Source organism: Indicator indicator, chromosome 19 (assembly GCF_027791375.1).
Source record: "Indicator indicator isolate 239-I01 chromosome 19, UM_Iind_1.1, whole genome shotgun sequence".
Taxonomy (NCBI): Eukaryota; Metazoa; Chordata; class Aves; order Piciformes; family Indicatoridae; genus Indicator; species Indicator indicator.
In genome coordinates this window covers 6,217,024-6,288,591 of record NC_072028.1, presented here as the reverse complement: position 1 = coordinate 6,288,591, position 71,568 = coordinate 6,217,024, and the positions used below count along the sequence as shown (strand labels likewise).

General features: G+C 42.1%; 4 protein-coding genes across 4 annotated transcripts; 1 reads left to right on the top strand and 3 right to left on the bottom strand.

Moving 5' to 3' along the window:
• Window positions 1-30,821: 30,821 nt before the first annotated feature.
• On the top strand, window positions 30,822-38,875 carry MPHOSPH6 (M-phase phosphoprotein 6). The gene is made up of 5 exons (XM_054389760.1): window positions 30,822-30,900; window positions 34,715-34,827; window positions 36,401-36,491; window positions 37,671-37,768; window positions 38,224-38,875. Exons 1-5 carry the CDS (start codon window positions 30,850-30,852, stop codon window positions 38,378-38,380), a joined length of 510 nt encoding a protein of 169 aa, XP_054245735.1. The 5' UTR covers window positions 30,822-30,849; the 3' UTR covers window positions 38,381-38,875.
• A 6,459-nt stretch (window positions 38,876-45,334) lies between these two features.
• Window positions 45,335-46,207, bottom strand: LOC128973476 (arylamine N-acetyltransferase, pineal gland isozyme NAT-10). Its single transcript, XM_054389801.1, has one exon. The coding sequence runs from the start codon at window positions 46,205-46,207 to the stop codon at window positions 45,335-45,337; it is 873 nt and encodes a 290-aa protein (XP_054245776.1).
• Window positions 46,208-50,692: 4,485 nt separating this feature from the next.
• LOC128973471 (arylamine N-acetyltransferase, liver isozyme-like) lies at window positions 50,693-54,328 on the bottom strand. The gene is made up of 3 exons (XM_054389797.1): window positions 54,181-54,328; window positions 51,872-51,886; window positions 50,693-51,587 (listed from the first exon to the last, which is right to left on the bottom strand). Exon 3 carries the CDS (start codon window positions 51,578-51,580, stop codon window positions 50,693-50,695), a length of 888 nt encoding a protein of 295 aa, XP_054245772.1. The 5' UTR covers window positions 51,581-51,587; window positions 51,872-51,886; window positions 54,181-54,328.
• Window positions 54,329-57,154: 2,826 nt separating this feature from the next.
• On the bottom strand, window positions 57,155-58,094 carry LOC128973475 (arylamine N-acetyltransferase, pineal gland isozyme NAT-3-like). Its single transcript, XM_054389800.1, is given in 2 exon segments — window positions 57,155-58,037; window positions 58,039-58,094. Coding segments are annotated over 2 exon segments (939 nt in total).
• Between the last annotated feature and the right edge of the window lie 13,474 nt (window positions 58,095-71,568).

The following is a 71,568-nucleotide window of genomic DNA, read 5'->3' as shown; positions in this document are numbered from 1 at the left end:
TCGATGATAAGGCTGAAATACCAATTCTAATTTCAGATACACCAAATTTTGTAGAGACCTTGTTGTAATCTATCTTTATGAGAGTTAAATTCTGCCTGGAAATTTCTAAATCAGCAAGCATTTGGGGTCAGTTTGCACCTTTCAGACTGAAAGTGAATTTTGGCCTTTTGCTGAGAGTTTTCCCTCAGGCATGCAGGTACCCCAGGAAGTGCCTCAGCAAAGATGGTTGCTGGAAGCACTGTGAGCTTCTGCATCCTGCTCTTTAACCATGTTTTCATGGTACTTGAACTCTCCAAGAAGTCGCAGAAACTTCCCACACCAGTGCAGGTATGCACCAGGGACCTGCTCTACAGGCCCAGATGTCTGTGATGCTCAAACCTCTGTTTCTTCAAGACCTATTTGGACTCTGTTCATGATGTCTGTCAAATAGTGAGGAATTTGGCCTGTGTTCAAGTTTGCTATGTTTGAAATGTTCTCACTCTGCATAAATTTGTCAGGACTGAAAATTGTGTTAAATATAAACTCACAGAGGGAAATCACACAGCCAGCTTTCCTTCCCCCTGCACACTCAAATACACTTGCTAAGTGCACAGACAAGGAACCCTTGCAACCCAAGTTCATGATTCAGTGAACCAACCCTGAAATGTAATTCCACTCCTGAGTGAGATATGCTCTCATTTTAATCCCTATCTGCAGAGTTTTATTTCTTTTTTTCTTTTCCTGCCCTGATGTGGCTTGTTCTTCATTGCAAAGAATTATATACTTGATAAAAGAAAATCTGGGGACAATCTGAAAGATCCCTTAGGAAGTTCTGAATGGTATCAGAAGGCCTGAGGAGGAACAGTTTAGCTGGCAGATAAATTGTTGTAATAAGTGACCTGACATTTCTTTCATGTTTGACCATGTTGCACAGTGAAAAACAGTGAAATCTTGTTCCAACTGGAAACATTTTCTCCTGGTTGTGTTTCTGGTTAATCCTTAAAAAGACCCTGATGTCCCATGCCATAGCAACAGAACTCAGCTGTAGCTGTGTGCTCATTCTTCTCAGCTGGCTGGCATTATTATTTGACTGTCCTCTTTCCAGGCTGGTGTTCTAGTTCACCTTCAACCAGATACACTAAAAACATCTTCGAGAATGGCAGTGGTACCATTTTCTGGGCAGTTGAGGACTCAAAAGCATGAAAGCCAAATAGGCAGATGGAGTCAATCTGCAAAAGTCAGCTCAAAATCAATAAGATGATTCATTTCAGGTGAGAAGATGCTGAATAGCTATTTTAAAATGCCTTGGGATTAGACAAAATGTACTTCCCATCCCATTCATCTATAATAAGTAGTTGGCGCTTTCTGCGTGATTGAATTTCATTTCACATCTGTGAAATGAATTGTGTTGTATATTAAAATTCACCTGTACTTGTGGGGGGTTTGTTGGGGTTTTTGTTGTTATTTTTTGGTTGTTTGTTTTTTGTTTGTTTGGTTGTGTTTTTTTGTAGTCCACAGACTATTTTGGAAAGTCTGGGATTTTTTAAAAAAATGAAACAGTATCAGCAGAGAGGACAACTAGAGCATCTCTGTGAGGTGCCTCTTGTTAAAGAGCTTTGCTCCTAAAGAGAATTGTCCTTCTGAGGAGGATGGATGAAGTACACTATGTGAGAGGGAAGCTGTGGGATATAAGTGGTCTGCAATCCTGAGAGCTTACCTGTGGGTGCAGGAGTCAACCTCAGCTAGTGTCATCCCGCAATGTGTGGGCACCTCCACAAAAGAGCATTATTTGGGGGGGGGGGAATAATAGGAGCTTGCTCCTACAGGAACTTAGCTCCAAGATTAATGATTAATGAAGAAAATATTAGCAAGCTAGGTAAAGAGAAAATACATGCACATCTTCAATTTCCTTCCAGTTCCATTGGGCAGTATATGCACACTGGGGGCAAGCAATTTAGTTTTGTGGGTTTTTTTTCCCGCTGGCTTTCCTAGACTTTGAATTGAACCTGATGCATTTAGGACCTCCTTTAAGAACTAGGTGCAACAGTGTGAATGAGAAGGGCTGCCACAGTGGCCCATACTTGAAGGGCTCAGTGTGAGAGCATGAGGAGGGTACAACAGGATTCATCTTCTCCAGAAGGTTCATGGACTGTGTATGATGTCCCTGCAACTTCCATGCCTAGTCCTCCACACCCAGCACACTGCTCTCATTTGAACTCAAGACAGAGGACAGCTCAGGTCACATCTCACACTGTGAGCACAACTATATATCTGCAAACTAAACACCTTCATATTTTCCAAACTCTGCTCTCTGTGATGCACACCTGATTTCCTTGTTTACTGGGTAAATCCTACCACCTGTGCCTGCTAGTCCCACGCTTTTCCTGGGGCACCCTCCAGTGCCAATAAATCTGCCAGTATCTGAGGTTACCAATATTTTCAGTGCATGATTAGTGCAATGATGGGTAAAAAAGAAAAAAAAAAAAAAAGAAGTAGCATAAAGATATACATTTTGCCTCTAGTAATTCTTCCATCTGTTGATAGGCCTAGCCGGGTGTGATGTTCAGCCTCTCCAAATTCCAAATTAAAGATTTGCCAAGATCTTTAGCTGAGCTAAAGGCAAATCAAATATAGCAGCTTCAGCCCCATTGTCTGACAGTCTTGATTCCTAAACAAGGCAAGATCCAGCTTCATATTTTGCCAGTATGATATTCAGAATATTGATTATGGGTGGGACAACTGGTCTTCTGAGATCACAGGAACTATGTTGCAACTTGTCGATGCCCATCATACTTTACATAACCAGGCAGGTGTGTCCAGGTACTTTTTAACCAGCACTTGGGTCTTAGTTATGCAAATCACTTAGAAAACTTTGTTTAAATATTCCAATTGTTATGAGTAAATAGTAATAATGTTCAAGAAGTTTCAAGAAGGACAGGGAACTGGTTGAGAGGGTATAGCAGAGGGCTACAAAGATGATTAGGGGACTAGGATATTTCTCTTATGAAGAAAGGCTGAGGGACTTGGGGCTTTTTAGCTTGGAGAGGAAAAGACTGAGGGGGGATCTTATCAATGCTTATAAATACTTATAGGGTGTATGTCAGGTGGATGAGGTGGTGCCCAGTTACAGAACAAGAGGTAATGGGCACAGACTTGGACATAGGAAGTTCCATCTAAAATTGAGGAGGAACTTCTTTACTCTGAGGGTAGAGCCCACTGGAATGGGCTGCCCAGAGAGGCGGTAAATTCTCCATCTCTAGACTCATTCAAAAACCTACCTGGATGCCATCCTGTACAACCTGCTAAGTGAACTTGCTCTGGCAGGGTGCTTGGACTAGATGATCTCCAGAGGTCCCTTCCAACCCCTATCATTCTGTGATTCCGTGATTTCATACATTAATAAATATAGGGTATAAGTTGTCCAAGAGTGATAGAAAGCAAGCAATGCCTTTCCCTGCGTAGTTAATGACTCATGAAATGGCACAGGGATAAATTAGCAGTCACAAACATACAGGTAGGTGAGCAATTTCCTAAATGCAATATTGACTTTAAAGATTAACAACATTTTCAGAGCTTGTGTACGGCCAAGAGTTTTCGCCAGATGTCCAAACATCTAGCTGTGCAGCTAGAATGAAGACTTAAATAAGACTCTGAGTTGAAATAAATGTCCTATTTCCCAGTCTCTAATCTTGTTTGAGGCTCTGGGAGTCCCGCCATTCTCAACATCAATTGGTAGTCAACAAGCAAATAAAGCCTGTGTTGGATTAGTGGATTTATTCCCCCCTTAGGACCTGAACATTTTTTCTTTTCTTTAATGTTCAGACTGAAACACTTACTGCATAATAAAAACAACCTGAGTCAGATGCAAGATGCATGACTGTGAAAAATACTTTCATTGCTTCCCATGCAGCCTGCCAGTTTGGGAAGGGAGAGCCTGGCTTACGTTCAAGGTTTGGGGACTGTATCAGAATTTTGAATGGAGTCCATGATGCATCTGAAATGGGTAAGTGGAAGAGCCAGGGGGCTTTATAATATTGAAAACACTACTGAAAAAGTATAAAATGGACACAAAAAATCAATCAGACAAAAGCTGTAATTAGTCCATGTGAGCTCCTTGCAAGAAAGACCATGCTGTATGCTCAGTGTATACAGCACTGAGCTGCTGCCAGCTCTGCTCGCTCTCCTTGTGCTGCCTCGCTCAGCAGCCCATCAGGGATGATGGCAGGAACTAGCTTTCTTCTAGAGGAATAAAACTGGTGAAATCAAGCCTACAGCCAATCTTTTGCTTCAAGCTTCTCTGTTTTGAATGACAGACCCCCAACTTGGATCAGTACCTCCAAAGATGTTTTAGTTCTAGTTGGGAGACAGTTGACAGGAGAAAATGCTTCATTTCTGGTCTCTTGAGTGGTTCAAGCTGAACTTGATGGCAAACAAAATGCCATTCTGAAATAAATGTCTCATTTATGTAGGAAATAATGGCAGATGTATACAATCGTACAGCAGAGACGTGAAGAGATCAGCACATATTAATGTGAGGAAAGTTCTTCTAAGCTCCACTTCCATCTTCATCTGGATTCCTTCTCTGTCCAAAAGCTTGTGTCCCAGATAGAGTACAAATGGGCAAGAATCAGTAATATTCTCCAAGTCTAAATTGATGATCCCCAGCAGTCTGTCATCATAGTTAATGATGGAGCCAGCCAACAAAGACTATTGAATGAAAGTCTGGCAAGCTCAGAGTCTTCTCCTACTGGTTTATTTCTTTGGGTCTCGCAATTGGTCAAATGTTCTTCAGGCTCTTTATGTATTTTCTTAATGAGGAAAGACCTTCAGTGACTTTTCCTATTGGTTGTGAAAAGCCAAAATTCATCTGTTTCTACCAATAAGGCATCACAACATCTTTTGCAACCATGATACAAAGTCTTGACACAGTTTTTGGTGGGCTCAGTGAATATAAAAATGGAATGAACTGTCAAAGGTTAAGTTAGCAAGAATGCATTTCTCTTTCTGGCTATGCCTGTGATCTTATAGCACTGCATACTGCTATTCAGGCAGAAGCACCTTTTTCTTCATATGACATGAATTCTATATCCTTACTTGCTTCTTCTATGGGAGCTGAACCTCAAGTTACTATCCAGGAGCTGGTATCTGAGCCTGCATCCTGCATGCAGACTCCTCACTTCAGTATTGGTGCCTGTTTCAGCATTGTACAGCTTTCTGCTGCCCCCCTGTGACATGTCACCATCCTCAAGAATGTTACCCCAGCTATCACTAGCCCTGCAATCCTGCTGGGACAATATCTCTGTCATGGTTTTGTACCATGGAGCCACTGCCAAAAGTCATACTACTAAAGGAAGAAAGTCTGAGTCCTGGCTGTTTTCTGGCCAGGCTCTGGTCCCAGCCAGTAGTTAGAGGTTCAGATCTCCATCATGGCCTTCATTCAGTGATCCTATTTGTGCTGCTTTGCTCCTTTGGTTTGAGTATCTTCACAGTGGTTTACTACCTAGATATTGAGATCATTTACAATAGAAGCCAGGAAAATTTGGCACAACAAGCTACCTAATTTTAGCTTTTCTCAAGACAACTAGCTTTACTCCATATGCACAGCCTTCTGACATCTCCTCTCTTTTTTTTTCTCTTCATTAAACCATCTTGAACAGCATCTGTCTTATTCCAAGAAAGCTGTGAAGCAGCCTCTTCTCTGGTTTACACTTCTTTGGTCTGGCTCAGTTTCTAGAAGTTATTTTCGTATTCTGCATGTGCTAATTCTCTACTTGGAGGAAAAGACTGAGAAATAAAAAAGTTTAGGCTTACACGTTTTAACTTACACATATAGTAGCCAGAGAGTATGGTTGGCCCATCTCTTTCTGCTGGTGCACAGTGGCAACCTGATAAGCCATAGTAAATTAATTGTGTTTCTAACCTCTCAGGCTGGTGCTTCAATTGCCTCTGAAGATGCAGTCTTCCTTCCCTTGCTTCATCAATGTGTAAATGAACTTTACCTGAGGATTTTCATCTCTCCACCTGAAAACTGGGCATCTTGAAAGGCTCAGTGAAACAGCTATGGTGAGATGCCCTATCAGTTAAGGCCAGACCCTTTTCTACATTTTAGAGATGATGAAATGAAGACAGTTCCCCAAGGTGGCTCATAAAGAAGATGTTCTGCTTTTGTTTTCTGCTACCTTCATCAAAAGGAGGAGTTGAGCATGGTAGAGTACAGCAGTCTATTCACCTGTTCCATTGTCTACATGGAGAAAACGCTCAAAAGGAAGAAATTGTAGAAATGATAATCCATGGAGGCAGTGGAACAGCCTACAGTGACAACAAGAACAAACTCACTCCTCGTCTTTACCACTAACAGGAGAGAACACAGAAAGTTCAGAGCAGTCCAAAACCACTGCAGGGGCACATGTGCTCCCAGGGATGTCTTATGTTTGATCCATGGTTTAATTCTGAAGATACCTCAGCTGAGATATTGAAGATACTCTCCAGTGTTCTTCCTGTATGCTGTCACTTGGGGACTGTCTGTCATCTAAAACCACAGAAGTGCAGCAGTATCACTTACGCAATGGGACTGGCCTGCTCCTGATGACCAGGAAATGATTGTACATTTACACCTGCCTGATGTCCTCCATGGAACTGTTTTATTTTGTCTCAGTTACTCCAGCTGCTCACATTTTTCACTAGTATGTTCCTTTCTTCCTCATTCTTAATGGGCCAGCATCACTTTAACACAGTCATGCTGGCCTGTCACCAAGTTTACAAAGTGCTGCAGTCAGCAGGTTGCTCCACTAGAAAGCTCTTCTGTTCCCCTTGGGTAGCACCACCCCAAAGCTTGATCCAGCATTTGAATATCAGACATATGAGGATCCTAGGCTGGATGCTAGCCCAAGTTCCCTTAATAACAGCCCAGCATGAGCCCAGATGAGCTGTCAAGCTGGCTGATGATGCTGCTTTAAATTCACGGTAATATATTTTTCTAATTTAATCTCTAAAATGGAAGTGCACATTTCAGCTCATGATTTCCAACTTATCTTCTATTTCCTTTCAGCTTTTCAATGTTTCTGAAATGCCTTATGCTACAGGCAAAACACACTGATGATGATGGGGCTTTTAGCAGCTGCCACTGAGCAGTGTCACACATGGAGAAAACGGGAAGTCGACTCTGCCCAGTTGTGTCAAGCATTTGAAAAGAAGAGAGGAAAAAGGCAATGTGGTAAAAAGCAGGTGGCAACTGCTGCTGTTGAATCCTGCTTCACAGGAGGGAGTTTTCAAGAATTGAGGCACGGTGAAGCTCTGCAAGGTTAGTAATCTAACAAAAATCAGCCCATCAAAAATTCATGATGTGTTAGGCACAGTGATTAACTGAGCTTTGGCTTTACAGCATCAAGACAAATGCATCAGTGTATCTTCAAGAAGGACAGGGAAGATAGGGAGAAATTAATTCCTATAATGTGTTTGAAAGAAATGCAGCCCCAAACCTTGTTTATACCAATGTCCACCCCCTCCACAATAGGGATGATTCTTTTTCTCATCCAAAATATGAGTGGTACACGGATTTCAATTTGGAAACTAAAGTGAGTACATTTACCCTCCCACTGGCACACTGTAGCCTTCCAAAAATACTACTGATGTATATGTTTGCTGATCTCATCTTCATCTTTAACACTCAGACAGACAATTGCAATTAGCATAAGAGCTGGGGGGAGGCGGGGTGGGGGGGGGCTTCACAATGATGTAAAGCATATCGTGCAGCACTGTGGGATGCTAGGTTTCTGTTCAAGTGTGTCCTCTGCCTACAGGCACAGAAGATGCTATACTTGTATCCAAACTGGGAAAAATGCAGCAAGACACGTAGTTACTTGTTGCCTTCAAACAGCAGCTGTTCTGAAGCAGCACATCTCTCTGCCTGTTTGCTATCGAGAGACACTGCACCCTGTCAGGGCAACCTCGACTGGAAGCAGCTTGTTGTGACAGCCTAGGGAGAAGTCTGCATCAGATCAAAAACTCCCTCTTTGTCTTTGGAGAAGAATGTTTTCCCTCTCTTTTTCAAGGCAATCGTCTTGGAAGCATCACTTTATGCTCTCACCTCCATTTCAGATAAAACTATTCCACCTCAGTGAGAGGCTGAGCCCCACAGGTGAATGCCCAGGGAAGAGGGTCTCATCAAACCCAGCAGCTCTCAGTGACTTTCTTCCTCCAACAACAATTTTGCTGCTCATAGAGGGCATTGATTTTCAATTGATTCATTACCCTCAGCATATTTGGGAGTGGGAAGCTGGAATTTCTCAATCTAATTATGTGACTAGAGGTTTGACATTTCTCTGCTGTGAAAGAAGGAGCAGGGAATATAATGTATGAAAAAAATTGCTAGAGAAAACAAAGTCAGGGAGAAACTCTAAACAAAGGTTCTCCTTGGGGCTGCCTGTTCGATCTGAGCACTGCAATGGGTCACCACACAGACCCAGATGGCACTGAACTGTGAGCAAGTGCTGCTGGCTCTGCTTGTGACCAGGAGGGTGGGAGCCAGGCTGGCACACCCGCAAACAATGCCTGCAGAAGAGGCAGCCTGGCAAGCTCTGCTCCCTGAATCTGTGGCTTTCCAGCTCACTCACATCCTCTGCAAGGGCACCTACTGCCTGGCAAAGCCAGGACACAGCTGCTTTTTGCATCCGTGTCTTTATCTCTTGGCCACTGCTGTCCCAGACGCATGGCAGACCCTGCCTCTTCAGTTCTTTGAGCCCATAAATACTGCTGGCTCAAAGGCAAGAGCACCAAGAGGCAAATTTCAGCCCAGCACAGCTGCACTCTTTGCCCACACGACACATTTTGGAGGAATGAGAGGTAGTGTAGACTCTTGAAACACTCTGCACAGACTTTTCCCACCTTGTAATCTTTTTTCACAACAGATTGGACATTTCCAGTTGAGGGACTGGAAAAAAGCTTTCCCCAAACAATGGCTGGAGGATGGATTTTGTAGAATGGATGGCTGCCACCCCTGCCCATGGCACTGACCATGGCAGAGCTGTGCCACACATGATACCAGGGCTCCACGGGAATGACATCATCTTCTCTCCTTTGCTTTAACCACTGTGGGAGCTGAAGTTCAAATCTGTGCCATGCACTGTGAAAATGTGAGAGATTAATTTAGTCCCTCAAAACATTCCTGCCTTCCAAAGCACACAGAGCGAGCATGGCTCTCATTTAGTGCTCATGCTCCGTGAAGAGGTTTTCATGCTCACAGCAGGGAAGCAGGGATTGTTTTATTCAGAGCAAGCAAGAAAGAAAAGCACATCTGATGTAGAGCTGACAAAGGTTGCAATGAAGATGTAGTGCTGGGGAGGGAGGGGGATGGAGAAGCACTCATAGCATGGCTTTCAATTAGGTGCCCTATTTTGTTCACAGAGGTGGGGAGGCATTTTCATCTGAACTGTTTTGTAGGCAGGCGGTGGTGGTGCAGGACCAGTGCCTTCCACCAGGATGCTCATATCTCTGCATGAAAGCAAAAGAGAGGTGCCTTCAAGCGAATGTTAAATAATGAGAGCAGCCACACATGCCTATTAACAGCTGATGCAGCACCGTTGCATCCATTTTCCTGATAGAGAGCTACACTTTCAACCTCCTTTCACAATACAGGAGATGTTCATCACATGCGTGGCCCAGCTGTTCCCTTGGACTCCTCTTACATTAGCAAGACTGGGATATGAGGCTTATTTTCCATTAGCAGGTAGTTTTCAGAGATTCAGAGTGAATTTGGCCTAAAACATGGGATTTAAGAGTCTGTTCTTACAAACTTTCTGTGGAAATCCTAATAGCATATTCTCTTATAGACTTCAGTTATTTTTTGAGTTGTTGAAGACAGGTCTTGAGACCTGCAAATGTATTCCTTATGTGCTTCTATTCACAGTTTCTTTAATACAGTCTTTCTTTGGATTAAATTTCCACCACAGGATCTCCATGGACACTGTGGTTGAAATGCTGGGATACGCTCTGGGCTTTGTCACTCACATCGCTTTGGCAGTGCACCTCCTTATGGATCACAGAGGTCTAACAGAGAGATTTAGCTCCAGCAGATGCCCCGATGAAAGGCTTTGAGATGAGGAACTGTTAAAAGCATCTATCTGGGCATAGTCCAGAGCTCCAGCCCAGCAGGGCAGAAGGTCAGGCAGCTGCTGGAGAGATCTGGAAGGGCTGGTGGGGTGAGAGGCACTGGAAAGCAGCGATTCAGTGAAATCAAGCCCCAGTTACATTCTCTGCACCCAGAGCCATGTAACACTGTCTACCTGCTCCTGTCTGAGATTTATTTCCTGTTTTCCCAGAGAAAAAGCTGTGCCTTGAAGGAAGTCACTTCAGCTCTGTCTTAGGGCATTCTTGGGTGATGAGAACAATCCAACTGTGTTATGCAAGAATATAGAAATGCCAGGTAGTTCATAACTTCCAGTGATGAAAAGCAGCTGAAGCAGTACAAAAGCATTGCCCAATGCGAAGCAGTGGGTATCTCAGTATGCTCTACAACCTTTTGTACAACCCTCATAAGGTAAATCATAGCACTAATTCACTCCGTGAATTTTACTTGTCCTCGATTTCTCTTTCCTGTACGTTCCTGGCTGTAAAAACTTTTTAGTTATACATTAGGAAATGTAATCATAAGGATAACTTATTAAATTAATTATTTAAAGAAGGTTGGGCAACTTCTGCCTCTGAAAGTCTCAGGAACAAACAGTCTAATGAGGACTCTTTTCAGCATCGCTGATCCTGCCCTGGTGCACAAGGGTAGAAGAGTCATCTTGAATTCTCTTTCTACTCATTCTCTCTCACTAGCAGCCATGTACAAGTCTGAGAGGAGACTTCCCAGGAATAAGTAATATGTATTTTAAACGCACCAAGAGATCCTCAGTGAAGACAATATGTCCCAGGAACTGTTGTATTTGTTCTCATCCAGTTCTTGGATTTGACTTACTGCATGTCATCGGAGCTCGTTTTTTTCCATACAAACAGCAGAGGAAAAGGCAGGGAGAGTAGCAGCAGGGGGGTGATCGATGGAGAGGCAGACACTCCTCAGGCAGAGCCCACTGCTTCTCATACCTCATGCCTCGTACCATACATCAGCTCCACTGCAAAACTGCGCTCCAAGGATGGGATTCACCATTCTTAATTTTATATGTTGACAGTGATTTGTCTCTACCCAAGTTGCTCAGATCAGAATAAAACCGTTCTCCCTGTTTTCTGTGGAGGGACTATAGCTAAGGATTCCTCAGCAAAGAACTGGAAGACACACTAAGTCAGGCAGGATGAGTCCCTGCTGCCCAGTTCTGCCTGGGAACACTCTGCCCATATGGTAAGTCCCACTGAATAAAATTAGGTTTTCATAAGGCATAGCCTTGTGTCAAAACCATCTGATTTTAAGGAGGCAAAATACCACTTTGGATCAACAGAATTCATAAAAATTAGTTACCAGTATCATGCTGTCTTGAAATTGAGGCCTGGCATAAATTTTCTGAAGCCTAATGAGAGCTAAACAACCACTGCAATAGTTTTGTCAGCAAGCTTCTATAAAACCTGTAGAAACTAAATATCTCTAAGACTGTCCTTCCCCAGTCAAATTTGATGGAATTCAGCCTCTAGGTTCAACATGTGCACCAGTGCACACAGCACAGTGATACTGGTTTGATTTCTGGTAAAACCAAACCGAAATGAGATTCTGACTCTGCTGAAGTTGATCAAATCTTTTTGTCCAGGAGCGAACATGAAATGGTTTCTTTCCACAAGAAGGGGATGCTGCCATCTGAGCTCTTTGAAAATGCAAACACTTCCCCATCATGCTCTATTTTCCCATTTACTTAAGTGCTCATAAACTTCTTGTCTTAATTTTAATAAGATTCCGTGGGGTTCAGTATAAATATCTTCCACCCGTCATCTTACTAGAAGAGAAACAATAATAACATAATTATCTCTTACGTAGGAGCTAATTATAATTTTCTAGATTCATAATCAATACTTGAAATCTGTTCTATCTCAGAGAACAGTTTGTCAATATTTCATATGTTAATAATTCATGGGTTTATTACATAATCAAACAGGAATCTAACTTCAGAAGGCCTCAGCACAAGAAAAGCGAAGTGGAAGAACGCAAAACCTGAGGGTATTCAGTGAAGGAGAGGTGTACAGCTGCTCACACATGCATCACACCACCAGCCTGCTCCTCAACTCTGATCTGTGAGGATAAGGCTGTGTTCACAAGACAAAAGAGGAAATAAATATGCCAGGGAAAAAAAATTGCAAAATCAGTTAGAAGGGAGACCAACATTTTTCAAGGATGATGTCAAAATTTGATGTTTCCAGTAGAAGTGTGCAATAGGAGAAGAGGGATGAGGACTGACGCTTTTGAGAGGTAACCAGCATTGTATTGGCTCAGCTGTACCATCAGCTCTAAAAATGCAGAGACACAAATCACAGTCTCCTTTCTTAATATTCCTCCTGTCTTAAGTCAAACATTTGTCAAACGTTTGTCCTTTGTTACTGCAGTGCCATAAGGGTTGACTCCATTATCATTATGCCTGAACCCAAGTCACCCAGGATGGCGCAGTTTATGAGTAACCCCTGCAGTGATCATCTCAGGAGATACAAAATATGCCTAAAATCAACAGAACACATGGAAGCACAATTTCTATGATGGGAAAAATAGTGAAATATTATTTGTCACAATCTAACTGGCATTTGAAAGAGCTAATAATCACCTTTTGAAGAGAAGAGAACCCAAGGGGAATGTAGGAACAGAGTGCTCCTCAGGTCAGCCTGACATTTGTTGTCCCATGCGTGGGAAAACACTTTCTCTGAAAATAAGATGTTACAGTCATGAAGACTTGGAATCAAAATGGGAAAATTGTTGGCTGTGATCCTGAGCAATTAGGGACAGCTGCCTCTGTTCTAGCGCATGTGTCATAGGAGGATGCAGAGCCCACAGAAGAGACACAGTTCTTCTGGACCCTTCACAGAGATGTGATCAAAGACGACTTCTGCCTCCAGAACTGTAAAGTCCAAGCAGGTGCAGCAGTGAAATCAAGGCTTAGCATTGCTTTCTTACTGGGGAAAAAAAAAAAAAAAATATCCAGCTATGAAGGAGCAAGTGCTCTCAGTGGTGCAGGGAGTGCACAACTTTCATCTTCTAAGTGCTTATGTAGCAATCAGAACACCAACCCATCCTCTCCATCAGGCTGTTTTACTTTGATGAATGCAGAATTAGGTGTATTGGGTTTGTGTGGCAAGGGTTAGGTAATGGGAGGGCCTATGGGGGTGGCTCCTGTGAGAAGCTGCTGGAAGCTTCCCCCATGTCCGACAGAGCCAACTCCAGCCAGCTCCCTGGCAGACGCACTGCTCGCCGAGGATGAGTCCATCAGCAACGGTAGGAGGGCCTCTGGGGTAACATATTTAAGAAGGGAGAAGAAAAACTGTGCAGCAGCAATCAGAAGACAGAAGTGAACATGAGAGAGAAACAACTCTGCAGACACCAAGGTCAGTGAAGAATGAGGCTGAGGAGGTGCTCCAGGCACTGGATCCAAGATTTCCCTACAGCCCATGGTAAAGATCACAGTGACTCAGGCTATACACTAGCAGCCCATGGAGGTTAAGGGTGAAGCAGATATCCACCTGCAGCCCATGAAGGGTACCACACCAGAGCAGGTGGGTACCCAAAGGAGGCTGTGACCCCATGAGAGGCCCACACTGGAGCAGGCTCCTGGCATGATTTTTGACCCCATGGGGGACCCACGCTGGAGCAATCTGTTCTTGAAGGATTACACAGCCATAGAAGGACCCATGCTTGAGCAGTTTACGAAGAACATGGAAGTTCATTGAGAACTGCCTCCCATGAAAGGGATCCCATGCTGAGAACAGGGAAAAGTGTGAGGGATCCTCCCCCAAAGAGGAAGGAACAGCAGAGAGAACCTGTGATGATCTGACCACAACCCACATTCCCTGTCCCCCTGTGCTGGTGCAGGGTTGGAGGTAGAGAAAATGGGGAGTAAAGTTAAGCACAGGGGAAACGGAGGGATAGAGGAAAAGTGTTTTAAGATTTAGTTTTTGGTTTTCATTATCCTACTCTGATTTGATTGGTAATAAATTAATTTCCCCAAGTTGAGGCTGTTTTGCCCATGACAGTAACTTGTATGTCATCTCTCCCTGCCCTTACTCAACCCATAAGTTTTTTGTTACATTTGCTCTCCCCTGTTCAGCTGAGAAGAGCAGTGATAGAGCAGCTTCGGTGGGCACCTGGCATCCAGTTAGGGTCAACCCACCACAATGGGAGTTCTCTCTACTTTTTCTTTCTCTTAGCATTCATATTACACTTCATCAGGAGCAGGTTTTGTATGTCTGTAGCGCAATCCTGCACAGAGTAATTTTCACTGCACACTTGTCTTTTTTTTTGATTACATTATTCTTTTTATATCATTATCAACTTTTTATAAGTGACTATAAAGTAGGTGCAGGATAGTAAAAGTCTTCAGAGTAAGTAAATGGACATTGTGCTAAATGAGTTATGTCTTTGATGCTATTATCTCTAAATCAGCATAGATTATTCAGGCTACGGGCTTTTAGAATCATAAGTGGCTGAGATCATTTCTCAGTTCATCATCCTATTACCCATAATGAGAAAATACTTCTAAATATGAAGATTACTCTTCCAAAAGATCCCTTGTGAACAATTCCCCAGGCACTAACAATATTTATTAACTCTTTTCTTTCTGCATGGAAGGGACTGAGAGAAGCGCAAAGTCTTCAAGGATTATCCTGAAGTGTTCAGCAGCTCTGAATTGCTATCACTCTCCCGGGACCCCCTGAGCTCTGCACTTGCATCTCTAACAGCATTTTCATATTTCTACCTCTGCAGCTGCTTTTCTGCAGTATGTAAATTCATCTGCTGGTGCTGAACCTAGAATGTGATAAAGCCTTTTAAAACTTCATTTCATTATTTTTGAGTGGCTCTGTTTATGCTGGGTTTAAGTTTCAATTTCATCAAGCATAAATTTTACTAATTCTCCAGGCAACAATATCTACTAGCAAGCCTGACAAAGCAACAGGGCCCCTTCCCTGCCCAAAGTGGGCAAGACTCTCAGTACATCCATGATGAAGCTTCCCTGACATTCCTTTATATTTTCACATTGTCACTGATTCATTTCCTTATTGCATGGGTAGAATTACCAGGTTTATTTATCGGGCTGCACATTTCTAAGAACCCATTTAATGCACAGTTTCATGAGACAGTTTTCATGGACTATAAACCCCAAATTCCAGAGGATTTCTTTTACCTTCCACTGAGTAATAGACAGGTCTGTAGAAAAACACCTACTTCTTCTGGGCAAGGTGAGATTTCAACATTTCACATCTATGAGCTAATCCCAGATAAGGAAAACTGCTGCCCTTCCTGAGTTTGGTCCCATTGTATTTCCAGGACAGAAGTTCAGGTCTGTGATTAACGAGCTGATTAGGTGCCAAAAGCATCCATACAGTCCTCCTGCACATCCCCTGCAATATCATTTTTAGATCACCTTCTGCTAACATCTACATTAAGGTCAGTATCTGGTTTAACTATGAATGACTAGGCATCACAGAGGAGGTTTCTCAAAATGTTATGTACTGCAAGAGTGGCCTTCTCCACCTTTTCTTCTTTATTGCCAATTTTGCCATGCTTAGGTTTGCCGTATTAGTGCCATATTTTCATCTGTGGTAAAACCACGCTTCTGTAAATCACACATTTTTTCCTTTTGCAACAGAGAATGAAGCACATGTGGGTTTTGCTCTGGGTTATCCAGCACACTTTGCAAATTACACAGAGAAACTGGTACTTCCAGCTCCTGCCCTGCTCTGCTATTTTTTTCTTATTCTCTTTTCATGAAAAACTTCCTGCACTGGTTTAATTATTCACTGTAAATAGTATTTATTGTAATTTGGGTGGTGGTGAGGGTTTTCTCAGAGATCTACACCTGCAAACAGCACATGATGTTTGCAAATGTTTTATTTCAGAATTGTTTGAACGGTTTTATGGGCACATGCCAGCCTGGTTGTTGACAAGCAGCTCTTTTGTGGCAGTTTATGACAGAATTTCTTTATATCATCACAAAAAGTTGAAAGAGACTCTCGTTAACACCATGTCACACCAGAAGCCTGAGGTATACTTGCTGTAATCATGTACTCATATAAACCTTGGGTAGCAAGAATTTTAAATAAATAAATAACTAAAAAGGAAGGCTGAGACCTAGAGTGAAGAGTGAATTATTTTACAGTTGCTTCCTGCATGATCTTTCCACTTTCATCTGTAGTATTTCATGTTGGCTGCTGGCAGAACAACCCAGCTGATTTAGAAGGACCCCACATCCAAGCCGGTGTTGCAGCCAACATGATCCATGTTCAGTCTTTCACCATAAGATAATTTCTCATTATTCTCTACATGTAGCTCCATAATTACAGCTAGAGTACACTGCAAAGTGTCAGCACTTAGGAAAACGACACTGGAACCATCAATGTCTCCCAGAAGATCTGTTCCCCCATAGACTTTTACACACATACATGTGATGATGAAAGGTTTACACATTAAGAAATAAAGTTTTTAAATTACATGTGAGTCTTTAAACACATTTTACTTCAAGCTGCCTTGTTGCATTGAGTCTTTCAAATTCTATGTAATATTAACCCTTTTTTCTTTGCTTAGGCAGAAATGGATAAAGCAACATCTTGGCTTACTTGACATAGGGGCAGAGCTGAAGCCACCCTCATGATACCCGAAGTGCTGTCTCTATTATTAATCACTGTGAGGGCAGACAGCCACACTGACTTTGCATTGGCCAGAACAGCTAACAAAGTAATGCTGTGCTATGATGCTCTGTTCATTTCAATAACTAATACCATGGCATGTGCTTCAGGCCCGTGGCTTCAAGCAGCTGAAAGTGCTTGGTGAGCCCCACAGCTGCTCTTTGACCAAACTGTTCTTCTTTTTCAGGGTCTATAAAAACCTGTCATAGTGCTGAGCTTTGCTCCAATGAAACATGGTTGCAGTGTGGAAGTTTGGGATGTTTGAGAGAAAAATGTGCAGCCATGTAAGATCCAGAACAAGCCCTGGAACTTCACTCAGCAACAAATCAGTCTTTTCAGAGACATTTCTGACCATTGATCTTACCAGCTAGAGGCTCCAGAAGGACTTGGAGAGAGTGTCAGATGAAAAAGCAAACTGCACCATTGCATGGACAGTATTTCAGTGAGTACAGCATATTATATAGGATACCAGAGCTTGGCTTTTTCTTCTGATGCAAAAAAGTAGCTTCCTAAATGGTAAATGCCTATTTATTTTTTTTCTCACTCTACAGGCATATTAAATGACAATTGTCATAGAAGAGGTCACTGGGTGGGATTGAACAGAATACAGTCTTGTTAGACCCTTTCAAAGGATCCTTTCAGACACAATATCCTAGTCTTGAGATTACTTTGTTGTTTTTTCTAAACCATATTAGTGTTGGTTTCTGAACTTAATGTGATATTTAAATTAGCTAATTTCACCTGCATTTAAGAGCGAGTGTTATTTCACTTTTTCTGTGTCTTGAAACCCTCCATAAAGCACAATAATTTTTCTTAAAATAATAATTTAAAAAATATAGCCTGCCTGTTTTCCAGAATAAATGTATTTTATAATTCCAGAATATCTGGTTTAATGATCATTATCCAGCTATTTAAAATAACATCTTTCTGGGAAAATGGTTTCATCCTAAAGAAGGATTTTAATTGTTTTTTTTTTCTATTTTTCATTGTTTAATACTCAGTTCAAGAAAGGCAAAGGCTTTTCAGTACTGATAGGCTCCCAACACGTGCTGCCAAAGTCTGCACTTCTCATGCTTTCAGTGGGAATAGCTGGTTTAGAAATGTTTACATATCCTCAAAATTAGTTCTAAATTGAGCTGCAGTATCTACAAAAAAAAGAGGCGGGGGGATAATATTATTTTAGAGAAACTAATTGGAAGCTTGGTTTTGGCTAAAGTAGTTATTATTTCCATTATGACAAGCTGGAAGCAGATGAAATTCACCTTTATCTTCCCCAGCCTGGTGTCTCATACTATATATTTGGACTGAAATTAAAACCTGACAAAATCCCAGTGAGGCATTTCACACCAGGTAGATTATTCTTCTGGAAAAGAACTTTTGTTCCACAATTTCATTATGTTTTTTACAAATGAATTTATTACAAAAGAGTGATCTATAAATCAAAAGCTGTCTGTTCTTATACATTTCCCCACATCCTCAACAATAATAAAAAAAGCTTAATATTGTGTTTTTCACAGGAAGCTAAAGTTTTAAGGAAAAAATTACCATTGCTCTGCATACAATGGGGAGGGGAGCTACAGCACAAAGAACACTGCCTTGGGAAAAGGGATGCTCTGCAAGGTTTCAGCACTGAATTGACTTTCACTAGCCCTAAGCAAGGGCAGAGTCCAATCAGCACATGGAAGAGAAGAGCAGAAAATCAGGCAGCAAACTCTGGTTGCTTTATGATGCCTTTATCCTTCTGTGCCAACCTGTAGCTCTGTGCCCAGGGAAAACTGAGGTGTCCTCATTAGGCTTGCACAGGAGAAGGGGGGAAATTTTGAGCCTGCACGTTGCACAGTTAAAACCAGCAGAAAATAGCAGCTGGGTGTAATATTTGCCAAGGGCTGTGCACATGGGTGTTATCCTTGGGTGAATTTAAAGCTTTGAGTCCTGGCCAGCCTTAGGCCAATACAAAGCAAAGTGAATCGGCAGAGTGCACAGCACAGCAGTGGTGTTGGGCAAGCATCACTTGCATATGGAAGCAATGGGGTGAAAAATTGTTTGCTGCTCTACTAACTAAAGGATATTAAGAGGGATGAGTTCACAGGGGTGTGGGCTACTTTTCATATTTAGGAGAAATTTTCCAGAAGTGTAAAATGATAACTGCATGAGGAAAGGGTGGTTAATAATTTTCCTTGTTAATTCAAATGCACAAAAGTTAATTGCAGCTTGGCAGAATGAGATATACAAATTAGGAGAGTTTAATTCTGCTAATCCTCACTTTAAGTTGCAGAGTATTGAATATAAATATGATGATCTCACAAAGGGACAAATCCTGCCTCCACTGAAGCCAGTAGGAGCTTTGCCATTGACTTCAGAAGGAGCTGGGTTGAGTCCCAGGTGCCTGCTTTAGCTGTGCATGTATGAGTGAACTGGCTCGGAGAAATGGAGACTAACATGATTTTTCTCTCAGAATATGGGCCAAAAATTCCTTGGAGATTCTGAAAAACTTTAGAAAACTTCCCCTGCCCCACTATTTAATTTGTGCAGCTATTTTTGGCTATCTCCTATACCCTGCACGAGAGGTTGAATTTTCCGTAGTTTCCCATTTCATTGTCTGACTGATTTAATAACCAAAGCCAAAAATCCCGTAAAAAGTCAAGGGCTGTAATACAAACCATGCCATTTGGCATCCAACAGTAGTCTGCACGCTTCACCAAACTCTCCTCCCTTTCCTGCATGCTATGGCCACTTGTTGCCTTATACATCTCATTTGAGACCATGTAAGATTTTAGCCTCTTCCTTGTGTGTGTAAAGAAGAAAGCCAGGCTGAGTATTCTGCTTTGATGTAGGTGAAAATTTTACTGTTGGCTTCTGTGGGTATAGGATGAGGCTACATATTATGGGGGAGCAAGGCTACGGTTTAGACTTCTGTCTCACAGAAGTTTTAGAGGTTTGAACACCTCTAAAAATTATGATGAACCTATTTATTCATCTTTGTAAAGTATCTGCATTCCTATATAGCTGAGAAGTGTTATTTAAGGTTGATCAAGCGAGCAGGACTTAATCTCTTACGGTGCAATATCTCTGGGCCAAGCACCCTGCCATCATTTAATTTGAATTCATGTGTACAAAAGACATGAGATAAATAGTACAAAGATCACTCCAATCAGAAATGGATATTGCTTGAAAATAACCATTTGGCTTGAAATACTGCAGGAAAATCAATCAAGGATCTCTGCAGAACCCAACATGAACATAAGTCACCAAATACATTTGATGTAAGCCCAAGCTCTTCATCTTAAGTACAGTTATCACTGACATTTCAGCTATTATTCATCAGTTTAGGAGGAAAAGCTGAACCCAGATCATTTGCAAAACGTGTATGGTATTTCCAAACACTTCTCCTGCCTTCCTGGAGATGATTATTACATGCTGCTCTAATTAAACAGATTAATTTACATCTCCCATCATGAGAGGATATGAGCACCAGCACAAATTTATCTCCCTGGATTGCTTCCCTCAGTCACTGCTCATAGCTGTGAGGCTGCAGCCTGTTTTGGGTTTTTTTTTTTCTTAGACCTTCAAAAATGCAGAAGCAGAGATGCTCTGTGATTCCAAAAGAAATTATTTTGATGTCATAAGAAATGTCATTAAAACTACTGCAGTCTTTAAATAAGCTCCTTCTTGGGAGAATGGATTTTCAGCCTCTTCGCATCAGCGCTCGGCAGAGTAACTACAGGGAAGCTTTGTGCCAGTGTCCCCGCTACAAAATCTGCTTCTCAAGGGTTTATAATTACAACATTGCCTATAAAAACTTACTTTAGTCTGAAACGTAGGATGTAGTTCCTCAGACAAGGAAATATTGCTGGCTGAGCTTGGTTTAAATCAATTTTGAGTTTCAGGAATACAAAAATAATAAGGTTTGTGGGGTTTATATTGTTTTTTCTGTGGTTCTATAACTCAGAAAGAAATCTCTTTGTAGAAAAAAGTGTCATGTTTGTTTATAAAGCAGAGCAAGAGAAAAAATAACACAGATAAAAGTTCAGACTTTTTACAGTGGCTACTGAAAATTCCAAGAAAATCATTTTCTCAAAGAATTTCCCTACAGTGTCCTCACACAAAAGCTTTGCCTTGAATAGGTATGATAATACTTATTGCAGGAACTCACCAGGGTTATGGCTCTTAGACTTGAACTGGAGAGCTGTGTTAAGCAACTGGAGCAATAAGGAATGGTAGTTCCTACAAAAGATTTTGTGCTTTGAGGCGGCTTCAATGAAGAGTAGTCTGCTGCATTCCCATAGCCGGGACACAAAAAGTCATTGACAGGCAAAGATGCAAAAAGCCACATTCCTGAGACACCCTGCCACTGGGCCCAAAGGTATTTATATTGTACTTGTGGCCAACCATAGGTCAGAGATGTGTTCAGTCAAAACTGTCTTACAGCCAGTTGTGTGCACTTCCCAGGTTTCCTCATTTCCACATTATGGCAGTGAGAAGGAAGACAGCATGTGCCCTTATAAGGGCTGCTAACAAAAACATCAATAACTGGACTGCACACAACTGAGAGTTCCCATTTATATTGGCATTGCCAAATGTCTCACAATATTTAGCCTTTGGCTTTTATCAATAAAGAAAATAATGCTGCTGCTAATCTGAAATATTGATGACACAAGCAAAGCCCAGCAAATAGACAGGAAACAAACCCTATAAATCTTACTGCAATATTTTTAATCTCATTTGGAATTCACAGTCAAGTCAGTTTTATCTAATTAAACATTATTCAGCTTTTGTCTTTGTCAGCTCTTCCCTATTACACAGGATGTTCCACTTCTCAATATCCTACTTCGTATCACATTGACAGGATCATTTTTCACACAACAAGCTGGGATTAAGGTGATATTAAACCATTTTGCATACATCAACCCAAAGCATGCTGCAACAAAAATCTAGCTGTTTTCTTTTGTTGGGGTCAGTAAGGATGCCCTCCCTCCCTGTTTTGGGGGTTTCTGAATGTCTACATTTTGTCTGGCTCCATGGGATACTGATAACATGTTGTAGGTTTGGAAATTGTGCTTGAACCTGTGATAGTAATGCTTTCAGCTTTCCCATTAGCAGCTTTCAGCAGAAAGAAGCTAGATATACATAGTTTTGGGGTAACCTTAGGGCACACTAATGGGTAGTACAGGTTTACCTCCAAAGACTTGCAAAAATATTTACACAGGTGAGCTTTCCCTTCCATTTAAGTGAAGAAAGAGAAGTGGTTTTAATTACTTCAGTTAAATTATTAATTTTATGCCTAGCACTATGACTTCTTTAAAGTCAAGCTATACGATGGGAATTACCTCTTTTGGGGTATGTTATCTCTACCTTGCAATATATCAGGTAATCTACTCACAAATCAGGTCACTTACTCACAAAATAAATACATTATTAAAAAAAAAAAAAACCTTGAAGGAACATGTCTGTACGTACATTTTGTTCTTTCAACTTCAGGCTTTTAGTATTACTAACTCAGATCTTGAATGCAAAGAAATACATCAAGCATGTGTGTGGATAAGAGGAAGTCTGCATATTTTCCACAACCAGCTGAAATCCAAATGTACTCCTAAATCCTAAAGAAATTCTGCCCATGACTCATGCTGGTGTAGTGCAGTGTAGGAGTGTGTAACTCTGTAGGAAAGGGTGGGCTCTAACAAAAAGCCTATAGCTCTATGTAGAAAAACTTGCTTATGATAGTTTACACCAATCTAATCGTTGTCCTGGACTTTAAAAGCTTCATTTCTATTGCAGTCTTGAGAATCCTAGAGGAGTTGTTGAATGCAAGACAAATGTTTTGGTGAAGCAGTCTCAGCTTTCTGGGTTTGTACCGTGTTTGGTTTCCTAACTAGTCTTGCAATACAGTTCAGTCATGGCTCAAGAGATGCTCTCCAGTGCTAAAAGCCATTAAAGATTTCACTCCAGATTTGGACTGAAACCATCAGGGATTAGCCATGCAACCATGGTTTCCTCAACCATGCAGAAAGAAGGACACAGGAGCAATGTCACAAAACTAATCACTAGGTATAGCCCCATGGCACGATGTAATCAATATGCCATCAAACTCCACTGCTTATCTGCCATCTCTTTTCAGTCTTTTTAAATGTCATAGAAACCTAAGCAGTCTGATTTTTCTGAGCAAGCTTTCAAAAACACATTTTTTTTCCATAACAGGATATTCCTCATGATCACTTCTGTGCTTTCTTTCTTCTACAGTTCAGCTGGCAAAACAAAATTAAAACAATTAAAATTAAACAGCGCTCTGCAATGGTCCATTGCAGGAGAATTCAGGAAGAAAATTAAAAAACAGCTTGTGAGAAGGGTAACCAGATAACAGATACACTTCCCAAATGAGGAAAAGTGACATTCTCACTGGCTTTGTTCCCAGAGCAGCCCTACACCAGAGCTTCTCCCATTGTATTGCTCCATTGCTTTTGTCCTCCTTTTAGACCCCGCAGTTTCTTAGCCAGTTTTGCAAAAGGTCAGGGAAGTTTATCAGTTCATCTCTTCTCTGTTGTACAGGACTTTGAGATAGGGTTGGTTTTGTGGTTTTTCTTTTTTTCTTTCTCATCCTCATGTAGCTTGGAACCCATAAATTCAGTTACTTTCAAATAAGTTTCAGATAGGCATCGAGACTGTAAGGGACATATTAAAAAAAAAAAAAAAATTCAGGGTTTGTCCAGGAGCATCCAGGACTCATAAAACTTTACCTTAAATATCAGCCTCACTTTTCACAATATTGCACTGATGAAGAACTAGCTCAAAATTGATTTATTGATCCCTAAAAAGACAGATATATAAGGTTATTAAAGTTAACACTTCAATATGTGTAAAATCTATTCTTTGAACTTCTTAGCATTCATGTGTTGGTTCAGAGTGGCTATAAAAAGGACAAGGCAGACATCTCCCTTCAGAAACAACTGCTCCTGGGTAAGAATTCAGCAGTATGTCTTTTCTGGTAAGTATTGGAATCTAGGCTGGAGTCACTCAGAAGCATCAGTTGACCGATTCCTTCAAAAATTATGCCATGTACTTTAACCACACTGCAAAATTTGTACTCACTTTTTCCTGCCTTGTCTGATGGAGTCTTACATATGTGTCTGAATTATTTGGCTAATTCTTTTTGTTATGCAGTTTTTGCAAGGAGTGAATGTTCACTGGATTTGAAAATCAGCCATGAGTCAAAGGATGGATTTAAGGACTATTGTGTGTGCAGCTATATCTATTCAGAGGAAAGTATTTCATGTAAGTGAAATACTTGTCTTTTTCAGTCAGAGAAAGCAAGGTCCTTGTATTACTTCATTTTGAACCCATGAGAGTTTGTAATAATTTATTCACATGCAGTGAGTTTGTGTTTGGCACATCACCTCAATTTTTCTAATGAATTGCTAATGAGAGGTCAATTACTTTTGGAAATTAGAAAATATTCATTGATGAGCTGTACTGAGGTAAACTGTGCTACCTCATAACATTATGATAGAAATCATTACAGCTTTAATGTTTTACTCTTTTCCAAGATGCAGCTTACTTCCCACCCTACAAAATGGCCTCGAGATGATTTTGAAACGAACAGGAGCAGCTCTCCTAAGAATGTATTCATATTGTATTTACTGTAATTGCAGAACACCTTACTATCTGCTTTTGTCATTAAAAGTTTGCTCATGCATCAACATCTTGCTATGAAATCTTCAGCTGATTAAAACACAGGAGTTAGGAACACCAGATTTGCCATGCTGAATCACAGCAGTAATCTGTCATCTACCTGGGCTCTGTTTCCAGCAGTCACCTTTCATTTGGCATTGCTGGGGGGAAATGGATATCCTGTAAAGCACCTGGCTGGCTGGATCGTATCCAAGCTGGTGATTGAAAAGGCTCCTCTTGACCCCTCTTTCAGGTAACCAGCACTTGCAACACTGCAAGAAAACAGCCAGAGCCTGCGGCACTTCATCCTGACCCCATTGTTGGTGAACTCTGTCCCTGTCTTTTTAGGGAAAGACCTTCAGGAATTGGCATCAGGTAAGAAGCAAGTGTTCATTTCACAATTCACCTCCTTCCTGGGCACCTGTTCTGCACTTTTTGAAGGTCTTGAAAGAATCAAATAGAAACAGAGGAAAAGAAGCCCAAAAAAAATCAAGGAACCAAGACATTTAGTGGGTTAGTTGCAGTATTTCACAATTAAATTTAGAGGCCAGGGATCTAATTCACTGCTGAAATTCAGCTTTCCGCTCTCATATATTATTATTTCAGAGCAAAAGCTAAAATGACCAGAGAGGGGAAAGTGTACAAGCAGAAGTATAATTGGACTTCAATATTTCATATTGATACTCTGAGACTCCCACTGCTAAGCACTGTTTCAGAGTCTGACCAGGGTTAACACTGGAGTGAACAAACGTAAGATCTCCCATATTCAGAGCATTAGATGGTTCCATTTCCCTGGCAGGTGCTGTAAATCAAAAGCAAAAGACACCCTGTTATGTGCTACTAGACAGTTTTGTTGGCCTTTCTTTCCAAACACATTCTGAACACACATGGGTTTTTTATGTGAGTCTCATTCTCTTCAGCTTTTCACTCTCAAATACAGATTTAAATTGGGGGGGAGTCAGAAACCAAGCAGCTATCCACAGAGAAGGAATGTGGCAGCTGGTTAAATATAAAAATGAATGCCTTGTCACATGGATGTGATTTCTTAGTTTCTAAAGAATTACAAGGTCTTCACCCCCTTGAACCAGGCTCAGTCTGGATTCAGGTGAAAACCTTGCAGCTATTTGAATTTGTTGTGTTTGAAGACCATCGTTTTGGTACAAAGCAATGTATTGTGTCTATTAAAGGGTAAATCAGTTGGTTCAAACTACAGTTCTGCTACCAAATATCACCTGGGGTAGCACTCACATTTACGTCTCTAGTTCCTCCTCCCTTCCTATCTGCTTTGAAAAATAAACATGTTAACAACAAGGCATCTGACTACTAATCAAAAGCAATACAATATTGCACAGATCAGCTCTGTAATGGAATAAAGAAGAGGGCATGAATCTAAGTACCTTCTCCTCATATCATAGCCTCTACATTGTCTTCAGGAGCACTTTTGTCAGGCAGCAATGAAAGGCTGAGAACAAAGTGAGTCAAATTTCCTTTTACTGCTTAAAAATTCTCATCTGGTTTGCTATATCAAAAAGCTATCTCTTTAAACAAATCACACAGTTAAAAATGCCAAGTTATAATTCAAGCAACTAACTCAGAAAATGACAATTTAATCAATCACAACCAACCCTCCTGAAAAAGAAAAGGAAAAAAAAAGACCACAGTCTTCAAGCGTTCATGAAATGTGAGTGGTTGGAACTATAAAAAGGTTCAATCACTGTAGAACAAGCCTGCAGCATCAATGTTTATTAAAGTCAGGGGAGCCATTTATTGACCTGGGAAATAGCAAAGCACCTGCAGCACTGCAGGATTGCATTTTTATAGTTAACAAATGGAAGGTGATATTTTCCTTTTCTCTTTTAATTGTGATTCCATCAAATCCAAAAAAGTTTAAAGGCTCTCAGTTTTTAAAGGAAAGCAAAGAGAAGGACACTCCACACTGTTCCTCAGCCATTCTCTCTGCTCTGATGCCTAGGACTGGGGTATATCAAGTCATTGCAACACAGGATCAAATGTTTAGCCTTACCCACATGACAGCAGAATGACAGACTGGTGTGGGTTCCCACCTACCCGTTTAGGTGATGGCAGAAGTTAGGGAGCTACCATTATGAAGCTGCTCCTTTCTGTAATCAGAAAGGGATTACTTTATTTATTCACATAAAGGTCACCCCGCCACTGGGGCGAAAAGCTCTCAGAATGAATTGTCTTCTCCCAGACTGACAACAGGCATTTTTTCCAAAGGCACCTTTTGGTTGTTTTGGAGATTTTGTAACTCTGTTCTGTCACAAGCATATTTTTAAGGTGCACCTTTTCTCACTGCATAAATTGTGAGCCAAATAAGGCTATTAAGCATCAGCAACATGACTGTGCTTACAGATCTGTGTTAATCAAATTACAGGAGTTTGGCTTCTGCTTCAATTTCATTCCCCGTCCATGGGAAACCTTGGGGTCAACCAAGGAACACAGGGTAGGGATTTAAAGCACTCTGCATGTGTCAGCTGCCACCTAAGCCTGTGCCAACACCACAAAAGGGGACTTCAAAAGCTAAGAGGATGAGTCAGTGCAGTCTGAGCTGACACATCACACACTGAAGCTGAGAGCTGTAGCTAACCCATATCCTCCATGGATTAGGTACAAAGCAGGCTGAGCAATGCACACAGGCCAGCAGGTTACACTTGCATGAATTAAAGGGTAATGAATATTGTAACAAATCCTCAGTCACCTAGGACCTTAGCAGTTGTCAATACGCTGCATACATTGGCAGCTCAGAGCTTGATGGAAGAGAGGGAGATGAAAAACGAGTCCTCCACTTCAGAACTGCACCTCTGCCACTTGGAGAATTTCACACTATTTGTGTATGGAGCGTAGGGGATGAAATTGCCTTTCTGATCCCACCCAGTCATACACACTGCTTCACACCTTCCTTTCAGGTTTGCAAACAGACCTCTGGCAGCTCTACTTCTCATAATTTCCTTACTTAAAACATACTGGTGGAGTTTGACACAAATTAATGACTCACCTGTCATACTACAAAAATTTTGATATTTGCAGGAGGAAAAAAAAGACTTTGAGTATTTTGAGAGCTGTGAAAAGCTGCTTTAGAACTCAAAGACAGCTCATAAAAATCAAGTCAACAGATAAGTTGATGTAAGGTTTGAGATACCCAGGTTGTGTAAAAATCACAATTCTGTGAGAATATGAATAAATAAAATGTTACAGAAACAGTAACCGGAGATTTCCCTCAAATTAGATCCCACTGGCATGAAATTAGTTCACAGCTGTCACTTGTGTTGCTCCAAGACAGACTGCTTCTTAAATAATGTTAATGACAACTTTGATTTGACTTCTGTAATTACTAGAGGAAGAAGGGACTGCATTTCCTTGGACAAAAAGTCTTTTATCTGCTTGTTTAATGTACACTTTGATGAAATGGAGCTCCTTTCCCCTGAGTTATATCCCTGAGCATTTTTGGATTAAAAAAGAAATGGATTTCCAGGTTGAAAGCAGAGCTGCTGTGCAGCTGTCAGAGCTGTGGGAGAGGTGTCTAATTGTCATTTTACAATGACCCTTGATTCTTCTCTAAATAAAGCATCTCTCCTACCTCATCTTCTCACCCTCACTCCACCACACAAGCAGGCCTATTTACAGGACTAGATTCTTCTCCACCACCACCACCACCAATAAATCACAAAATATCTCCTATAATCAATGAAGTGTCTTCAGATTTACCAGACAGTATAATCTAGTCCATAAGACAGCTGATTGTTATCTATAACCTCCCCATCCAATTCAAGTTATGGGAGATGCAATCCAAAAATTTCCTTTAGACTTTTTTAGTGCCAAAATAGATCAAATTCTGTGGCAGCCTTTCTACAGTCTCCAGTTTTGTAAATAAACATCACGCAGCCTGTACTGTCTTTACTGCAAAACACTTCTCCCTCCCTGCTGAGGTGGGTTGGTAGCTGATGTGCTGACACACAAGCCAAACACTGGCAGCATCTCTGTGCAAGCACATGGTGTGGCACCAAGACACAAGGTGCAATGGGGCTCAGGCTGTGTATCTTGAGCTCTTGCTCACTAGGGAGCACCAAGAATAATCCTTGTGGTTACACAAGTTGAAAACTCCTTGCACTTCCCCCTCCCAATTAGACACCACATGGGGTTGTAAATTATTAGACTCAGCTCTCAAAGATTAAAAGGTCAGTGGCATCACACTCCTTTACACCAGAGGTCTCAGGCAGATGATGTGTGGAGTAGCTGCATCCAAAAAACAGAAAAAAAGGCTGTAAACAGAGTCTGCTTCTGCTGAAGAAGGGGACTGCAAAAATTGACAAACTGTGTCACTCTGTAGGCAGAAAAGGGGGACAGGAACAGCTCTCAGAGGGCACCAAGCAAAGCCAGGCATGGCCCTAGCTCAACGGCTGGAGAAGTGCTGACGGATGTGCAGTAATGTATTTAGAAGGAATCATTCCAAGTACGTTCTCAGACTGTAAATTAGCTGAAACTGCTCAGAAAAAGCCATGAGTGACACTGAAGGCCATGCAATTAAACGCAGGGCTCTGATTTGCAACGACCAGCAAAAAGCAAATACATCATTAGAATGCATGGCTAATAGAAAATAACATAGAAAATGGTGAGATTATGGCTGCATTATACTAATTAACAGGTTTCCCCTATTGGTTTGCTTACTAAGATTCAAATATATTCATTCTTCAATGAATATTTGTATTCACAAAACTGCAAATTTCTTCCCAGCCTTCTTTTGTTGGGAAGGGTTGATAGCTGTTAATGAGAAAGTGAACTGAGAAGGAGCTAAACAAAGCAGGATAGTTTGCACACACACACACAGACTTCCTTGCTGGGGCCTTGAATTTCAGGGCAGCTTCAACTCATTTATGAAGCCTGGAAATGAAGGTGCCTTGCTTATTTGAAAATTAAATGCCTCCATGCAGTGTTATGACTTTGCCTTGAAGCAGTTGTGGCTCCATGTTTCATTCACTTTTGTGGTCATTTTAACCCACTGAGCTTAACTGTATAATAAGGGTGCTTGGATGTGGATAATTCTTCTTCCTCCTTTCTCACTGCAATCAGGTTTTGCCCTTCATTATATGTTTTTGTGGACTCTATTAGAGCATAAATCTTTAGAGTTCTTCAGGCTTTGACCTACATCTTGCACATATGGGAACTTTTCTCCTTAGATTGTCTTCTGGAGCATACCAGTTCATTAAAGTTTTGAACACTGAACCCTCACTCTTATTGCTTTGTCACCTGGTTTATGTGGCAACTGTCAAAACAAGCATCAGAAATCTGATTTGTGGGCATATATACAGAAATTGTGGTACTTGCTTGTGACTGGGAGTCAGCTGGCAATTTCCAATCAGGATTTCCTCCTCAGCTACCAGGGGCCAGCCTGGCAGTCCAGAGACAGCACTGCCAATACTGAATTCAAAGATCATGATTCAGGACTAACCGAGATTTTGAGCTTTTTGTAATGTCTTAGAATTTATGTGCTTTCAAGTTTTAACCATGTTTCACCATTTTGTGTGTCTTTCAAGTAAAAATCAGTGCTGATATAAATAAATAAATAAATAAAACAACTCAAGCAGTTTCCGAATGCCAGTATGAGATAGATTTTATACTTTCTTTCTCTCTTTGAAATATCAGAAAAACACAGATGAAGCTGTAAGCTGGCAGCACTACAGAATACATATGTGTTGATAATAAATCTCAGGTTCCCCTACTAATTTACCATTTCATTCCCAGACAGACTTATCACAGAATCACAGAATGTTAGGGGCTGGAAGGGACCTCGAGAGATCATCTAGTCCAACACAACCCCTGCCAGAGCAGGATCACCTATACCAGATCACACAGGAATTCATCCAGGCAGGTCTTGAATGTTCATCTCCAGAAAGGAAGACTCCACAACCTCCCTAGGCAGCCTATTCCAGTGTTCTGTCACCCTCACAGTGAAATAATTGTTCCTCCTGTTGCCATGGAACTTCCTATGCCTCAACTTCCACCCATTGCCCCTTGTCCTGTCAGTGGGTATCACCGAGAAGAGCTTGGCTCCATCCTCTTGGCATTCACCCTTTACGTATTTATAAACATTAATGAGGTCACCCCCTTAGTCTCCTCTTTTCCAAGCTGCTCACACACCCGATCCCCACACAACTGTCCCTGTACGGGAAAGCTGCGGATTAAAGGTTCTTTTCCCACGAGCCACGTCCAGCTCCCACCCGGCTGCTACCCCGGGGTGTGGACAGGGGCAGGTTCCTGCAGCCACGCCCCGGATGCGGAGGGTGGAGCTGCGCCGCTGCTCCCGCCCCCTCCGCCTCCGGCGTGCGTGGCCTCGGCGCTACGCGAGCACGGGGCTACGAGTGCGGCCTGCGGGCAGCGCCGGCCGCTATGGCCGGGGAGGTGAAGACGAAGTTGTCCAAGAACCTGCTGCGTATGAAGGTGAGGCGGAGGGGGCGGCGGGATCCCCGGAGCGGGGCAGGGGGGGAGGGCTTGCCTGAGGCCTGCTTCGCAGTGCGTTGAGGAGAGGGCAGCCGGGCCTGGCTGCTGCCGGAGAGCTGCTCGTCGCAGGCCTGGAGTTGTGAGGTGGCCCCGGGGGTGGGAGGCTGGGACCATGAGGGGCCGACCCGTGTTGTGAACCGGGGATAAAACATCTCAGGAGCCGCTCGCCTGATTTGGGGCATTTTCCGTGTCTACACCTGGCCGCACAGCGACTGCCCTGGTCCTACACGCGGGCCTGGCTGTCCCCTGCCTCCCGTAACGCACGTTTTAAAATAGCAGTTTATCCTCAGGCCTGCAGCTCTGTGGGCTGCTCCCATCCACCTTCGCCGGTAAGAGGCGATTTTTAGAGAGCTGCCACCGAATACTGGGCTGCTTAAACGCTGGCGAGAGGTCTCGGGAGGACTGCAAATTGTGTAGCACGCTGGAGGGTTTGATCCAAGAAAGCAGCTTTGTAATTACAGCAAAAGTCTCATTCTAGCAAGTGCTAACTTTTGGGCACCGTTTGAGAGTCTTTTCGTTCACCCTGGCATTTGCAATTAACTTGCTTAAAAACGTTGATTTCCCCTCGCTACGCACAGATGTTGAAATTAAAACATAACGTTGCTTGCCTTACTTGGGGTGGCATTTAATGACAGGGAGAGGAAAAAGACGTTTTCTTGGTGGTTTTGTTTGTTTAATTTTTTCCTTTTTTTTTTTTTTTTTTTTTTTGGTCTGTTTACATTGATGGGCAATAAAATACCCAACTTACATGGTTGTGTGAACCACCTTTCCCACCTCGTAAATGCAACTGTTCCTAGTAACATGTGAATCTCATGTCAAGATAGTGTGAAATCGGCCTCTATTTACTGGCTAATGGTTTCTGCTTCATGTGGTGTACTACACCTAATTCAGTAGGGTACATTGTCCTGTGACTTACGGTTCTTTGTTGTTGGAAATATAACCAGTTAAAGTTGAGTTGCCATTATTTTGTTTTAAGTGCTAATATCCAGTAAATATTTATAAATATGAACATCATGGGCTTTTGTTGCTTCTTCTATGTGGTGTTTTATTTAATCATCTTTTTCCCCACATGGAACCGTATTTCAGACTCTGGCTGAAAGGTGTTTTGCTGACTTCAGCCTTTCTCATGAGGTGTACTGAGCTGCATTAAGATGGTTGGAACATTTACCCCAATTAACAAATTCTGTTAATGAAAGACTAAACTTGTGCATGGAGGAATCTTGCTTCATTCAAAAGGGAGTAGATGTTGATCTTAGTAGGCAGTGTAAGAGAGAGTAAGACTCCTGTAACCTGGATAGTGGCATCATTATTTTTTCTTCTTTTTATGTAATAGTCTTTTAAGTGAAATTTTGGCTCTAGTTGCTTGCCAGTTTATTAACCCCCTGAAGATTTCAAAAGCCAGTTTTTAGATTTTTTCTTCCTTGGAAGGCTGTGGAGAAACAGCCTGTGAATGCGCTGCCTTGACATTTGCAGGTTTGCAGTCTGGGCAGTAGAAACCAGCTTTGAAGAGATAGTAGGTTTTGAAAAGGTCATACACAGACCTTGTGTTTCGCACTTTCCTTCTGCAGATCTTCTAGTTTACAAATGTTTTAATTAATGCTTTAGCAGCTGCTTCCGCAGATACTGATAAAATGTTTTATCACAATTCAGCAGGTGGGTAAAGTGGCACCCAAAGGTGACGTGGTCACTGGTAACACCAGTGGTAAAGACCACGTGTGCCAAGTACTGGGCTCCATGTGCTCACCACGTGGTGTTGAAGGAGGGCTGATGCTTTTAGATCTTGCACCATTTGATTCAGGTCCCACTGCTTGGGGAAGCTAATCCAAGTAACCAACAGTGTCTACTGCAGTGGGTGTATTTTTAATTAATCCATGTGTGGATCCATGTTTTAGGTAAATGTGATCACATTTTTTGTCATCTAGCTATTTCTGTAGTAATCTTTAGGAAGATCATCTTTAAAATGTAATGTGAAATGATTATTTAATTGGGTGCTTGCAGAAGAATTACTTCTGTTGAGATTTTTGTCTGGCTAACCAATTTTCTTGAGCAGTATAGTTTTCCACATGATAGATTCACTTATTTTCTTCAAGTAGATACTGTAATTTAAATTGGAAAGCTTTGACATATTTTGGATTGACTCAGAAAGCAAAAGTCATTTTTTCTTTTATTAAAGACCTTGTACAATGGATGCAAATAGAAACATAAATGGAAAAATTAAACACTAGCACTCTACTGGCTTTTACTTCACAGTTTGGTTTTGTAAAGGCTGAAAAGATGTATGGGATGGATGTAATACATACATTACACATCTGTATTACCTATATATTTTAAATAAGCTCAATATTGCAGGTTTTTGTGGAAATGTTTTCTTAGGCTTTATCCCCAACCAAGCTTGTTTTGTCTGGGACCTAAACTGTAGCCAGGTCTATGGTGCCCCACTGTCACTTTACCTGTCAGCCTTCAGACTTTTCTAAACACAAAAAAGATGCCACTTTAAGTAAGTGATATAAAATTCCTCTGCGGTGTTGCACATGCAGGTGTGCCTTGATAGCCACAAAGCCATTTTTGTACAGGAGTGCATATAAACTGTGCTGGTAGACTTGTCAGTAGCTGTGAATTACGTTGGTATAAGTATACGCTTCTGACAGATACAGTTATTCACACACTTTCTGTAGAACCTAAGGGAGGTCCCAGCTGCTAGGGATATGAAAATGCATCGATTATTGCCATAAAATTGTGAAGAGTTCTGTTTTTTCCAGCATGCTTGGTTAACATTGTTGATACTTAAATTGTCACTTGGTTCAGGTACCTGAGACAAATGGAAATAAAAGGGATGTTTTGCATCTCTCAGGTTGGTACTTTTGTGTTTTCAGCAATTTTTTTGTAGGCTGTGACTGATGTGCTCTTTCACCTCCAGCTGTGAGAGAGGCCGCTGTTCCTGCCAGTTTCCATCCTCTGCCAAAGGTTATGACTGAGGAAGCAATTTACAGGAATGTCCTTGTATTTGGCAAAAATAGTAGTGTTTACCCTAAAGTAAATTATTGGTCTCAACTAATTTATCAGACTGTTCCCACAGTGAGTTAACAGGTGCTTACATGTAGAGCTTGACTGGTACTGTGGTGGGTCATCAATGAGAAGAACTGTTAACACCTTCCTTTAGTACAGCTGGATACAGAAGACTGATTTTCATAGCTTCACCTACCTTTTTCCACTCCAAAGGCAGGTTCTAGCTATTAGAGCTACAAACTCAAGCCAGTTCATTAAATCTGAGAAAAGGAGGGGATGATAGAAAGTATAGATGTTTCAAAAAAAGGTCAGTCTGGTATCACCTACCTCTGGCTCCAGTGCTGCTTTTGTGGGTGGTGTTGATTTCTGATATGCAGCAATAACTTCTAACACCATTACCTTCTCTCTTGCCTTTGCTGAAAACCGTTAGAAAAATATTAGCAAAGTTACAGGTTTGTAACAATTGGGATCCATCAAAGCTAACTGGACAAGATCTGTTTCTTTGTGTAGATACAGATGTGGCTGACTGTTCACTTCCCGTAGATAGCCATGATCAGCAGTTGTTTACTTCTCCATTGCCTGTTTGACCAGACTTGGACCAAACCCTGAGAAAAATCACAAAATGCATTTGCTTTCTATCAACTGCTAAATGTTGTGTAACGGGTAATTGTCATCATTCAATTATTGCATGTTCACAGCGCTCATGATGCGGAAAACTGAATCAATGTGTTTATGTCTTTCTTTTTAGTTCATGCAGAGGGGGTTGGATTCACAAACTAAAAAACAACTAGAAGAGGAAGAGAAGAAGATAATTAGTGAAGAACACTGGTATCTTGATTTACCAGATCTAAAGGAGAAAGAGTATGTTTTTGTACCCTTTTGTGTTCTTTCTCACCATTGCATTGTTGTGGAGTGGGAACAGTATGCACATATTTCTTGCTGTAAAAGTATTAATAATAAACATTAACAGAAGCAAAAATAATGACAGACTGACATTACAGCTTTCTTTATTATATTCAGGGACATTCTCAAGACTGCCTAGTACAGTTTGACCTACTTTAATTTCTTGTTTGTGGTGGTTTCTTTCATTCACACATTCTTCTAGATGGATGCAGTTAGTTTCAGACCAGGACCAATTCATTCATCACTGATTTTTCCCTTCTTTTGAAAACAGAAGTTTCAAACCCTGTGTTAGTAAATTCAGCTCCAGTCACACAGTTAGTTAGGTCCATTCAAGACAGTTCTGTCTTCTTGAGTCCAGCTCACTTTAAATCCCACTTTTGAAATAGAAGAGAAAATAGCAAAAGTAAAGGAAAGCTTAGCTAATAAGGAAGAAAATGTCCATTCCTGCTATTCAGGTGCTTTAAATAGCAGGAGAGGTACTTTTTTAAAGACCTTAGGTTTTGTCCTCTCAAAAGGGGACAAAAATTCCATTGAGGGAGATCACACATAATCTTAGAAAACGTGGGATCCAAGGAATTAACTGTAGTTGAAAAAGGTCATTTATAAACTATTTTCCATTACTGTTGGTGAATATGACAAAAAGTTATCTGAGCTTCATGTGCAGCAAGGAAGGTTCAAGCTGGACTTTGAGAGATTTTTTTTTTCTAACAGTAAGGCTATTGAAGCACTGGAATAAATTGCCTAAGCAGACACTGGATTCCTCATGATTGGAAGTCTTTAGAGGATAGGTTAGATAGACCTCTGATGTTCATGATACATGTTTAACTGATCCTACCTTGAGGTAGGAGAGTGAGCTTGATCTCTTCAGCCTAACTTCCTATGATTGTAGGAGTTTGTTTTACATGGGAATTGAAGAGGATGAGGGAAGAGGTGCATGGGTGTGTGAGAAAAAGAAGGATGGAACAATTCCTGGAAGTACTTTCATCTAATGTGTATTATGAACACCTCAGGGTCATGTTTCTTGTCTCTCTCCATGCTCATTAAAAGAGGAAAAAAGGAGGAAGAAAGGGGAAATCTTTCTCTGCTGAAGAGAGAAATACACAGTGTTTTATATCCTGACAGACTTAACTAATACCAGGTCTAACATCACAATGAAAAATTAATTAGAAGCTTTTGCTGGTATAGTAATGCCACCTGGAGAGTGATATTTATTTGGTATTTTTACTCTGGCAAAAGCGTTAATGTAGATGGAATCATACCAGCAAAGAGTGCTTTTTGTCAGGAGAGTTAATTTTGCTTGTGGAACTGGCACAGCTTTACTGGCAGGAAGTATTCCTTTGCACTCCAAGCTCCTTGTATTGAAAGATTTATCGGAGCAATTAAGCTTCAGAAAGTATTTGATGGTTTAAAATAGACTGTGGTTTTGTTTATTTGTGTGGGGGGAAGGCAACAAATGCTTTTTGCAATTTTTTAATTTGATTATTTTAAAGCATACTGTTTGATAAAATGCTGGCTTTGGGGTTTCATGCAGGAGCTTTATAATAGAAGAGAGGAGCTTTATGCCATGTGAGGATCTACTTTATGGCAGAATGTCGTTCAAAGGATTCAATCCAGAAATTGAGGTACCATTTAAATGTTCTGTTTTGATTTGGTCTCACATCAGGACTGTAGCCCACAGGGATGGGGATTTGAGTGCTCATGCTGCATGCTGTTTGGCCTTTGCAGCCCTTTCTATAAATCCTCCCATCTACAGGAAATCCATGTTTCAAACCAAAATGTTGATCAATGCAGCATCTGGTAAATAGAAGCTTTTTTATCTCCTTGTGTTGATGGTCAATAATTGCATGACTCCTGCAGGTTTTCCTTCCTTGAAATGAGGAAACTATCCCACATGCTGCTCACCAAAACAATAGATCACTTTTTCTCCTGCCATTTAATTTAGAGTCAAATCCTGCAAACATTCAACCCTATTTATTCAACACTTACTTGTGTAAGTAAGAGCTTAAACTTCCAAAATAAAAATTCTGGGCAAGAGAGTCTTTAATTTCTTTCTAGCATGATTCATGCTGATAGAAGTACACTGAGATAGTAATAAAAATGTTACCACTGAGCTGAGGCAAGAGCGTGAAGCTTTAAAGACTAAGAGGTATGCAAAAGTCTGTGCAAGGTGATTTACTTCAGTTATTTTGAACTTGCTCTCACTGTGACTTGATGTGTATAAACCATAAACTATCACTGTGTGGGTTTTACTAGTAGTTAATTGTAAATCTTTGCAGATATGTTTACTTCTTAAAACCATTTCAAGGACAACATGCAAACATCCAATTAAAATCATAGAATGGTTTGGATTGGCAGGGACCTTAAAGATCATCTTGTTCTAACCCACCTGCCATCAGCAAGGACACCACCCACTAGACCAGGTTGCTCAAAGCCCCATCCAGCCCAGCCTTGAACACTTCCAGGGAGGAGACATTCCCAACTCCTCTGGGCAGCATGTTCCAGTTAATAATGTTGTAATTCTCTGGTCTCCTGGAGATGTCTGGTGTCCCTTGAAGGTGTTTGCATGCTACAATTCACTGAAAACCCTGTCTCTGTTTCCCAAAGGCACACTCTAAGCTCAGCTTAGGAACAGGCAGGCATGCTGCGTTTTCTTCATGAGTTCCACCTAGCAGTATGCTCTAGCCTGACTGGGAACAGCAACTAATTATTAAATTTGATGTGTTTCTCCCGGCAGTGAATTTCAGCATAGTTGCCATTGTGTCAGGGTTACATGTTTAAGCTAATTCTTACTTCATTTTCAGAAGTTAATGATCCAAATGAATTCCAAGTGCAAGGAAAAAGAAATTGAAGTGGATGATAAAATGGAGGCCGATGTATCAGATGAAGAAATGGCCAGAAGGCAAGTTATATTTTATGACATAATCAATATTGGTTAGGCCTATGATATCTTACTGCATTATGTGTGGGAAAATAAAGCCAAAAAAGCAAACAAACAAAAAAAGAGATCAAAACAAACAGGGGAAAGAAAACAAAATCCACCCCAACACATACATATACAGGACTTCACTGAGCTGATTTTCCAGGAATTCTGGTGTGTATTCACTGGAATTTTGGGGGGTAACATACCTTGTAGGGGTTTTCATCCTTTGATATCCAAGTATTCCATGCTAATGCCCTCCTTGTTAGAGATTGCTAACAAAACCAGACTCTCAGAATGAATAATAATGGCATAAGTGACCATGTAAAACTTATGCTTCCTCACACCATTTAAATTCTTGAATAGGTTTATGATTTGTTCCATAGAAGTTTTCTCTGATTTTAGTAAAAGCTGTACATTTTGTATCATCTTTACAGATATGAAACATTAGTGGGAACAATAGGGAAGAAGTTCATGAGAAAAAGAGACCAGCGTGTACTCCAGGATGAAGATGGAGATGAAGCTGAAGATGGGAGTAGTAACATAAGACCTAGCAAAAAAGCTAAGAAAAAGTTCTTAAAACCTCAGGATTAATGTTAGTGGCACAACTGGACCTATAGAAGTGTTACCTACCAAATACAATATCATGGACTGGAGATTGTTTGAAGTTTTTGCAATTTAATGCAAAGGAGAGATTTGTAACTCTGAGTCTGTTCTCGCTGGAACCATCCACACGCGAAACCTGTTTCCACGTGGATGTGTGTATAATGGATGTCATACATCCTTTCCTCTCAGCAGCTTTTAATGTGTGGGGCTCTAATCCCATCAGTCTTTTTAAATGTTGTGCATAGCTAGATGATGTGTCACAGGCCGTTGAGCAACAATATTTACAATTTATGAGAACATCTGGAAGAAGTATTTGGAGCTAAGATGATCTTTGTCCAATCCAATAAGGCAGTTCAGCTTTCACTGTTTTTTTATTTAAAAAATAAAAACCTTTGTTGTCTTCAAATTTACAAAAAGTCAGCAGAAACATATTTGGGGTTGTTTGTTTTCTTTTACTGTGCAAAAAGTAAGATGGGAAAAGAACAGAGAGATAAAATCCATTTTGTTGAATTTTGGTTTTTATAAAGCTTATTTAAAACCCGAATGTTTTGTAGTACAACTTTCTTTTTATAGAGCAAGTCAAATATGGGACAACATTTGCAATTTGACACTTGTGCAGATTGTGAATCTTATTTTCTGTCTTGCAGAAGACAAATTTCTGTCTTGCCTCTTTGTCAGCAAAAATAATTCAATCTTGTATAAAAGCATAATGGTGGGTTCAGAAACATATCCAAAAGCTGAATAGAAACTGATTCTTCTGTGGTTAATTATTGTGATTTAGCTGATTTAATGTAAGAAATTATGCTTGATACAATCTGATACAAGAAGTGATCCTGTTCTGTGCAGGCCACAGATATTCCCAGATAATAGTTGGCAACAGTGACTTTTCAGACAGAATCACAGTGTGTTAGGGGCTGGAAGGGACATTGAAACATCGAGTCCAAACCCCTGCCACAGCAGAATCACCTAGAGTAGGTTACATAGGAATGCATCCAGGTGGGTTTTGAATGTCTTCAGAGGAGACTCCACAACCTCTCTGGACGGTCTGTGTTCTGTCACCCTCACAGTGAAAAAGTTTTCCCTTATGTTTAGCATGCAACAAAGCCATCTGAAATAGTACTAGGATGGAAACCTTGTGCTCTTTGGACAGTCAGTACCTATTGAAAAGCTTCAGTGTGCTCTTGTCTAAAATCCTAGCAGTTCTCTGTATCCTGCCTTTTGGAAGGAAACATTTCTTTGTATTACTTCATTTCCCCACCTAGGTGTTTTAAATTACTCATCCTTAATGCTGACTGTCTGGAGAGAGAGGATTTTGTGAAGTTGAAGCAAGTCATGGCTGTTCTGTCACGGGCATAAGAGGCTCTTTTTTGTTTGCTTGTTTGTTTTATTTTGTTTGGGGATTTTTTTTTGTTAACAACTCAGTGGAACAAGACGTGAAACTCATATATAGAGAGAGATTGTGTCTGCTGTATTTTCTATGTGATCTATGGACTATAATCCATTTATCAAGAGCACCTCATTAGATATTCAAGATGGATCACACATGGAAAAAGAAATAGACTTTTAACCTAGTACAGGGACCTCATACAGGTGGAAGGTCTGTGATTCATGATCTGAAATAGTTTTTCAGAGCTAATTAAATGCTACTGGTTCAATTACTTAAAACCTGATCATATATTATTGCTAGCTGAAAAGAAGTTAATGATGGCAAGACATTTTTCTTCCCATGGAAGATATGACCTGAGCTAAGAAATGATTTATTGTTGGTCTTCACAAGAAAAACTCAGAATATATCCCATTATTCTTTCTTGCTTATTAGCAGGAAACTGATTCCTCTCTATCTGAACACTTTGCTTCAATGGAGAGAGGATTTCTGCATAGCTATGCTGGGCAGTTGAGAGGGGAAAGTGTGTTACAGTGAACCTCCAGGAACCAGGAGATGTCACTGTAACTCAGGGCGAACTGCCCTGAGAGACATGGGATTGGAGAAGGTTCTAATGGTGTCATGTAAAGGAGCTTTTGGGTAAGGCTGACAATCATTAGTGGATGAGATGAACTGTGTGAAATCTTTCTTTGCCAGGCATCTGTGCAGAGACCGCTCGCACTTTGCAGAGTTCTCTTCAGTCCGTAGGGGATAATTTTGCAGTTAAAGGGCCTTGTTCTTAATTGCATGTCATTTCCTGAGACATAGCTGGAAATGTGTCATGGTGCATGGGTTAGAGTAGGAATGAGGTCTAAACATCTTCCTCAGAAATGTGTGGGTTTGGAATTTGGGAGGGGAGATGGATCATTCTGCTGTTTCCTGAACACGCTCAACACCAGCTCTGGAGAAATGATAGATTTGGGGTTATTGTCTTGAAATCCAGGTGCTCTGCTCTTTACATTTGGCTGGTGGCTAGGTGAGCTATTGAAATGCTACAGCAAGACCAACTACTAATTTTTAGCACAATCACTTTTTTTCCTTGGGGAATTTGTGAAGTGCATGAATATGAGCAAGACAAAACTGAAAATCAACCCTATGTGATTTTTCTATTTTTTTTTTTTATATGCACTTTAGATGCCTGGAGTTACAAGCTGTATTTTATGATGAGATCTTCTGAAATACCTGTCTCTGTGATCAACCATATATATATATGTATGTATGTATTTTAAGTCTGGGTGTAGCTTCCTAGCCAGGGTGAAAACAATCTGCTGTATAAAATCTGTGCTTGAGCTACTCCTGACAGAGATGTAAGTGTAGTGGTGAAATATTCATAACGTGAATCTGCATTAATTCAGGCTTTCTTGGCTCTGACAGTCTCAAATGCAAATGCATTTTGATGTGCATCTTGCTAAGCTCTAGAACTTTCCCGCGTGGTCCTGTTTCTAAGTGAAAAATGTTCCTTCCATAAGAACAAAAGCAAGTTGGGATAGGTAGTAATAAGCATTTTTGTTAAAGAAAATGGATGCTTGCAAAATTTAATTGGTAGAGAGTTATCAGACACCAGAAGTTTGTGCCTCTTGCACTAAGATACCTATTAAAGCGAACAAAGCAAAGCTCCTGTTGTAGTCAGTGCTTGTTGACAGCTCAGTGTTAAGTTCAAGCAGGTCTCCTGTCAGGTGAAGTTTTGTTCCTGCTGTTGGCAGGCTGGCAGTGTTTATTTCTGTAATAACTGCTGATGTGGGAAGCCAGAGTATTGAGCAACTTCATCTTTCTTCCTGATGTTTCTTGGTTTGTTACTTTTATTCGGCTTAGCATTGGATCTTAAAAAGTCCAGGACCAGAGTCCAACCGAAGTGAGCCATCCTGTATCCTCCCTTAGTAATGCATGAGCTGATTAAACTTTGATTCTTTGGGGAGGGGGAAGGATGAACAGTGGTGCCATGGAGTTTGGACTGTGTTTCTTCTGTTATGTGTCTTGTTTTCTAATAAGACACTCCATTATACGGTCCCACAGTCGTGGATGGCATTGCGTGTGTGTGTAATGGGCAGCTGGGCTGGGATTCTGGGACTTAATCCAGCATTCAGACTTTAAAAAGAACTTCTCTCATCTTTCTGTTAATTGGAATACTTTAAAATTTTATTTGGAATTAGGTCCTGGGTGGAGGGATTCAAAGAGTTTGTTCAGCTTCATTTCAGCAATAGTCAACAATTAAATCTGCACAATAGCTTAGGCTCTCAGTAATCTTTTCTCAGTGTTAATAAAGCATAGTGGTGGTGAAGGATGTCAAACATCGCATGTTTCCCTTCTCTATGTGAATGCAAGTTTCTCTGAGAGCTGATGCTTTAAGGACTTGGTTGGTTCTTTGGAGTCTGGGAGAGCATCTGCCTTTGTTGTGGTTCAACCACACATGCACAGGCAAAGCAGAACAAGGAATCCATTCAGCCCTTCCCCTCATCAGGCAGGTGTTCAGCCATCTCCAGGAAAGCAGGGCTCCATCACATTTAATGGTTGTTTGAGAAGACGAATGACATCACTCTGAATGTGGCCTCCCCCATCCTTCTTCTTCCTCCAGCTTTATATGCTGAGCATGACACTACATGGTCTAGGGACTGAAGGAGAAAAGGCTGAGAGACTTTGGGCTCTTTAGCTTGGAAAAGTGGAGACTGAGAGGGGATCTTACCAATGCATATAACTATCTTGAGTGGAAATCAGGAGGATGGGGCAGGGCTCTTTTCAGTAGTGCCCAGTGAAAAGGGGCAATGGGTACAAACTAGAAGACAGGAGGTTTCACTTGAGCTTAAGAAAAAATTTCTTTGAGGATGCTGGAGCACTGAAACAGACTACCCAGAGAAGTTATGGAGTCTCCTCTGGAGACTTTCAGAACCCACCTGGGCGTGTTCCTGTGCACCCTGATCTAGGTGAACCTGCATCAGCAGGGAAGTTAGACCTAGATGGTCTCCAGAGGTCCCTTCCAACCCCCACCATTCTGTGATTCTGAGAATAGTCCTTTGGTCAGTTGAGGTCAACTGTCCCAGCTGTCTCCCCTCCCAGATTTTTTAGCACTTCTAGCCCACTCATTGGTGGGGTGGGTGAGGGGCAGAAGAGGCCTTGACTGTGTGAGTGCTGCTCAGCAGCAACAAAACATCTCTATTATCAAAAGTTTTCAGCACAAGCCTGTAACATAGCCCCATACTGGCTACTCTGAAGAAAATTAACTCCAGCACACCCTTCTACAATAATCTCTTGTTAAGGGAACCCCAGCATGAGGCCTCTGGGTTTGCTTGGGTTTGCACCATTCTCATCTCAAAGCTTTGAGGCATTTTAGGTCTTCCATTCACACCTCAATAATCCTGCTTTCATGAGCTTTTGGGGAACTTTAGTTAAGCTGTGAAACTGTTCCTCAGCTGTATGTGTTGACATTTCTTTGTGATCTGATGTTACACAGTGAGGACCTGATTATAATTGTCACACTTGGAGTCAGAGAGAAGGCTGAAGTCATTAGCAGCCCTGTAGACCTTTAGTAAGAGCTGAATAGTAGAAGTGAGTATCTAGGCTGAGTCCCATCATTGCAGGCATGGTTAAAAATGCCAGTATGAGTCTGGTACACGTCTGCCCAGAAAACTCTTGCACATCATAACCTGAGCAATTACCTGGAAGCAGCACTGGGAACATCTCTAGAGATATATGGAAGTAAAATAACCAGACTGTTAATGGCTGTCCTCAAGAGGCAGCAGCACCAGCAAACAACTGTAGTTCATTACATAGAGAAATATGTTTTGGTGAGCAGGGTGAATGCAGATGGGGATTGCTGTCAGGTAGAATGGAGGTGGTGAGTGTTCTGAAGCTTGTAATGTTCCTTGGGGTCTCGGGGAATACCTCTGTTTGATCAATCATTTAGAAAGGGGTAAAAACCCTTAATGGGTCTTTACTATGAAAGAATAATATGAACAGAAATGAGAGAACAAAGTCCTTAGTTCTGTTACTTCTAGAAAAACTCGATTCCCACCTCTGTAAGACCTTGCAGCGTCCTATCACTTAAAACTATTGGCTGCTGATCCCAGCAGAGAAGGCAACTAGTGGGCCTCCTTCCTCAGTGTACAAGCTCTTTTTCTAAGAACCTGTAGGATCTTACTATCTCCAACATGCTGTCAAATGTATTCGATATTGGCCTGTCTGGTTCAAAAGGCTCATGGTGGGCAGTGTCAGCCAACAGATAAACAGCATGACTGAACTAACCTCATTTGCTTTGCAAATGGTGTGTGCAGGAGTTGTGCAGTTGGGTAGGTGAGGCTGTATTTGCAGTATTTGTGAGATCTATGATCAGGTGATGTCTTTGAACAAAAACATACACTATCAGTGGGAGGAATTGACATCCGACCAATACTCAGGATTGTCATAAGCTGGGGAAAAAGGGTGGGGTTCAGTGTTGCTGCTTTTTTTGATGAATTTTAAAATGTTTCCCCTTTCTCAGTGGTTTTCTTGTTTGGCTTTTTGAGAAAAAAAAAATAGGGAAATGTGGTTGTGAAATAATTCTAAAGAAAAGGATTCCTTTAGATTTGGTTGGTGTAATGGTTTAGCGCAAGGACTAAACTCCCTGCTCCCCCAATACAGAAGTGAGGGGAAAAGTTAACACACAAACCTCAGGATTGAGATAAAGAGTTTAATATAACACAAGATATCATAATCACAATGCATAGTTAAATTAGCTAATAATTAATTAATAATACAATGCATGATTACCTTAGCTTAGCCTATTTGAAGAAGCGGCGCAGTGAAATACAGGGAAAAAACCAGCATAAAACAGAAAACCAAAACCAGTGCTACCTGGGTGTAGCTGGTAGGTGTATCCTTAGAGTCCATCAGCCACAGCAATGCTGCAATATACACAATTTGCATTACCAGAAAGTACCTGCATACCCAAGATGGGGCAGTTTACTGCAGCCATGACAAAAGGGATGCATAGGATGATCATTTTCATTTTGTACTATGTTTCTTCTAAGGATGACAGTGAAAGCATTATACTGCCTAATGCCCCTTTCAAGTATGACATTGTTTTACTTATGTTAAAGGTAGAGAAATGAGAAGTGCTGCAAATGGTTAGATCTTGTGAAAAAAATAAAGTTTTAAGTATATACTTCATTGTCTAAATGCTCACAGATGCTTTTTCTCTCTATAATAACCATAGAAAATGTGCTGCCAGCCTACCACAATTAATATTCCATACTCTTATTTATGTGCTGTAGGCACTCCAGAATTCCCCAGACGTATTTATTGCCCAGGTTTATAACCAGATTCAAATCAGGTCCTGTATTTGTGCCAAAAATTGAAGTGCAGTCGTTTCACATCTACCTGGTAGAAGGGTCTTAAATTCCTGATTTTTCAGAGTGTGAGATTCACTTTAACCTGGTATTAATGTATTTTTCCTTCAGTTGCCTGCAAGAGAATCCCACAATCTTACAGTAGCAATTGTGCAGTCAGTGGAAGTTACTGTGCATAGGACTATAGGTTTCTGTGGTCATCTAGATTGTGTAAAATCCTTTGATGTTAATTGGGACAAGTTTTCTATCTAGGGTTATGTTGAATTTCTCTTTGAGTGTTTTTTCCACCTCTTCATCCTCCAGAGTTATGAATTCCACCAGATCCATATTTTCCTTGTAGTTGTATGTGGTCTCAGTGAGTGTCCACCCAATTAGGGCCCGAAAACCATCAGTGGTCTGGAGGGTACAGATGGACTTCTTTGTGAAGAGGGAATCTGGGGAGGTCTGAAGGTGTGTGCACTGGAAACAGAAGTCTTCCACTGTCCGTGGCTCAAGACTGAACATATAAACTTTCCGACAGTCTTTTTTCTCCAGAAGATCAGAATTGGAGAAGTGCTGGTTGGGGATGTACTGTTTGCGTCTCATTTTCTCCAGGTACCAGATGGCATTTTTTTCTGTGAAACGGAAGACGCCGGGAGCCTGGGGCTGGTCTTTCCCTGACACGAGCTCCATCGGTTGCCACATCTGATAGGATACACCAAAGCCTCCGTCAACAATATAGGGTTTGCCGTCAATAACCACCTTTACAAGGAGATGGGTCATGATGGTGGCATAGGCATTTTGGTGTGGGTTGAACACATAAGCTCCCAGAAAGCTGGCATCGTAGCCCAGGCGTCTCAGCACCCAGCCCAGCAGCTGGTTGTTTTCCATGCACCAGCCACCCCGCTTCCTCCGCACGATCTTGTTATAAACCTGCTCCAACTCCAAAGTGATTTTCTCCCCACAATGGATGCTGAGGTTTTCGAAGGGAACAGCACGGATGTGGTGCTGGAATATATCAGTTAAGGTTTCCAAATCTTGTTTTTCAGTGGAACCTTTATAGCCAGTTCTTGCAAAATACTCTTCAAGGTTCATGTCACCTGTAAAAGAAGGAATTGCATATTGGTTTTGTTTCTTTACATCAATGATTTATGATGCTGTGAAAAAATTCCTGGGTTCCTGCCAGCAAAGATGCTTTAATCTGCTGCACCTCCTCAGAGCAATCTTTAAAGGTAACAAGTATTCACATCAAATGGTTCCTTGATCCAAGAAGAGCAATGCATGTGAGAGTTTGCTTTTTTGCTTAGAGTCATCCCTGTGGCAAAGATTTGATGCAATTTCAGCTTCATACGTGGTGGCTATGAAATGAGGATTTGCTCTGTTTGCATTGTAGCAGTGGGGTTAATAAGAATGTAAGATCATGTTAGGGAGTGTGCAGGGAGGTTCATGAAACCCAGCCTAAATCCACCATTCGGTGACAGTGTCAGTGGGGGAAGCAGTGTCATCTGCCAGTTGGAGAGAAGATAATTTGAGTGAGGATTCACATGTTCTTTTCATGAGCCTGCCACTGATCTCTGTGACAGTAAGTGAACTGCTCACTTGGTACAGTTCGTGCTCTCATCACCTACAAAAAGTGGTGCACGTTGTGTAATTCAGATAATTGCAACTGAAAAAGTCCTCTGACCTTTGCAAGGGTCTCTTGTCTGCTCCCAGTGTTGCACAAACTCATTTTGATGTTGGAATAACGAATCTAAATGGAGCTGAGCGACCTGAAAGACAAAGAGCACATATCTGTTCCTTGCTGTGCTCTGTGTCTTGCAGGGTGCCCTGAAAATGACCAGGGATGCTTTACATCTCCCTAGTATTGGCCTTTCTCAAAACTCACTTTGTTCCTTCCAGAAGAGTTGTAACTAAGAGTTATTGAAGCCTCACAGAGTGCACCTCTGGTCTGTCCTGCCTCCAGCAGTATCCACTTTCTGGCCTGCCTTGGTAGGACTCCTCTAGGACAAGAGCAAATGGCCTGAAGTTGAAGGAGGGTCAGATAAGGTATCATGAAAAATTTTACTGAAAGGGTGGTCAGGCATTGGAACAGGCTACACAGGGAAGTGGTGGAGTCACATCCCTGAAGGTGTTAGACTTGATGGTTAGAGGCCTTTTCCAAGCTTACTGATTCTGTTCTATGATTCTATGAACAAGGTGAATGAGGAACTACTGAATGAGGATCTACTCAACTTATTCTCTGTCTTCCAATACCCTGGAAAGTCACACACAGCCATCTGTCTTTCACAACAGCCTATCACAATCTGAAGGCCACCATTATGAGCTGGATGCTCTGTAAGTATCTGATAGATACTGTTTGTAAAACGCACTATAGATCATCTGCTTGGGTATGGAGCTGGGCACAAAATGATTTGAAGGGTTGCACCTTTGCAAAGACAGCACCAAGCATTTCAGCAGGCTCGAGTTACTGCAGATATTTAGGTTCTTGACAATCCACAAAGCTACTTGGGTATCTTTTGTGCATACAGTAAGCTGAGGTTTAGGCACTTAATATTAGTGACTCAGGAAGACTATTGTATTCAGATAAATTCAGCAGTGAACCACTGAATGTTTAGTACAAACTAGAATTTCTCAAGGTGATTTTCGGTGGCAGATTCACGATGTGCATATGCATGGTATAGAAGCAGCTGTCCAACGTGAATGGAGAGGCCCATGAAAAAACCCACCTGTTACCTCCTACAGAAAGGTCCTTAGCTCCCAGTCATATTTAAGTGTGTTGTTGGAGGATATTCCCAATGTGTTATTTTTCAAGTAGAATGCCAGATTTCTGGCAGTTTTTTCTGTTGATTTGCAGAAGCCAAGCCTATCTGATCTTACCCACGCAAATTGTGAATGCTAAATAGCTCACACCAGCATAAAGCTGGTTCTCAAGGTTATATTATTTGTAATTTCCCTCTGCAGCTCCATAATACGACTGTTCAGCGTTAGATCTTGGGTATAGGAGATGAAAGCTACACTTCTTTTGAATTGTGTACAGATCAGATGAAAAGCTAGGTACCGAAAAGTAGTCCCACAAATGTGGCTCTGATTTATGCAGAGAAAATCAACAGCAGGAAAAAAAACAAAACAAAACAAAACAGTAAAGAGCCATTCCTAAATGTGCAAATGAAGGTGCTCATACAAAAATATTCCTTACCAGGACTGTAGACATTATGAGCTCTGTTAAAATACATCATCTGTCTGCCTTTATCCTAATACTTGGACTTTCTGAGGTACACAAACCATAGTTTGTAGCTTCTTTTACGTTGTTTTTGAAGGACTAATTTTATTCCAATAAAGTAGAGCCTATTGGTTATTAGATTGGTATTCTGCATCCTTTGGACTTAAAATATTTTTAAATCAAGTGGAAAAAAAGCTAAAATAATAGCTTCCAGCAAGAGGTCATAGTTACCATTTTATATCTACCATTGTATCCAAACAAAAGCATCTCTCTCTGAGTCAAGTGAGTCTCCCCCTGAAGAGTAAAAGAGAGAAGAATTGAAATTGCTTTATCTCTGTTTTGCCCTCTTTTAAAGCCCATGTTTAGCAGGTCATGTTTTAACTTTATTTCCACACTTTTTAATAGCGTTTTTCATACAGAACACATTGTGTGTTATTGCCCATGACTTTTACCATCATGAAGACACCATTTAGTAAAAGAAAATAAGCTTACCCCTTATTTATTGACTGATGTATTCAGCTTCTGGGTTGGTTATTCCTGGGACAGCAGCCAGTAAAGCTAGGAGTGGATAGAAAGTGTGAGGGTCGTCTTCCTCTCTCAGCTCTGCTGGCCTTCAATCTTGAATCTTAAATGCCAAGAAAGGGCAGAGTCCACCCAAAATGAATGCACATTTTTGGACTTCACTGATCCATGAGCAAATTAAACTTTGTTTCTTCTCTATTAATCTGGTTAAGGCCAGACTGAACTCCTTTTCCATGTGAAATAATTAGAGTAGACAATTGAAAATGGCTCCATAACTTTTTTAAATTAAATTATTGTTACCTCTAGACCAGCTCTTTACAGTGGAGAATGGTCACCTGTTTCCTTCTGGGTGCTCTGAATTACCAAGTTACTGCAGGCTGCCTGCTCCCAGGCTCCACAGATGCACAAAATGAATCTTCTTTGCTCCCAGAGGAACTGTTTCAATCTGTTCAGGGCTTGAACTCCAGCAGGTGGTTGGTTTTGGAGCTGCCACACCTACAAAACCCAGTATTTATTTGCACACTCCTGTGTGTGAGAACAAAGTAACTGATTTCCTCTCTAAAGCCTGGCCTTCTGCTTCTTGAAAGTGTTGCAAGGCTATTTAATTCTCTCTCTCTCAAGTATGTCTCCTCTTCGTTTGACAGAGGTGGAAAGTAGACGTTTCCTCTTGAGAAGGCAAAGAGCTATTAGACAGCATCTGGCAAAGCACATGAGCTGTAGGCACGTCAGGTGTCCCGTGAGTCTGGGGCTGACCAGCACAAGCAGCAAAGTCTTTTCCTTGGCTGAGGACCAACACTCTTCTGTCATCTTTCATGACACATCCTGCATGGTACCTGTCATAGGCATCATGGAGTGAAAAGGCTGTTGTGTTGCAAATACCATGCTGTGGAACCACACTGGGGGCACGTCCTAACTTCTCAGTGTTTTCTTTCCTATCTGCAGTAGTACTTATTTAGGGTAGCTCTTGAGAAGAATATTGTTTGTAATGAATATGAAGAGTTTTATCTATAATACTGTCATGCCTGCTTGACATCAATGAAGTTTAGGCCCCAAAAGTTTAGATTATAGTTTGCAAAGGTTGATCCAGCTTTGATTATTTCCATTTTTTATACCAAAAGTTTGATTTTTAAGATCCACTGGATCATCTCATCCTCTATTGCTTTTGTTTCCATTTCAGAGACACAGAAAAATCAGACTCATTAAAATTAGACACTCAAAATTAGGGAACTTTGGGGAATTTTAAGTGCTCCTGCATAAGTAGCTAACTTTACATCAATTTCTGTTAAGGGAATAGGGCTGGGGTCTTTCAGTGTAGTTAATTGTAAGCTAATCAGCACCTAATAGTGGTTTGTTTTGAGAAAGCCTTAACCTTTCCTTTTGTTTTTATTATGAAATCTCTGAAAGCCAAATTCATCTCTACTTTCTCTTTCAGACTGTGAAATGAAATGAATAATTTGTAAAACTGTGTTGAGAAGAAGATTGGAAATAATACCTAAAAAGGTTAGAGGCCTTTTCTGTAAACTGGTGACACAGCTGCTTCTTCCATATCATTTTGGTCTCCTTTGCCACCAAATATATCTGAAATAAAATGTGATCTGGAGAGGTGGAACAAAATGTTATGGAGTCAAACCCAGCAATTTCCATATGAGCAAATCAGAGGCAGTAAAGTGAGAAGCTCAAGAAAAAAAATGCAATTGGTATATGCAGTTAATTAGCAATGTACTTGAATTTACCAAGCTTTTTGTTCATCTGCTAGCTGAGCTTCAGAATCAGATTAATGTTATTAATGTTAGTTTCAGAACTTCTTGCATATGTTTGAAGGCCAGTCTAGCAGAGGGTTAGATTGTGTCCACTAAATTAGGTGGCAAACCACGAACATTTATTGGTACAAGTTTGTTCTCCAGCACTATATTGAATTTTTCTTTCAGTGTCTTCTCAACCTCTTCATCTGTAAGAGTTGTGATCTGCAGCAGGTCCATGTCCTCCATGTAGTTGTACTTCATCTCACTGAAGGTCCATCCAACCAAGGCACAAACCCCTTCAAGGGTCTGGAGAGAGCAGATGGACTTCTTCCTAAGTATGTCATCTGGAGACACTTGTAGGTATGTGTTTAGCTCCTGAAAGTCATTTATATGTCGTGGCTCAAGAGTGAATGTATATATTTTTCTGATATTCCCCAAGTCTGGAGTATCTGTGGAAGGGGCACTTTGCTCAGGACTATAATGCTTCCTTTTCACTTTCTCAAAGTACCAGGTGCCGTTGTCTTCCGTGAAGCGGAAGATGCCAGGAATCTGGGGTTGATCCTTCCCAGAAATCAACACCAATGGCTGCCAGGCCTGGTAGGCACCACCAAACCCAGCATCTACTATGTAGGGATTTCCCTTGATCACTACTTTCAGTAGGATGTGATTCATCTCGGCAGTGTACGCCCCCTCTGCTGGATCATAGCTATTTCCTCCAAGAATACAGACGTCATACCCTAACTCTTGCAAGGCCCAAAATAAAAGGTGGTTGCTTTCCAGGCACCAACCACCACGTTTCTTTCTCACAATCTTGTTGTAAGTAGATTCTAACTCCAGGTGGATGGTCTCACCGCAATGCATGCTGAGGTTTTCAAAAGGAATTGCCCGGATGTGATGCTGGAAGATGTCTGTTAGGGTTTGCAAGTCTGCATCCTTAGGGGACTCATTGTAAGAAATTCTTGCAAAATACTCTTCAATGTTCATTTTGCCTGTGTGAGCAGAGAAACAGACAGTTACTGTTGTGCAGCTCTCAAGGGGGTTACTCCTATTTCTGTAGCAGAGGTTAACCAGCCTGCAAATGTAGCCCAGGCCATTTTGTTGAGGATCTGAAAGAAACCTGTGCTCCTGATAGGAGATGAATATGGGCTAGACCTGCCTGTGTCATCTGTATTTCTTAAGACATGAGGATAGGAACAGGTGACAATAGTACTTTATCTCCTTCAGGTGTTGCCTTCAAGCCAGGTAGATGTTCTTTTCTGTGGGAGGACATGGCATGTGGCACAACAGGGTCTCTGGTCCCAGATGAGGCTCCTACATGACAAAAGTTTTATAAACCTGGCAAAAAAACAGGCTTGTAGAAAAGCTGCTCCATCATAAAGGCATAAAGTCACAGCAATTTCTCACTGTTTCTTTTAGTGTAACAGGTAAGCAATTCTTTATTTATCCCACAGGTAATTTAGCTGGAAGGTTTTACATTCACGGCTTTAGCTAACTGGGATTAACATCTCAGTGTGTCACCATTTTAGACAAGCATCCATGTGAAGTAGATTGTTGTTTTCTTAATCACTTTAGTTTCCCTGTGGAGTTCAGACACAGCTTTGACCCTGGCTGTTGAAAGGAAGGAACAGTTAATTTTTCTAACCTCAGAGTCAGAGGAATTGATAATTACTAAGAATACACTGAAGGCATATTTAGTGGCTTTTGGTTTCTTTTACCATCTTTTACAAACCAAGGGCCTTTGTTTCAGCTTAAATTATTGGATGTATCTTGTGTCTTCATGTCTATGATCCCTTTTCCTTTCATTGGCAGAAAGACTGTCATTGGTACAAGCTGTGTGGCCAAGATGGAAAAGGTTCCCTATAATCCACTGACTCATCTGGTATCTTTAGGGATTTCTTTTGCCTTTAATTTAAATTTAATTTGGCTTTTTTCCATGCAAGGATATTTGTTTTCAGGGTCCTTTACAATTTGCTAAGTACTGTATTAATATCTAAATGGTCTGAGGATTTCTTGCTCCTTGAAATTGGTTGCATGTTCCCTAGAATAATATTCCAAAAAAACCTTTGGTGTAGATGAGATGGGAGAGGTCACCTTCCAGTGACTGATCTCAGCTTTAGTCCAGCTGCTCCCCTGGGAGCACCCAGAAGTTTGACCTGATGCCCATGTAGCACTCAAGAGAGTGCTGGAAGCTTTGGAAAATCTCTCCTCAAACACGTAAGTGGAAATACCCCAACCCTGGCAGGTGAGAACAGCAGATGACCTAATCTCTAGACTTTAACCTCAGTTTTGATGCCAGCAGCACAATTCACTTGACTTAATTGTATTGCTCCTGATCTGCACTGGTACCAGAATTCAGTCTGACTGATGCAAAAACATAGGAATATGTAATAAAATACAGGACTATCCCAATAAGGGAATAAGAAATAAACATTTTCACTTCAAAGGCACACAAAGAGGCTACATGGGGAAAACAGTAATGTGTCTTTGATGGTTTTTTTTCTGTTCCTTTTTAAGGACAAGGGCACTCATCTCTGGCAAGATCTCCGTGGAAACACTGATTGTGGACAGCCATTCCCTCCCCAGCTGACAGCACATGTGTACACTGGCAAGCTCGTCCTCTGCTCCTCTGCCTTGTTTTTCTTTCTGTTCCCACTTTTAACCATTTTGCACAGCCAGGCACAAACACAGAAATGTCTTTTCCCTGTGACGGTGTGGAGCTGAACCTATGTAACCAGGAGGGGGCCCAAGCAAGTCCATTACCCTGGTGGATGTGATACGCTTGAAATGTGCTTTCAAGGAAAAAACAGTCAGTCCCTGTTCTGGGCCAGCAACAAAAGACTTAAAGTCCTCCCTATAACCAGTTGTTCTGGACCCTGTAACAGGAGAGGGGAAGAGAGGGTAGTGGCAAAACAGGTTTGACTTGGTTTTGCCTCTTCCAGGACACTCCTCTCCTGGGTCTTGGTGCCCCCTCACTCCAGCAAGAGCAGGGTGTATAACCACCTCCCCTCTTCCAGGCAAGCGATGTGGCTGCAGCAGTGAGCAATCCCTCACCCAGGGGACAATTTGCATTCCAAAACTGGATTACCAAATATCTTAAGCCTCAGTCCAGATCTCAGCCTTGTTTACTTCTGCTCCTGCAGCAGCTGAGCTTTGTTCAGCATTCAAGCAGCTTGGTGGGTAGCAAGGTTCAGACATTAGTTCTGCCTGTCTGCCAGCATCCCCAAGGATCACTGTGTCCTTTCAGAATTAGGCTGAATATTAGAAACAGTTCTTCTCTGCTAAAATTCATGAGATTTTCAGGTACACTGAGACTCAGTGGCTGGGTTTCATACACTCTGACTCAGCAGAAAGAGGTTAGTCTGAGTGTCCAGCATTTGATCTTTGTACTTGGACGACATCCTTGCAGTACCACGCATGCTGTCAGCCCTGGGATTACTGCAATTTCTACTTTGCTAATATGCCTACAATGCAAAGCACGTGGTCTGCAGACCCCCAGGGGTGGGCTTTAGCCAAACAGGCTCGTCCTATAGCTGCAGGATGAAGTCAAAGATCAGACACAGGCACTTACCACTCAGCCAGCAAGCTCAGGCTCTCTGCTCTGCTTTGCTTCAAAGTTCCCAGGGAGTTGTACTGGGAACTGCTGCTCTTAAAGGCCCAGGCTGCCTTTACTGCTTGGCAGGGACAGTGTTACCCTCCAGCAGAACAGGAAAAGAGAAGAGAGTTTCTTCTTTTATAATGCTATATGATGGATTTATTGGTTTGTTTGTATTGAAATATGAATATGTGTCATGCAATTTGTCGTGTTAGGTGCTATATGGGGAAAATGACCCAGTCCCCAAACTGCTTACAATATTGAGGAGAGTTTATCCTCCCACATTACTGTTTGAGAACTAAAGCCCTCCAGGAGTGCAAAGGAAGAACACAGTATGGGTATCACAAGCCTCTTCTGTAAGCCTTTATAACCCTGTCCTCACCCCCACAGGTCACTCAGGGGCTTCAGTCTCTGGGACAACTCGGTGGTTGTACCCCTGCTGAAGTAGCAAAGCAATAGTGCAAATTCTGATACAGATTTTGCATTGTTGACACTCATGTGGCTTGGAATCCTGCAAGAAGCAACTTTAGACAGAGAGAAGTCATCACTGATTTCTTTGTGGGGAATGACAAATGATAAATTAATCACATCTCACTGACCTATTCTTTGTGGCTGACACCAGACTCCCAAAGCAACAAGGTCAGATTTGCCAAGTGGTTTCGTTGTCTAAACCCCCTTGGGTTCAAAGAGAAGCCCTGTCCTTCAGCAGCAAGCATGCTGCTCCTGGAGAGTGCTTCACTGCCAGAGCCTGCTGTTCCTTTAAGGATTTGCCTCCAAAGTTAGTGATAACAAAAAAGCAAACTATTGCAATTTGAGATAAAGAGCCTCTCCCCACCCCGTTTCCCCCCCCCAACACCCCACCCCCAATCCCTTTCCAACAGAGAGTTTAATTTGATTGCTCAGCAATAAAATCTGCTTCTGTGGGTGTGCTGAGCAGGAGGGCCAGAACCGCTGAGCTGTGCCATGAAGTGGGCAGCAGCCAGAGCAGTGGATTGGGCACACACTCAAGGAGATGAGTCAGCTGAACAGAAAGCATTTTGTCCTATTAGTGTTTGCCCTTCACATGCTGAATCTCTGGGGCAAGGGACATGACACCCTGCTGCTTCCCCCTGTGAAACAGCCTAAAGCACAAGAAACACTCAGGCACAGGGAACAGAACTCGCACAGCTCTTTCTAGATGTTTCCAATGTCTGTTCCTGCAAAAGATGGAGCTTCTTGGCTCTGCATAGACATTCTCCTGTCCCACATCTCCGCAAGACCTGTCTGGGCTTTTACATCCATCCCAATGCTATACCCCAGCTGGTGCAAAGCTAAGCCCTATCTGTTTAGCTCCCTTAGCTCTTCCTCAAACATGGAGATCAAAGAAGGATACAGCTTGCAAACAAGTCACATCCTGGGACAATTTCTTCTGCCCATTTGTGTTGCAACCTGCTGCTCCACACTCTAACCAGCCCCTTTTCCTGCTGCAATCAACTACAGGGTCAGTCAACATTTCATTCCCTCTAGGATGGGGGAGCCTCCTGCGCTGTACAGGACCACTGCACGCATGCAGCCAAGCACAATAGATGCAGTTGACTCTGGGAAGAAGGGAATTTGGGGAACTCATCATGTCTCTATGAAATAGTACACTTCGAACTTGCAGAATAGCAGCAGCCAGCTTTTATGAACTATAAAGTGCTAGCTGTAGGAAACTGCACATCTTGCATAACAAATAAAAAAAGTCAATGAGTTCTTGTATTTCTGAAAGCCTTAGCAGCAAAATTTTAGCAGATACAAATAATCAGGACAACTGCAGTGATGAATAAAATTTTTTACTTTGGGAATACACATTGAAATTTGGGGGGTAGGGAGGGGGAGGAAACCCAGCTGAATACTTCTACTTCATGATTCTTGAGGGTTTTTTTTCATTTAATTGTTATTCACTTATATAATTCACTTAATTGTAAATGCCTAGTTGTACTGCTTCCATGATTTGTACATAAAGGAACGTCAAGCATCATCTCAAAGGGTAAAGTGATTACATTGGAGTAATTTCTCATACTAAAATTCTTAGCCTTTAGGTATCTGATTAAGATTCATCATTTCTCCTTTTATCAATATAATTAGTACCACTGCAAACACATCCTCAGCAGAACAGATATGTTTCAGCAGAGTAATTCTGTGCCTGTGTTTGAGTTCAGCCATGAACATTAATGTTCAATAACACTGGGAGAAGTGCAGCACTCTTCTGAGAGGTGTGCTGGGTGAGACCAAACAAAACGCATGAGAGATGCTTCCAGTTCAAAGAAATGCTGCTGTTTGCTTATGTCACTGGGAGAATGGAAGATGTGTAAAGCCTGAAACAAGACAAAATTGTCTACTAATATTTTTCATCATCCATTTTAGGCCATAAATAGCCAGTCTGTAAGTATTCACATGGCACGACAGAGGCTTGGGAGTGCCCAACTGCCACCTGAGAGGGTGCTGGGACTGCAAGAACATAAAGGACAGACTTACAGATTGATGTAGCAAACCTAGCACTGGAGGTCTTTGTTTTTTCAAGCCATTAAATTCCAAAAATAATATGGTATTCATTTAAGAGGTGGGTATGATTTTCCCCAGGTGGCAGAACAAGTAATAAAGAAAGAGACTTGCAGCTCCATCACTCTGCCCTGCTACTCTGGGTGTACTTGGAAAAGCTTTTAAGAGATGAAAGGAGTAGGGAATGAGCAAAGTCTGCTTCCAGCTAAGTATGAACAGAAGGAGAGTGATTTGATTGAGCTAGGAAGAAATTAGTTGTACCCAAACCAAAAAAGAGATGCAGGAGCAGTTGTGAAAATCAATTTCTTTTCCAGATTCATGCTAATACGTTCTGCCTTACACTGGTACAGATGGGAAGAGAAAGCTTAACCTTTAGCTGCTTGTCAGAAATAGGGGGAAGGATTGCATGTAATGCCACTGGATTAAATTATAATTCAGGCTGTGAGTTAAAACAGAGACAACCTGCTTGTGTTAATGGGTACAAATTTCTTGTCTAGCGCTATATTGAATTTCTCTTTCAGTGTTTTCTCCATTTCTTCATCCACAAGGATTCTGATTTCCACCAGATCCATGTTATCCTTAAAATTGTACTTTATCTCGGTGAGTTTCCACCCCACCAGAGCCCGGACACCATCGACAGTCTGCAGGCTGCAGATAGACTTTGTCACAAACAGGGAGTCCGGTGCTGTCTGCAGGTGGGCATTGCTGGGTCTGAACTCCTCGATGTCTCGTGGCTGAAGGGTAAAGAGATAAACCCGACGGCAAACTTCTTTGTCCACGTTATGGGAAGTGGAGACGCTTTGGTCTGGAACCCACTGCTTCCTTTTCACCTTCTCAAGGTACCAGACACCACTCTCCTCCACCAAGCGAAAGATCCCAGGAGTCTGCAGCTGGTCTGTCCCTGAAATCAGCTCCATTGGCTCCCACAGCTGGTAGGCCATGCCAAACCCCCCGTCCACAATGTAGGATTTGTCATCAAGCACCACTTTTAGCAGCAGATGATCCATTTCCTCTGCATACGCATCGTACTCTGGGACATAAACTCTGGCTCCCAGAAGGGTGACGTTGTAGCTGAGGGTTTTCAGGACCCAAGACAAAAGGTGGTTGTTTTCCATGCACCAGCCCCCACGGTTCCTCCTCACTATCTTGTTGTAAGATGCCTCCAGGTCCAACTCAATGCTTTCCCCACAGTGGATGCTGAGGTTTTCGAAAGGGACTGCTCGGATGTGGTGCTGGAATATATCTGTCAAGGTAGCCAGGTCTGGCTTATCATAGGAGCCCCGGTAAGAAATTCTGGCAAAATACTTCTTGATGTCCATGCTGCCTCTGGGAGAGAGTGGTAAAAATAATAAGTTGTGCCAGAAGTCATGAAAGGATCTTCCCCATCCCTTTTAATGGTGTGTTCATCAGTATGGACAGCCTGTTCAGGAGCAGGATTTGACTAATGGCCCTATCAAAGGCAGCTGAGTGTGAGTATTAGCACCAGGGGAAGCCAATGGGACACTGCTGATGAGCACAAATGTTATTTTTAATTGTTTCTTTTACAGCTGTGACAAGAGGCTCCAGCTGTGCTAAGCACATTTCAGTAGAGAGTTCCTGCCCAGCAAAGCTACAAATCTCTGTAGGAAGGAACAAAAACAGTAGCAGCACTGTTTCCCTGCTAGAAATTATAGGAACTGAGGCTCTTCAGATCTGAATTGCTTTATTCATAGTTTGACTCAGCAAAGCAGAAGCAGAAAACAATCCCTCCCACTCTTGCAGAGCACTTCAGAGTCTCTGCAACCAAACCTGAAATACATCTGCCCTGCCGTGGTATTTCCTTCATTATTAAGGCAGCCTGCCAGGAGCTGATCTCACCTGCTCCTGTTCTCCATGCTGGCAGTGGCAGATGTGACCCAGAGAAGGGTTTGTTAGGGCAGAAAAGGTCATGAGAGGTTTTTCAATGCATCTGCTGTGAGCTACCACCCCGTGGCATGGCTTAGCTCCCCAGCTCTGCTAATCACAGCCCTGCACAACCAGCAGAAGGAAACTAAAGTTTGGACCAAAACTACACATTTCAGGAGGTCTTACATTTTCTCACATAATTTTTTTTGGTTGTATTTGCACTTTCAACTCATAGTCTCCCCAGCAGTGGGTGGCTGCCCATGGCTGAGGGACAAGCATGGCAGAAGGGCTCAGCAGGAGGCTGCGTTTCACAAGCGTGGGGGTGGAAAGCAGCTCAAGCTCTCCCAGCCCTTGGCAGCAAAGAAGCAAGGATGGGATTTTGATGTAGCCAAGTACTTTTGTTATTCCTCCCCAGGCACCACTAAATTCTAGACTTCTCTGAGTACAGAGAGATGTTTTCCAGATTATTGGCCCAATGTCCCAAAATGTTCCCAATTTCCTGTATGCAGTTCTTAAAGCAAGCAAAAGCAAATGAATAAAAGCCCAGCTGTGCCAACAAGAGGAACTGTATGGAAATTTTGGAAAGATACTTTCAGTACATAAACAAAGCAATGAAAACAAAAACTTTCCATATGGTGGAATACCATGGCAGAAGCAGAGGGTGCCCCAGTTTGGCCACCCACATTTCCTGCCCTTTAGGACAGAAGCATTCCAAAAAGCTGAAACTATTGCATTATGGCACTGCCACATCTCTGACATCCAACAAGCAGGCCTGAATGCCTAAGCATTGTCAGGTCAAGAGCATAGGATGACTCTTTGGGGGTTTCTCTTTGTTCAGCTTTTGGCTCATTCTCAAGCTTTTCCCCAGAACTCCAGAACTACAGCTCTATTCGCTTTTGAAAATTTAGAGAAGTTTAGTTCCTGCTGTGTGGACTTTAAACCAGCAGCAGCAGCAGCAGCAGCAGCAGCAGCAACAGCAGCAGCGAGCTGGGTTTGCCTTTTTTTTTCTCCCTTTCTTTCACTTTGCCACAGCAGGCAAAACACAGTAGCCTCTACATAAACAGAACGTGTTGGTGTGTGGGTTTGCTGTCTGTCTGTCCATCTCTCGTGGGAGTTTATCAAGCCCTGTCCACTGTGGTATCTAAAATAAGTCAGACGGCATGCATGTCTGATCTGCTTGAGGCTGATAACTGAGTAAATAACCCAGGGTATCTGTTGCACCAAGCGGCTGGGCATTCCCTGCTCTGCCCTTACACCATTTCCTGCTGTGTTTTGTCTTCAGTCAGATTTAACTTCCTGGTTAGGGAGAGCTCAGCTACCAAAACTCAGGGTTTAAAGGAACAGACTTACCTGAAAGATCAGCTCAACCACCAGTGTATCTCCAGGGCTTGGGGCTGCCTTTCAGGCTAAAGCAAGTGGTGTGGCTTCTGTCCTTCACCTAAAGCAGGCAGGGTTTGAGGACTGTTCTCCAGATCCTCTTCAGGAAGTCTTTTCCCTCAACTTGCTTTCACTTGCCTCTGTCAGATTGCAAAGACTAGGGGGGAAAAAAAAAAAAAAAAAAACAAACAGAAGGGTGGAGCATGAGAGCTGTAGTGAGGAAGCAAAAACCAACAGCACTGACTCTACACATGCAAAACCTGGTCGTTGTTACATTTTCACTCCTTTCTGCAGGGACTGTGACAAAAAGGGCTGTCCTTTTGTTGCAGTAGCTAGCTAAATGCACATGGGTAATATATATCAGGTTTTAACCCAGGTATTAGGTTACTGTTTGTTTAGAAACATGAGGAAGAAATCTTGTACGCATTCAGTCTGAGAAGACTTTTTATGCTGTTTCTGAAAAGCAGTAAGATTTTGGCACAGTACATTGCAACCAGCACCCCACTTGCCCCAGCTGCCACACAGAAGGATTTCAGCACTGCCTTTGCTCATTTTGCTCTCTATGATTTACATGCATTTTTAAACTACAGTATACTTCGTAGAATGTAAGAAAGCACTGGAGCAGCAGTGTGCCTTTGCCCACAAGTAGCACCTGAGGGTGTTGTGCTAATGCAGATGGCTCTGGAGCTCCATCCTTGTGGCATGTTTTATACTGCTTTGGTATCTACTAATTTTGCTTGCATTTTGCCAAGCCAAGTCTTCTTCATGCTCTCATCTGTACAGCTGGGTTCTTTGCTGTTAGTTCCCCAAGAGCAGTTCCAGTCCTTCACATTTAGTATCAACGGTGAGTTTCCTTCAAACACTGATTTATTGGAATAATTAGCAGAGTTAATAAATTAGACCAAACGGAGATGTCTCTGGTAACCCATTACACAGCTCCACTCCCATAAAGTTTGTATTCCAGGGGGGATCTTGCTGTACATGGAATAATTGCTTCTCTTCCCACAGGCTGAGCCCCTCATTTTGACAAAGAGCACCAAGAGCCAAGCAGGCAGGCTTGCAGTCCTGGTGGGAACAGTACCAAAAAACCTCCCATGGACCCATCACTGTGTGATGTATGAGCAGACCAGATTGTGCCTCTTGTCCACAGCCATCTGGGACCAGAGATGGTAGCAGGGGTGGAAACATGCTAAATGTGTGAAGTGGTAGGGGATCTGTCCCTTTGGGGTCTCGTTAAGTCACAACTGTTACCTAACCAAGAAGGATCAAACTCCCCCTCTCTTGGTACTTTGATACTCAGCTTTGCCCAGCTCCTCTCCCTAGAATGCAGCTCTGATATTGAGCATTTTCTTCCCTTGTCTTTCAAATTCTTATCCCAACTCACTGTCCTATGCTGTCATTACTGCATAACTTGTCTTTTTCTTCCCATCTTGCACACTTTGTCCCTCAAGCTATTAAAGCCACAAACTCATTCTCCCCAGGAGTGCCTAAACCCATGAAAGGGCAAAGCACAGTCAGAGCTAAAGGTAAGAAAAAGCTGATCTTGACCCAGGAGCCTGTTTGCATTTCAGCCCCGTGCCAGATAACTGGGGTTCATTTCAGGCTTGGTGGGGCAATAAACTGCAACCATGGCTGCTGGGTAATGCAACCATGACATTCTTAAACCCACCCCCAAAAGCAGTAAAGGGCAAAGTCCAGCTCAGGCTGGCTGGGTTGCAAGGAGCATGACCATAGGCTGAAGGTGCAAACAGACAGGAATGTCATTGGAAAGGATATTGGTGTCCACCTGGGCACTGTAACAGAGTCTCCCAACCTTTGCAGGCTCTGAACATAGCTGAGCTTTTTCCAGAAGATCCTCAATGTAATTGTACTCACTTTTATTTAGTTATAGATTTATATAAATGTCTATCAATATCTGAGGGGTCGGTGTCAAGTGGAGGGGGCCAGGCTCTTTTCAGTGGTTCACAGTGATAAGAGAAGTAACAATGGGTTCAGACTTGAACGTGGAAGATTTCACCTCAACATGAGGAGAAACTTCTTTACCATGAGCGTGACAGAGCACTGGAACAGGCTCCCCAGAGGGGTTGTGGAATCTCCTTCTCTGGAGACTTTCAAAACCCACCTGGATGCATTCCTGTGCAGACTACCCTGAGTGATCCTGCTCTGGCAGGGAGGTTGGACCTGATGATCTCTTGAGGTCCCTTCCAACCTCTGATATACTGTGATGGATTTAAACTGCTTTATTTTTTAAATCATTCTCTCATCCTAATTCTCCTGAGAGGCTGCATCAAACAACCCTCCCTTCCTGCTTTAGCAGAGCATTGTATGCTGCAGTATTTGCCTGGCGAAATAAAAGTGTAGAGTGCCCTGCTTGGGTTAGTAGTTGAGTGCCTGCTCACTGTTAAACAACTTCCTTCTCTAATGACCTCTGTCATAGACTATATAACAAAGCAAGGTATTATATTATATTATATTATATAGTATTATATTATATTGTATTATATTATATTATATTACATTATATTATATTATATTATATTATATTATATTATATTATATTATATTATATTATATTATAATATATTTATATTATATTATACTTATTATATTATATCATATCATATCATATCATATTATATTATATCACATCACATTATAGTATATTGTCTGGATGCTTAATATACAAGCTGTGTGATATTCTACTCAACTGTCTGGGTTTGGTGGGAAGGAGAGAAGAAAGTCTTTTAAAGTAATAAAACAATCAGGATGCTTTAAATGGAATTCATGTAAAATCAGAAATGCTTACATAAGGTCATATTCTCTGATCCTCCTGAGCTCTGAGTCACTGGAAAAGGAAAGCTGCACACTCTGAGCTGAGTGGCTGACTCTAGCCTTTAATTTCCAAAAGGAATTTAATAGATGTAGGCTGCCCTATTAAAAGGCTGGTAAATAATATTCACAGCCTATAAACACATTAATAATAGCAGAACCCCCTAGCACTTTATATTCATTGTCTTCCTCATGTAATTATAGATCTCACATAGCTGTGGTTACTTATCTTTCCAGATTTGTATCCACTGCACCCACTACATGCAGTTTTGGTGGTGTCCACCCACTAACAACGATGGCAGCAACTTTTCCCCATGGGAATACAGAAGAAGTAGCTGTGATGGACATTTCTTGACATTTTTTTTCAGTGAGGAAGAGACAAAATTCTCAGTTTTGGTGTTTGCACTATCTAAGGCATCTTAGTGAGTGTAAAAAATATCGCTTCTGCTTACCTTTATCCACTGCCAGTTTGAGGTTTTTCACATAAACCAATTCCAAGGCTGTTAATGCAGACCAAGGAGACCACGCTGGTCTGTAGGGCCTTCCAGTCCTGAGGGTTTCAGCATAAATCTCATACATGTAAGTGGTTGTAATTCAGTTAAATTCCATTAAAAGGGGAATAATCAGCTTTTCTACATGAATGGCTCTATCTCATTGAGGGTTTGAAGAAAAGATAAAAGGGGAAAAAAAAAAAACAAAAAAAAAACACCAACCTCCCCCCCTGCCCCAAACCTAACATTTTAAGTTACTGCTTTGATGAAAACCATGCCCATACATCTGGCTGTTATTTTCCCTTGAGTTGTGACAGCTGCAGTGGGACACATTGAAGTGAGATCCTCATTGAAGCGTGCTCATAGCACCATGGGGGCACCCTAGAGCCTGCTTCTGCCACCCAGCACGAAGCTGCAGGATGCATATTAAGAAGGAGAAGTTGTATTCCATTTCACAAGCAACAGTCACACCCTGGATGTGCTGTTACTGTCTCCATCTCATGGACCTGGAGGTACCAGCAGTTGTCAAGCTCTGAAAATGTTGAGGGGAAAATGCTGCAGATTAGGAAGCAGAGTCACACTGCTTTCTCTGAAGGCACTACTGGTCTGTGAGGGCTAGCGAGCAGCTGGGGAGGCTCTGAGCCATGGTGAAAGTAGCTTTGCTGGTATCTGGAAATGAGTAGTGGAGAGCACTGAACAGAAGAAGACAAGGAGAGCAAGATAGTGTGTGTGTGCACAAATACTTGTCCTGGACTAGCTGGAGAAAGGACTGAAGGAGAAGCCAGCAGCATGGTTAACAGCCTGGGAACTTTCTGTATCTGCCCACCTTGCCCACAGCCACTGCAGCCAGTAAACTATCAGACAGTTTGGGTAACTCAGGCTTTCATAACAGCTCTTTGGAGAGCTTTGTGCCATCCCCACTAGTTCCTTCATGAGAGAAGTGGTGTCTTACCTGAGCTCACATACTTTTCCTGTTGCCCACCTCATACATCCACAATCCCACAGCCACAGACTCTTCTGGTTTTTACCTCTGAAAGGTCTGGTTGAAGACAAGCTGACCAACAGCTGGCACCAGTTTCCTCCAGGGTCTGGGGTTCGGCTACTGATCCTGGAAGCAAAATAAACCAAATGTCACTGCCTCACTCAAGACACATTTTTCTCAGAGCACAGAGAGGTCAACCTGAATGGGTGGGCAGGGAGGGGTGGGGTCTCCCATCCTGTGTAGGAAAGGGAGCCTTGTCTGTGCTGGGTGTTCCAAGCAATGGACTTCAGTAAGGCACAGCTGCAGTTTGCACTCCTTTCTACTGTTTCTGATTTTCCTTCTCCTCATCTCCCACAAGTACTGCCCAAGATGGCAGCTCCAGGAGAGTAACATGTAAATGACTACAAACAAGAAGCCATGATCTGGGCTCTGGGGGCAGAGCCAGTGGCTCCCTCCTTGGCCCAGAGCACCTCCAGCCACAGCAGCCTTGGGGCTGCCACTGGCCAGGGCACCCTCCTGGCGAGCAGGAGATGGCCACATGATACATCATCATGAATGTCAGAAAATGGTGGGGCTTTTCCTATTTCCTGGAGATTCAAATCACTGCATTATCATGCAGCACCCCTGCTACCTGCAACGCTTGGCAGAGTGGGTCTGTTCCGTTGCAGATCATGGGGCTTCAGCTCCCTCCCAAAACCATGAGGGAGGTAGGGATTGCCTGGTGGCGGCCTCCCAGGGAGCTCACCCATCCAACATGCGCTTGAGATTTTGGGTTTGCAACTGAGCTTTGCAAGAAACGCACAATCAACCCCTGCACTCTCTGCATCTCACTGTTGCCCATACTACCTCAAAAATATCCCAGTGCTTCCCAAATCAGCATGGAATAAGCACTCAGAACACCTCTGGAGACCCAGGGCATTAATCTTTCCCTCTTCATTTCCATGTCCTAGCTAGAAATTGGCTGTATTCCGTTTTCCTGGCTTTTTGTGCAGACAAATGCTCCCATGATTAACCAGTTAATAATTGCCGTCATGTTGCGCTGTCATTGCCGAAGGGAAGTACGACAGTGTAATATGTAATGGGGCATCAGCGCTACTTGCTGGACCCTGAGACACTTTCATTTCACGCTTTCTAATGAGAGCTGTTCATCATGCTGTCAAAAGCCTACTTTGGACATTTTCCAAACGGGAAAATTTGGAAATTTGGAAAAATTCGGGGCCGAAGTTTCGTTACAGAGGTGCAGCCAGGCAAAATGAGCATCCACGGCACAGCCCAAACACACAGCACAGAAGCCTAGGGTCACAGAATTGTTTCAGTTGGAAAGGCCTTTAAGATCATCAAATCCAGTAGTTATCTAACTCCACCAAGTCTGGTGCTAAGCCATGTCCCTCAGCACCCCACACCTCCAGGGATGGTCTATGTGCAAATCATTGCTGAAGACCAGTTTATAGCTCTTTAAGGAAATAGTTGCTGAAGACCAGTTTATAGCTCTTTAATATCACTACATTTTCACCATTATTGGTAGCTGTTTGGTAATTGCAGAGCAACACATTTTCCTGTGTGGGGACAAAGAGGCTTCGTTTGGAAATAAAGATGTTATGCTGATCTAGTCCAGAAGTCCACATAAGACATCCTGTTAAAATTAATTAGCTGATCATCTCCAAAAATGTTGTGCAGTTGCTAAACCAATACACAAAATAGCCTGTGACCTGGGCACACGTAATTCCACCCATTTAGTTATGACCTGCCTACACAAAGTGGATTTGCAAGTCAATGCTATCATTATCAGGCACATAAAAGGCTTGATATTTGAATCTGTTCATCATATGCAAAACAAAAAAAAAAAAAGTTGCTGCAAGATATTGGAAGAAGAAAATATTCCCAGATGATCAACAGGTGCATTGACTAAGGGTGAGTTACATGCATGTATTAATACAAGGGGGCAAAGGAGAGTTCACTCACCCCTCTGAGATTCTTTTGGTGAGCTGGCATTTGGGAGAGCAGAAAGGTACTGATGAAACACTTGCAGTATTTCTGTGGCTGTTGTTTCAGTGAAAAAGCTCTCATGGACTTCAGTGGCAATTTGGATCAGCCCAAATTTGGGCAATCAGGTCCTGCAAAGTGGAAACAATTACACAAATTCTGTCATTCCCATTACTCAGATCTAATTTTATTTCTTTTGGTGGTAGGTGGGAGGGAAACCTTTTGTCTTAATGACAAGTGGGAAACAGTTACAGTGACAGCAAAGGGGGAAAAAAAAAACAACTGCTCCTACAGACCACACGTATTCATTACAGTGCACTAACACAGACCCCAGAAATAATCTGTGTTTGCAATGACATCTCATTCCCTCCACTTCACCGATGAATCAGGATGGCAATTGGAAAAAGAAAGGAGAGAGGCTCAAAATGCACTCCCAGACTTACCTTTACTGGTTGTGTTTGGGTTTTGGTGGGTTTTTTTGGTTTTGTCAAGAAGAGGCTGGAAGTTGTAGGAAGATTCCGAAGCAAGAAGATGGCTGTCTGAGGCTCTTCACCGATTCTTGGCAATTAATAGCCCCACCACAAATATTCTTAGTGTCAGGCATGTCCATGGAGCTGGGTGTTTACAGAGTGAAAGGTTTTTCTCCCAGTGTGAAAGCCAAAGGCGGTAGAGCAAGGGTTACTGTGGCAACCCAGACTCTGGAGCTCTTGGCTTTCCTCCCTGCTATGCACTCGTGGGGGATGTTGGTGTGACTTCTAAGTGACACTGCAGGGACTCATAGACACAAAAAGGACCCTCTGCATATGTTTTTTTCCACCTCCCCATGCACCCACAACTGCTATACATTGCACAAAGCAATGTGCACTGCATATAGGTCTATGGAAAAGAGAGAAGGTACTGATACCTGGAGCAGTGGGGGAACAAGTGGAGCTGGGTGAAATCACACATGGGTATTGCTGGTTGGCACCCTGCAAGCTGTCCTGCCCAAGGAGGGGTGGAAGGAGCACAGCCCTTGGTGCTTGAGAGAGACAGAACACTGGGAAGCAGATATAGTCAGTGCAAGGAGTTGTATTCTGGAGAGCAGAGAAGGGAAAGAGATTCTCTATTGAGAAGGTAAATTGCCATAGCTGGTGGGATCTAAAAATCACATCCACTTCTGCATTGCTCAGCTGGGAACTGAGTGACTCTCGTAAAATAAAATTTCAAGCTCCTCGATCTAATCATCTTCCAGGAATCAAGCTGTGCCAAGAGGCAGCCCTTCCCCAACACCAGCTCTTTACCTGCTGCGCTGCCCCACACCTCATACCCACAACGCTTAATTTTTCCCCAGCAAGGACTACTTTGATCCTCGGTCATCTCAACCGGTGAATGGCCTCGGCTGTGTGATGACAAACTGGGTTACAGGGACATCAGCCCTGTGCATTTTCATCCTGTAAGGTAAAAGGCAATTCCCATGATACTTTCTCTTTCTTGCTGCACCCTTGCAAGTTGATGCTACATCCAGGTCAGTGTTTCCTCTCAGGCAGATGCTGAGGATGCCATCATGATGTAAGAACTGTCATCAGCCTTTCCAAACCTTTATTTAATAGGAGCTGTGGTATGAAATTCTGGTGAAATAGTCCTTGAAAAGGAACCACCTGCGTCTCAAGTGTCTGGAGGCACATCTCTGCTGCTCCCCTGTTTAAAATAAATAGATCTATCATGGAGAAAAGCCTACGGTTCAGCCACACACCACGAAGCCCCACTGAGACCAAACCCAACGCTGAATTAGTCGCTTCACACTGATGTTATTTTTAATTGCTTTCTCGGCAGTTGTGCTCAGAGCTCGATTGGTGCTGGGCACTGCACTTCCTATCGCAGTGCAGCTCCAGCCCAGTGCTGCTCACAATCCCCCCAGGCCAGAGCACACCGAGACAAATGTAATGTTGGCAAATACAGTGGTGTCACCGGGGCTGGAGACCAGGACCCTGTCCTGGGCAAGCAATGCAGGAAGTCCCTTCAGCTCTGGTTAGCTTTCTGCTAAAGTACCAGAGCTGTGCAAGCCCTTCGGGAAATTTCCTAGATGTAACAGCCAGCCAGGCAAGAAAAGCAGCTGCAACACCTTTTTTCTTCTAGCTTCCAGTTTTGATTTTTTTTTAGATTGGATGTTAGGAAAAATTTCTCAACCGAGATAGTAGCCAGGTATTGGAACAAGCAGCCCAGGGAGGTGGTGGAGTCATCTTCCCTGGAGGTATACAAAAACTATGGCACTTTGGGATGTGGTTTAATGGTCATGGTGGTGTTAGGTCAGTGTTTGAGTTTGATGATCTTAAAGGTCTTTTCCAGCTGAAATGCTACTATGATTCTTTCATGAGAGGCACCAGGTTCTCCCCAGCCCTGAAGGGAGGGGCAGGAGGAGCCCTGAAGGAGTGAGCAGGTCCCTAAACCCTTCAGTGAGTGAACTTCATTTCCTTCAAGGCCCATGAAAGCACTAAGAAACCTCACCAAAAGCCATTGCAGGTCCTCTCTCAGCTATATTTTGCCAGGTCCTTACCCACTTTGCAATTTTTGCCAGCATAGCTAATAATTTCCCAAATAGTGATGCATTGAAAGCTTTGCTGAAATGCAGCACCTAAATCCCACTACACATTTCTTCCTTCTAGAAAATCACTTACCTAATCACAGACACCAAATAGTTAAATTGGGCTACCATTTTTAATAAACTCCTGTTCTATTGTTATTGCTCACAACAGTCAGAAGCATACAGAGCATCTGATGTGCCTGAATCTGTCTCTCCCTTATGCATGTATCTGAGGCACATTCTCCAGCAGCATCTGAAATCAGACAGTGAGAATGTATATTCTGCTTTCAGCTAATAATTGAGAGACTAAACCTGCCTGGCTGCTGGGTACTCAGGGGAAGGGTTCAGAAATTGGCTGGGAGCTTCCTTCTCAACTTGTATCGAAGCAGCTCCTGAATGTTTCATCATAAGAAAATTTGACTGCATATTTATAAGACCACAAAGATACCCAGTTTAAAACTGCAAAATCAATTCACCAACTGCATCAGTTATCTCTCGCTGTTGTTGCTCCAGCTAGCCCAGCTGATTCAGTTCTCATCACTGTACACAACAAAGGCACTGAATATGCAATGTCCTGCCCCATAATCATCAGAGATAGTTTCCCTTCATCTTTTGCTCAGTAATGCTTTTGTTCATACCTAAAGCTTCAACTACAGCAAGGTACTTTAGCAGGACAGCAGAATATAATCCCAGCTTGACCAAGCAGGCGTGACTGTAGTCAGAGTGTCCATCTGACAATTAAAAGAAGAAAAATCCTTTTTTTTTTAAATGTAATCTATGTCATCACTCAATCAGTAGAAGGTAGAAAGCATTCAGTTTAAAAAATTACAAAACCAGTGAGCTCCTGCTGCTGCTCAGTGCAAACCCAAATCCTGCTTTGATTCAAGATGCAAATCTGAACAGTAGCTTTGAAGCTCAATTGGTATGCTCTCTGTTTTCTCCTTCAGTGCTGGTCCAGGCAGAGCTGCTGCAGCACCACACATTCCTACCACAGAACAGGGTTCATTTTGCTCTTCTCTCCCTGGGGGAGAGCATGTGCTTTTCAAAGCTGCACATCATTTTATTAGTTCTATTCCCAGTCTCCAAAACGTCAAGCTTCTTTTATATGAATGTGCTGCAATTTAGTACCATCAGCAAACTGCTGGAAGAGGGAGAAATACAGACCCAGCAAAGATCCCTGAGGAAACCCACCCACAGCCCTTCATCAGTGCCAGCAGCACTTCAATTTGCACCCCTTACCCTTGTTTGTAACCCACCTGATTCCCTGGCCTCTGCTCACGATCTGATTTTGTGTGTTACGCATTTCAAATGCTAACAATAAATGTTTTATTTTTTCACCGGCAGCAGCTCTGTGAAATATTTATGATCTCTTGATGTCACTGTAATTGTACTCTGTCTCCAGCCCTATGGAACCAACATGATTCCTGGGCTCTAGTGAGCTTGCTTTAAAACTCTTTTGAAGAATTTATTAGGGATCAGAAAAATACCCAGCTGTTGTCCTGATGGAGAGGTTCCTGGAAGGGGAAAGGAGAAGCAGCCTCGCTCGGGGCTTTGGCTGTGTTTTGTGGGCAGTTGTTAGGTTGTGGTGGTGTGAATAATGCAAATGTCAGTTTGGAGCCAAGCACTCACACACATATGTGTGCACATATTTCATATGTGGCTGCACACACAGGATTCTGCTCAACATATCAAAGTCCTGTTTATTTTATGCTAGTATTAAATCCCTCCAGTGCATGCATGTAGCAAAATGTGTGTGCAGACACACTCTGCTCTGAGCAATGTGTGGTCCGCATCTGTAAGGCCACCTTTCAGCTCCAGATTTTACTGTAGCTTTAATGACCAAATTACCCTTAAAATTTTCTTGCTGTTCTTTAATAACACCCCCACTTCTCTTGCAAACACACAGCCTAAATTCCTTCACTGTCATCTGAGCATTTCCATCTCCTTCCTTTTCATCTGATTATCCCATTCCTACCATAACTCCTGATGATCCCATCTCCTTCCTTTTCATCTGACCATCCCACTCCTACTGCAACTCTAGGTAATCACACAGGTTTGGGGACTCAGAAATCTCTACAGAAGTAGCTTGCCTCTTTCACTTGCCTTAAAAGATTTTGCAGAATGTGCTTCTTCAAGGCCAACTGGAATTCACACTCCCTGTTTCCTGAATTGCTGATTTCTCCATTGTACTCAGCCTTTGGGATATGACAACTTAACCATTATAGACCACACTCCTGCATCGGCACACAGGGGACTTTTTTTTTCTTTTAATTGGAAAAAATTCACTGCTGAAAAATCATTTGCCTCTATCTGATGACATTATCCAGATCAGCAGAATATGTCTTCACTCTGTACTCTGGGTCCCACTGGGGAATATGCCAAAAGCAGGTCTTTCAAGAAAAAGCAGTTGTCTGGTGTGCAGTGCAGAAGCTCTTGTGCAGCTCTGGCAGCTGAGCCTGAGGAACCAAAGCTCTTTGCTGGCATCTTTTGGTGAGCAAAGAGAAGGGACTGAGAGCCATACTGTCTCCACGTCCCTGTAGTGGCAAAGGATGTATGGCAGAGCTTGGCCAGTTCCAGGGGAGCTTCATAGCCTTGCAAAAGTAGATCTGCTGTGAAGCAGTTACATGGAGCCGTGATGATATGAGGGATGCTGGGGTGATGTAAGCTGAGGAGAAGCTAAATGCAATGTCTGCAGCAACATCTTTCCCTTTGTATTGGTACACACTGACTTTACAGAAGTCTGATCTTGCAGCA

Bases quoted from the DNA above. Each gene is read 5' to 3' on its own strand.
- MPHOSPH6 (XM_054389760.1), top strand. From the start codon at position 30,850: ATGGCCGGGGAGGTGAAGACGAAGTTGTCCAAGAACCTGCTGCGTATG. The intron at 30,901-34,714 runs GTGAGGCGGAGG...CTTTCTTTTTAG, and splicing joins AGAACCTGCTGCGTATGAAG to TTCATGCAGAGGGGGTTGGA. The intron at 34,828-36,400 runs GTATGTTTTTGT...GGTTTCATGCAG, and splicing joins CCAGATCTAAAGGAGAAAGA to GAGCTTTATAATAGAAGAGA.
- LOC128973476 (XM_054389801.1), bottom strand. From the start codon at position 46,207: ATGAACCTTGAAGAGTATTTTGCAAGAACTGGCTATAAAGGTTCCACT.
- LOC128973471 (XM_054389797.1), bottom strand. From the start codon at position 51,580: ATGAACATTGAAGAGTATTTTGCAAGAATTTCTTACAATGAGTCCCCT.